The following is a 57,498-nucleotide window of genomic DNA, read 5'->3' as shown; positions in this document are numbered from 1 at the left end:
TAAATGGTCACAGTTGGTCAATGTAAAAAAATCAAATTTTATGCTTTTAGGCTTTTAGACCTCTGTGGAGTTCCTTTAAAATTTTCTTTTGACTGTTAAGTAAAATGAATGATGATATATGTGAAATAACATTCACTGGAATAATGTTTTTGAACTGCCCAGTATGCTTATATTCTATTTATATGTCCAATTCATTACCCAGCACAAAATAAAATATTGAAATGTGTTCCCAGTCATCTGAGAGAAACAATACAGGCAATGGATGACATACCTCCAGATATTTGAATTTACCGATACATTTTGAAATTTCTTTAAGAGTCATTTTTTTCTGTCGCGCTATTTCATTGGTTCATTCAAATATTACTGGAGCACCAATTCCGAACGTGATGTACTTGTTGATGCTTTTAGTACTAGTCCCGTTGGAAATGTATTTATCGGAAATTTCATGGAAATAAGTGTATGACTATAGCTTCACATAATGTGATCAGAAATAGATTATTTAGCAACAGTAGAGAATGGATGTTCAAATTGTGATCTTATATACTGTTGGACTATTCTGGCTATATATTGAGACAAGCTGTAAGTAATTTTTATAACATACACTTTTTTTAAAAATTATATGTTTATATTGGTAACACTTCCATATGCTTCTGAAAAGAAATTTAAATCATAAACTAGTAAATTGTATCTGCTTTCATTTTGATGAAAGCCTTACCTATAGTTGTATTTGCGAGAGCCTTACCTATATTTGTATTTGCTTTCATTTAATGAAAGCCTTACCTATAGTTGTATTTGCTTTAATTTTAATGAAAGCCTTACCTAAAGTTGTATTTGCTGTCATTTTAATGAATAGTTTATATAATGTTTTATTTCATGACAAAAGAATGCTCTTGTTTTGACAACCGTCAATTGTTTATAAAATTCGGTCAGCCTTGATTTCCTATTGATGTCTCCGATACACCGATTGCATTTTAGTTTTTTTTCGCCTTTGCCTATAAACCTTGAAAAGGGAACTTTTATAAAACTTCTAGAAAATTTTAGACATAAGATAAATAAATAACTGAATGATGGTCTCCATTTATTCATGTAAGTAATGGAATAAAAACGCATCAATATTTTCACTCCCAAATTTGTATGGCATCGGAGTCAGTAGCGCTGTGTACGCTATCGATTTATCTGTCCCGTTGCATGTAAATACATAAAATAACAATGAGAACCTCGCTTCAGCTGAAAAAATAACATCCCAGATATCATTGCTGCAATAATATGTTGTTACATTGATCATTATCAATTTCAATACAAATTAGTAATATAGAACACATTTCAAGCTGAAAAATAACCGGGTTGAATCAACTTTGTTTGCCTTTGTTTAAGCTAAAATTGATTATTTTGAACATCGCACAATTAGTCAAAATAACAATCGGCAATTGTTCTTTGTTCCTGATTATAATGGAAAGGCCACCATCAATACTGGTACAATACTACGAATATTTACATTATCGAGTATTTTATTCTATTAGTGTGTTGCTTTTTTAGGAAATACAAATTTAACTGAACAAATGTATTTGTATAAGGTTGCTACGTAGTTAAACTTGCTTTTAAAAACAGTGTCTAAAATCATTTGTACTTATTTTCGTTTCTGAATGGCAACAGTACAATTGCCGGCTTTTTGATACACAAACAAAAAATTATGTACAATAAGTAAAGAAAGTTAATATCATATTTCCTATATAGTTTTTATTTATTCCCTCATTGCCAATAGTGATATGAGTGTATGTTTTGTTCATGTTTTAATAGAAAAGTGCTTGCTAGAAATGTATCAAATATATTTGTGCTGAGACTGAACTTTCTATATGTTGAAAAAATTGTATTGTTTGTGAGACCTCTAGAAGTTTTATTAAACTTTTTAAATCTTTATTTTACCACCGACAGCCTTATGATACATTTTGTAAATGATTTATACAACTTCTGGAATACGACAAGGTGTCATAAGTCGCCATCATTATAATGCTTAATGTCAGAAGCGTAATATTTTATGATATAGTTTATATTGAACTTTACATTATTTGTATGATTACAATATAAATCATTATCTCATGTGGGATTACAACGAATTCACTCAATCTAATGACATTAAAACACATACAGCAAATATAACTATATGTCAACCGTTCAGAAATATTCATGATTTATTCACATGAGTAGGAACTGGGGACGGAAAATTCAAGCTTTTCATTATAAATGCAATTTATTATAAATGAGGTCAGAAATTTACCTTTTTATAATCATAAGTTATTTATATTGATTTCGTGATATTAGGAAAGGCGATCTAAATTCCTTTGTTTGGTTGGTTGTAAGGCGCACCAACACAGTTTCGGTCACATATGACACCAAAAAAAGGAAAGATGATTTGGCTAACGTCAGGTGTTATAAAATTTAAGCAACATCAGAGATCAAAGCCGCCTCAACTGCTAAGAGATGCATAGACTCCAATAATTAGAACCCATTTAGTCGCCCCTTGTTGAACGGTTGCTGTAATACTGATGCCCCAACCAGTGAAGGCAATCCCCGCAAGTTTTGTCTGAATGTTATACTTATATATTACTTGCCAAGTAATAATGGTGACAATTAACAACATAAAAATCATATACAAACGATCATGTTTTAAAATATAAATATTTTCAATTGCCATAAAATTGTTAAAACAAAAGATCATGTGAAATTCGCAAAATGGTTGAAATAACATTTGTACTTTACTGACTTAGCAATGATGTGGACTGGGCGGACAATATACTACGTTTTTATATCGGAATTGACAAAATTTTTGCCATTAAACATCAAACATTTAGTGGTAAAAAGACTTTGAAGTGTACTATTCAATTTTTTAAAGTGTCACATTTCCATTCAAAAACCTTAACACACAGGTTGAATTTAGTGTTTTTACCATTACAAAAAGTCCCATTGAAAAGCTTTGTCAGAAGTACGTCGATATACTTGTATTTTAAAGTAAATAAATACATTGATATTCATCCAATTAGCTCCTGTAAGTATGTCTCCATATTATCTACATTATTAATATAATTATCAATAATGTTTTATTTTATTCTGTCCTTGCTTTCAGTTATATAATCGTTTCTTAACAATACAACTATCTTTGAAAACATCAAATAAGCAATTATATATGTCTGCAAATATATCAGAAATAGAAGTTTTATGAAATCAAAAGATGTAATATCAGTTAATTGAATATATATATGTAACAAAAGTTTTTGTTGTATAGACGATTGTCATAATATTAAAATGGATGTCTTTTTTGCAGTATATTTTGTTAGAAATCCTATGTACGTAAACTATTCTAAAGAAATAATTGCTTCTGTAATTTCCTGTTGATATATTTCAGTTCTCTTCCGTTAATATATAATGCTTATTTGCAAACGTCTTATTGTGACGAAAACAAGTCTAAAATGACCGTGATATTGTATTTTAAAGTATCCCGTAGGTACAAAAGATAAGGGAAACACAAGGTCAATTAGATGTAAAAAGTAGCACATAGTTCTTAAAGAAAAGTTTGCGATGAAGGATTCTACCCATCTGTTCACCAGTCGGTTTATGTTATTTGGTTTTCTATTTTGAATTATTTGTAATGATACCTGCCCGTGCTTTGCTCTTGTGCTCTCGCCTGTCCTGCTTGCTTCCTTGCCAGTTGTCCTGTGTTGCTGGGTTATGTCTTAAGATTCGTTCATTGAATGCCGCCCTTCCTTGGTGATTTTTGGTTTCATAGTTTGAGTTTGCATCAATCCTAACTGCCTTACAATCAGACAGTTGGTACCTGCTGTCATAATTCCTTGCAAAACTTGTGCTAAAGTCTTTGTCACATTTTACAAATATTAATTAGAAGCTTAGGATGTTCCGTTGTTTTACCATAATCAGTGTTAACTCGGCCGTTAACAAATTTGTGGTAAATCGGCCTGATTTACATAATCTTTGCTAAACTTATTCAGTAACTGTCAATTTTCTGAACTTTCTGTTGGTATCATGTAATTCATAACAAAATCTATGAACGGTGATCTTATTTCCCTTCCTCTAGGAGACGGTCCACTGAATTTTCGCCCTATAAATCATATAGTAAATCCATCACATCTAAGACTACATTCCGGACACAGCATTACCGGTACAGGAACTTGATGAACTTAAGAACAATACTATCCAACTAAATTTAACACATAAAGATAAATCGTTAGCCCTATAACTTTTTTCAGCAGCATTAATTTTATTTGTGTAATCACTATAAAATAATTTAAATAACAACTGGTGTGTATTCTTGTGCACAGAACTTCCCGAAACCTTCCACCCAGAAATTCTGCAAAGGTACACAAATACAATGTTTAAACTACTCAGATATGACACATAATCGAACTTACCAGGGATGATTTGAAATGGGTCACTTCAAAATTCAAATGAACTACTTTCTACAATGGATTGGGTCTAATTCCATACCAGGGTGACACCTAAAGTTAACTGGAATGAAATCAGTCCAAATGTTTTAGACAACCAATCCTGTATGACATCTTTGTTCGAGAAGACATACATACATTAACGTTATGTATATTCATCACATGTTGTTTCTCAGTTTGCCCAACATATATTTCAGGATGAACTGTTTATATTTTACAAGAGGTAAACAAAGGGTATCGATTGACACATTGCCGGCTAAATATTTGAGCAATATTAATGATTTTTCTGCCGGACTAAATTACTTTTTTGATTATTTAAACAAATCAACTAGAAAGCTATGTATCTTTTCAATGAAATAATCACTCAAATTGTAACATTTATAATGTATAACTAAAATTAAATTTCTTTTCCTAGAGGCTTCATTTTAAATGCTAGTGAATGTTTGGCAAGACGAAGCCCACATTAATACATCTATTTTGACTCGTATTTTGGAAATGATTTTAATTTATTTCAAAACATCTAGGAAATAATCACAGCATTTGAGAAATAGAAATAATATCATATCTAGGGTTAAATAAGGCTTTTACCTAAAATAAGACTTTCTAAGATCCATTAATGAGATAAACAAAACTATCAATTACATGTGTTTGGGTTGCAAACAATTCTTTAGAAAATTAAACTTTTGAGGATTTTTGTATCGTTAATATATTCAAAAATATCACAATTAACAATATACATGTTAATCATCACAAGATTTCAATTCTATTAATCAACGATTATTATTATCACTTGATCTTTTCTATCTATCAATATATCATTTGTCGTTATTGATGAGTCATCATAATTGCGTTATTGCTAGCAATCATATAGACCATCAAACATTATAAATATCTATACACTTGCAGAAATATCTCCACCATCCATATTGATTCAAATCTATTAGATTGATGTCCATATATATTTTAAACAATATTATACATTACAGTTTCAGGTGGATTCATTTTAGATGTTTAAATTGTTGGTTTCCCACCCATCCCCTTCATTTTTCTTTTGGAAGATTCAAATCCAATTGATGAACACACATTGAACTAATTCAATTTATTCAAAATATTATACTGGGGTTGTTCCTCCGTGGTGTTAAGAAATTGTGAAAGGGAGTGGTCTTTCTTTTATTCTTGAGTGAGAGATAAACTATATGAACTGATTTTTTTTTTCAAAAATGATTTCTGTGGTAATTAAATATGAAAAAATCAGTTTTGCAGAGCATACCACGTGACTGTATATAAGATTGAGGGCATTGAGGGAAAATTCCAATCTGGTCAGACAATAATACTGAGGTTGAAAATCCGTGGTGTCAAGCCATTTTGCATGTTCAGAAAGGGAGAGGTTCTTTGAGAAAATATGTATCAAAAGAATATTTTCATTAAAATCAAGTATGAAACAATAATCTGAGTTATTGACAGATACATTTTTACAGAGGATATCATATAAATATATTTAGGTGTTTTGTTTTTACTTGTTTGTCTAAGAGTATCATTAATTATTATTAATAATTACTATGCAGAGAAGGTTTCAAATGATTTTTGAAAGGAAAACAAATATTGCAATTTCAACATGTAGCTGTTCACGTTAAGAATCACTGGAACATTGTGTGTAAATATGAAATTTCTCATTTATTATTTAATGAAAAGCAGCGAATAGATAAAACAGTACATGGGGGTTGATTGATAATATTTAAATTACAATGAACATATTCCAAGTCTTCGATTGATGTTGTTATTAAATGCTTTTAACTTGTATGTAGACTTTAAATACTCACAGTGTTTCAAATATTGTATATCTGAGTTCACACATTGAAACAATACGTATGACAAGTTAATGATAGAATAATGTGATTCCAATTAGTGATTACCTATAACTCTGCAGGTGTGAAATGTATTGCTCTATAATGCATATTGTTCTACAATGTAGGTACGTCAACATAATAACATCGGTATGGCACAACGGCGATGGGATAATTTCTGAAATATCCTAAATAAACATGGCAAGTCAATCATTTTTATCTGAAATATTGAATTTACTAAATTTGAATTTTTACCAACATGCAAATAAAATACTCATAACATACACGTTTGGAAAGTAGATAAATCTTACCCACTCATATAAAAACGGATTTTCGCTTTATTATCTTTAATAGTAGTCAAAATTAATGGACACTTTGCGCATAATATATTTTAACTCAGTAGGTCAAAGGAGATTTGTAATCTTCCATTCTAATAGGTAGTATCAAAACTGCAGATGTTGATGTGTTGTAAAACGATGTTAAGTATTCACATTCTGTCTGTAAATTAAATTTGAACATGATTGCTAAGGTATTGAAGTGGATTTCATACCTTTTAAGTCTCTTACTTCATAAATGTGCTGCATCCCTGCTGCTTTGCATGAATAAATATATATTTTCTTTGTCATGAAAGTCGTTTTTAATAGTGTTTAGATATAATTCTGTGATTCTGCCTTTTACAAGTATTTAAACAAATAATTTAAAAGAGTTCTGAAAAAATCATGTTCCGGAACTGCTTTTGTGAACTGCTCGTAAAGCGTCACCATTATTATTCTCAATATTTTTTATCAAAAGTACAAATCATTATCCAGCACAAAACATAACCGTAATCCTCAGATACGTTTCTAGTCGTTGCTTTGAATAATATTTATTTGGATTGATTCACTTCATTTCCATCCATAAAGAGTGATATTGAAATATGTTTCTAGTAGTTTGAGATAAACAATATAGGCGATAGATGACATATTTCCAGACATTTGAATTAACCGATATATTTTGAATTTCTGTAAGCGTCATCTGTTTCTGTCGTGCTATTTTATTGGTTATTTCAATTATAACTCAGAAATGACACAGGAGCACCAATTCCGAACGTGGCGTACTTGTTGATGCTTTTAGTACTAGTCCCGTTGGAAATGTATTTATCGGAAATTTCATGGAAATAAGTGTATGACTATAGCTTCGTATAATGCGATCAGAATTAGATTATCTAGCAACAGTAGAGAATGGATGTTAAAATTGTGATCTTGTATACTGTTGGACTATTCTGGCTATATATTCAAACATGCTGTAAGTGACCATTACATTTATTCTTGATTCAAAGTAACAAATCAGATCGTATTTAAATTTTTGACAATTTTGTCATTTATGTCTTTGAAAGTAAGATCGATTTTCAATTAATGCATTTACTACCATTTGATTGGTAGCTATTGATGGTTTATGTTTATTTGAAGTTTTTTTTAAAAATAAATGCTGTGTTTGACAGACAAGTGCCAGTTTGAAAAGAAGCACCTGTGATAGTTTTGCTTTCATAAAATAGAGAGAAATAGAATCCCTAAAGAGAGTCCAAGACGGCAAAATTGAAAATGTTGCAGGCTTGGATTTATTGAGCCTATTCATGGACTGTACTGGAAACTTCAAGCTTTTGTCCACGCCCTCTAGCATCAACTTGAGCTGTATTCAACATTTAAATATGTAATTTTAGAAACATCCGCATATAAAACCTTAGATCGGAACTATTAACTTGTGCATTGTTTTTGCAATATTCTTTTCTTTTGATAATTTTTTTTAACAATTGTATTGTGATGTTTGCAGTGCACGCCCTATACTTCTTTTCTGGTGTTGTATTCGTAGTCATAAGATACGGGATGGTTCAAGTACTCAGCAATATCATAAAGCTCACCGAATAACAAATATTTTATGGCATCGAAGTCAGTGATGTATACGCTATCGATTCAACTATCCCATTGCTTGCATACACATGAAATAGCAATGGAAACCTCGCTCAAGCTGAAATTGAATATTCCACATACCCTTGCTGCAAATAATGAGCTATATTTGATAAATTATGACCAACTGATGATTATCACTTTTAATATGAATTAGTTACACTGCAACAACTGAAAATAATCTGTCACAAAAAAATGTTGATCATGTAGCAAGTGTGAGAGAGAATTCCATTTTTTTTTCATTCATAAGTCATAATGTCAGAACTATTTTTTCATTTTGTTTGACTTTATTCCAGCTGAAATCGATTATTGTACAAAATTACATTCGGAAATTATACTAGGTTTGCTGATAATAAATTTGTTGAAATGAAATGTCACTGTCATGCTGTCATTCCGTAGACTTACAAACCAGTTGGCTCTATTAGGCATCCGGGTCCAATGGAAACATTTCTACTGATACATGATTTATACATCTTCCCAAAAGAACTTGCCATTATAATAGAGTTTTATGTCAAAGTGAAATAGTTAATGATCAGTTTTAATTTGAAAATTGCATAATATGTATAATTACAATATAAATCATTAACTCATGGGATTTTCAACGAATTCACTCAAATTTAATGATTGAACGTATACAACAAATATGTCACCTGTTAAGAAATTTTCATGATTTATTCAGCTGAGTATGATCTGGGGACTAAGAATTCAAGATTTTCACAATAAATGTGATTTATAATGAAAGGGAATTAGAAATATAGATTGTTATCAAGTGAAATACAACCATGGTGGTAGAAAAGGCGATTAAAACTACTTTGTAATGTAATATAGTACAAATAATAATAACATTGTGATATGAAGGTAATGCATTACGAAATGTAAAATTTAAACTTATAATTAAAAAAAAATCAAAGTGACCTAAAACTATAATTATTAAACAAATCCTTTAATTGTATAAAATTACAAAATAGCTGAAATAAATGGTGAAATAATGTGTATTCGAGGGATCATGGACTTTGCATTTAAATGAGAATTAAGAATACACAAAAATAAATAAAGACATTGCAATAAAACTTCAAATGTGTCTTATCTGAAACAAATTAGATATCTGGGTAAATTTTACTTCTTTTAACATATTGATCTTTTTATTGAGGAACTTAATCATAATTAAGTTCCATTACTCGTGTTTTAAGGTTGTCAATTCTTCCTTATATATATATGTCGCCGAACTATCTTCATATCAGTGGTGCTTCATTTCTTCTTGCTGTTCTATTATATAAACAATTTCTTACACTAAAGTCGTCTTTGAATATTAATAAGCCAATCTATGTCTGCAAATATAGCACAAACAGAACTTATATTAAATCAAATGGTGCCATTACAATAACTTGGATATAGATTTCACTACACTTTAGAGACACTTTTTAATGTTATTATAAATGGATGTTCTTTTTGCATTTTATTTGGTTAGGAATCACATGTTTACGATACTATTAAGAATTAAATTGTTATGTAATTTTTTTACAAAGCAAATCGTAGTGAGATCGTGAAAGTAGGTCCACTTATTACATAGCAAGTTAAGGACTGATGTAAGTCAAGGTTAGCAATTTTCGGTCGGACAACAAGCTCAGATTGCATAGCAAGTCCAAGAAGTGCATTTAATCAATTACTGCAGCAAGTTCAGGTTGTGCAGTAACTCAGGTTAGTACAGAAGGCCCATGTTGCGAGGCATGTAAGAAGTGTAACAAGTCCAGGTTGTGTAGCAAGTCCCGATAGTGAAGCCAGGCCAGTACTATAACAAGTTCAGGTAACGCAGTATGTTCATGTAGTGCAGCAAGTCAAGGTTGTGCAACATACCTTAGTAGTCCGTCAAGGCAAATATTGAGTCAAGTCCTCGTACCGCAGAAGGTTCAATGGGCAAAGCAAATCCAGTAACGTAGCAAATCCAAACAGTGCAGCCTTTCCGATCACTGCGCAAGTCCAATAATGTTTTTAATGCTCAATTATATTTTGGGTTTATGTCAACGATCTGTCATTATTAGTGGTAATTAGAAATATGTTTAAAGGTAAAGGGGCACAGCCTTCTTCACAATGTTGATTTGGTTAATGCAAGCTATCTTCCACACTCCCTTTCACCGGCTTGAGTTTCATCTATATTTTCGTTCACATCAGCAGATGTGTTCATACGGCAGTTATGATAGAACCTTCAGTGTGGCTTGTGCCATACAGAAGAAAAACAATTGGTAGACCTGATAAAACAAAACAGGAGTTTGAATAATAAGAGGTTACGAAGCCTGGGCATATTGTTTCATTCTTAAGCTTAGTTACCATTTGTCATTATAAATTTGCAATAGATAGGAAATGCAAAGTACAAACGCATGCCTCCAATATCAGGTTGGCGAGCCTATGTGACTTTAGGACAAAGAACACGGCGCCAGGCAGACATTTCTAAACACATACCCGACTCAACAATACTGAATAGATTTGAAACAAGCCCTCTACAGTAACCAATTTAGTCGCCTGTTTCCGACTTTGTCGGAAGTCTTTCTCATTTCCACAATCTTTGCCCAAATGAGTCAGTAACTGTTTGTTGCCTAAACTATCAGCTACTGTTGTAATACGTCGCAAAAACGTACAAGATGATCTTATAACCTACAATGCTATCTTTATACGACATCAGTAAAACTGATTAGACGCACAATCCCATATAAACCCGTTGTACCATAAGACCATATATACCTCAAGGTCATGTGTATTTTTCTCATGATCTCTGTTAGTTTACCAATATATTTCGGGATAAACTGTTTACATTGTACAAGAGGCAAATAAACGGCGATATCGATTGATCTGTTCTTGTTCTTCCGACTGAATATTTGAGCATAATTGATGATTGTTCTTCGGGAATAAATTACTTTTTCATTTGTTCAATAAATCAACTAACATGCTCCGAACATTTACAATAACGCTATCTAAAATTGTAAAAGTATTTTATAAATTTTAAAAAATTCCTATTTCGTAGAAGCATTATGCTAAATGATAGTATATGATTTGATAAGAAGACACCTGCTTCGTTTAGTTGCTTTGAATTTTTATGGACTTATTTCTATCAAAAAGATTGTAATGGTCGCTATTGCTTATGATACACCGTACCGCATTCAATGATATCTTCAAATCCAACCCTCTGAACTTTTCTTTTGTTACAGTACCTTTCTGTCAGATGTTTTTGGGAACTTCTTTGGAAGCATTACAATACATGTAATAGGCGTATCTTTTCATCTTTTAAAAATATTAAAAATCACTTTAATTTAACCAGGGTTTAAAACAATTTTAAAAGAAAATTTCAGCTCTGTATATGGTTTTTTTCCCAAATTTTCGGAATAATATAACACTAAAGGTAACAGCTTTTGAGGAAGGAAAGTATATATTTCCTAAGATTTATATGATTTTCAGATAAAATTATATTTTACAAGATGTTAATAGGGTGTTTACATACGTGTAACTATCATTTTTAACGAATAGTATGAATATTATACGTGTGTATGTTTGCACAAGCTTTCTTTGTAAAATGTTACACTTGGGCATTTACTCAAGAATATTTCAATAACTCAAAATTACCTTAACAGCTTCATAATTCTTTGTCCTGGTCGTAACAAGGGTCCTTTTTCATTAACCGAGAAATTACGAGCAGGACTTTCATATGATATGACTTATCTTTCAATATTTGTCATGATTCACAATAACCGCATTATTGGTCGCAATCATATAGAATTTAGATAAAAGTCATTTATATCTGTAAACGTTTACAATAGTATCATAATCATTCATCCCATCTACATTGATTCAAATCTTGACATATCGTACGTAAATTGCGAAGGTAATACGACAAAAATCGGTGTATTTCTTAGAACCCTCCCTCCGACTTTTCCATTCTTTTCCTAACAAAAAATCCTATAAATGAATCATCTTTCGCGGATTTTTCAATCTGCTCTGGCTATCATACCATTTAAATGATATTTAAAGATACAACATTTGAATGTCTGTCTTTTATCATAATACCATCAGTTGACATTTCATATTGCGAGTCCTGTTTTGCCTAGATAACAAAAATACAAAAATATAGATGTACATATCGGATATAACTTATTGGTAACCTTCATATACTCATGTATTGATCATATAATCTATTATTCAATATCCGTTCCCCGGCAGAACACTGCGTTAATTAGATTATACTCGTCATGTATGTATGCCTCTTGTTCTATATTTTACCACCTCATGTATATCAATTCATATGAACATGAGTAATATCACTTTTAATATTGCATTTTTTTCAACGTTTATACTTGGAAATTCGCTAGTTTCAAAAGGCTTGGTTTGATGAATAATTAAATTTTTATAAAAGTTGCTGTTCATTGATAATTTTAACAGATTCGTATGGTTTGTACGATGACTGAATTTTGTTTTACAGTTTAAATGGACTGAATAAATAGAATTTCAAAAACTTGATACACTGAGATTCTAAAAGCCTTTGGTTAACTATATTACAAAAAAAACTATGGCTTGTAAATCAGCATATTACTTTTAAAAACGATATTTAATGGCAACCTTATTTTCGAAGGGTTGAAGGAAAATGTTCATGAAACTTTACATTTTAAATACAAAACTCTTTCGAGAGAGAATTTATTTTAACTCTAAAACTTAAAAAAGCATTTTTGCTTTTTTGATACAAAAACGATTTGTCTTAAGTAAACCAGGAAAATTAAAGCTTTAGACAGATTCAACTTGCTCATAGATCTCTATAGTAGCCAATTTGCAATGACAAATCTTCATAAATAATCAAAGCTCCAGCAATTATTGAGCATGTCATCAAGGCAGACATGGCAAAGTAACACCGTCCAAACCAAACAAGAAAATAATCAGAGAAGAAACTGAGAAACAAACTTGTGAAAAATTAATCACAAGACTGATTGTTTCGTTATATGAAATGACAAGAGAAGATAATTGCACGTAATAGATATTAAAAATTCAATTTAACGGCAAGAAATAAATTAAATGTGACTGTCTTCAGCAACTGGTGTATGATTAAGCTGTAAATTTGTTTTTAGTTCTTTTTTGAAAACTACACACTTGTTTACACGATGTTAAGCAATTTTTATTGTAACTACGGAGGACAAACCTTACACGGAATGTTCTTCAGAAAAAAAATTATGTGGGTTTCTGTATGAAGTGAAAAATCCAAATTTTGGGAACTTTTAATTCATGAGTAAAATTTTCCGTTTTTGATGTATTTTTGTTAGATATGAAGTATTTAAAATAATATTGAAATGCTTTTCAAACTTTATATGTTCTCTCTTACTCAGCAGAGTTTGGTGGTTCATGTTATTCCTCCGTGACGTAAAGGTATGATAAAAAAAAGATTGTGCTTCTTCTCCTAACGTTTCACTTAGAGAGACATCGCACCAAAAAGGAATCATTTCAAGATCACAATACCTGTGACAGTCAAATCTAGAACGGATGATTGACAAATACGTTTGAAATTTTTTTTGGTGTTTCTTTCGTTACCTGTTTATGACAAACTGTATGTCCAATAGTCTTGAAAGCAATGAAAGATACAATCAAAGCTATTAATGTTAAATTTGCCTTTTGTTGAAATATATCATGTACTAAACAAACGGTTAAATATCATGTTAGTTTTAAACCTAGTTTTTTTCATATAAACGCAATAAAATCATCCATTGAAGTGTGATTTGATCCGATATCTCCCAATCTGAAGATATAGATAATTTAAAAGCAAGAGTAAATAAATGTCAACCTTTCAGCAAACGGTAATAATTTGTTCACCTGATTATGATATTGGGATCATATAATCAATAAGATGTCACTAGTCATAGGTTTTACGAGATTTTTTCATTTTCAAATGAATTGAAGCAATATATTTGACAATGAATAAAAGTTGTCGTATGTAAGATGAAATCAATTTCATAATCGTATATCATATTCGTATACAGTAAGATAGAAAATGTCAATTCTAGATATTCGTGAAAAGTGTAAGGTGATGACAAACTTTATATCTTAAACAGAAATTAAAGGGTAAATAAAATACACACATTTTGGTGGTGTCTTAATTTTTAGATTACAATGAAACGATTCCAGCTACATATCAGAGCTGATGTCAACAACAGGAAAGGCGAACATTGCAATGATTAAATAACTGATAATATTCCAATCCATGGTACGAAGAGTTAATAAATGAGATTTTGACAAACCTTTGTAATCATTTAAGCACCGGTTTCACCGGTATGCAGGTATTATTATATAATAGTTTCACTGTCTCTTGTGTCATTTCGTAACACTTGAGTTGTCTTTGAAAAATAGATAAGGAGCCTTTTGTCTGTAGCTTGTCTGAAACAGAAATCTTATTATCAACACATAGTCTTAAAGGTGCCTTCTCTACGGTTTGCACGTCAGTAAAAGTGTTGAAATTGTCATGCTAGGTTTTAGAGACATTCATTTTGTATTCTGTTCAACGAAGAAACTTGTGTTTATATGTTTGTCCTTTGTTTATAATTTGTTAGAAATTCCATCCGAACAAATACACTGCCGTCATCTGTAAGATCGTCATTTAAATCAGATATTGTTTTGAATACTGAGTAATTTTGCCTAGGTCACAAATAAAACGGGCGCCGTCCGATTAAACGATTTTTATAAAATCGGCAGATTTTTTCAAAGAAGTCATCTGCCAAGCCAAGGGGAAGGCAAGGAGGTTGGTCGCGTGTTGTTGACAACGAGTCACCAACGGCGGGCCCCGGCCGATGTCCGCCCGGACGCCTTTTTAAAATCGGACGCTGTTTTAGTAGAACAAAAAATCGCCCGATCAAAAATCATGCCCGGTCGCCGCCCGGCGGCCGAGCGAGTGTCCGCCTCGATGATATTTATACTCAGGGGACCCCAAAAAATTATGCGTCCGTTCCGCGCGTTAGCTTTCTTAAGTATTACTTAAAAACTCGAAGGCGCCCGCCCCGACTGAAGCAAAATTTTCAGCTGCTGCCGTCCGATTGTCCCACTGCCGCCGGACGGACCGCCGGCCGATATTGCGATATTTCTTGGGAGAACAGACGACCGCCCGGCGCGGCCATTTCTTTATGTTGTGACCTAGAGCTTCTGAGTGTGCAGTCAATAAGTTTATTGTCATAACACGACACGACACATATTAGTGATCATTTTTACTTAAAATAACCAACAATTAATTGTCTGCATAATGAGCCATCAATCATCCTAAATACGATAAGATCTATTCTATCTTGTGTGCATGTACGAATATCATAGCAGGGCAAATATCCATCATCCAAATCGCAAAAATGTTATGGAAAAGGAACTTTTCATATTTGAGAAAATTGTGTCATGACTAAATGAAGCCCGTGTTTAAAGATTATCATTTGATAAAACACATTTATCTAAAAGGAAGCAATTGAAAACAATAACGCAATGTATTTATATTTCTTCTGAAACTGTGCTTGAATTCTGTTCAATCTAGGACTTAACAATTGTCAAAAATGACAAGTTCAAACGAAAACATGTTTTTTCCTTCTTGTTCACAAAATATAAAAGTTGAAAGACCGATCAACTTATATAATTTATCAATAATCGAAAACGCTTCTGCAGTGAGGTGTCAAGTGCTCAACAATAGCATCAACAGATTATTAAGTTATCACAGACAAACAATGAGAATGTTGCACGTGCTGAAGCCAGTAAACAGAAAAGTCATCACGCAACACTCAAGGTTTTAACAGTTTATTATTAGTCATACGATGTATGTTACATATATGTCACAGGAAAAAGTGGTAACCCTAGCATACTAGGGTAAGAATATTAACGACTTGGCCTTTTGAGGCGGACAAAAGACTGTATTCAGTGAACTTTGCTTTTTATTTCCAGACTCATATTAATACATGTTTTTTCAGTGCACTCATTTTGTCTGTGAATGTTCAACTGTCGCCATTTTACTTGTTTATTTGTACCATTAAGCTATTAGCATTTTTAAAATCTAAACGGTGTCGTCTTTATGATTTGCAATGACGTATTTTTATTAAGTCTGTCGAGGGAAAATATTATGGCAATATTGATTTTAATAAAATGTTTTGAAGACAAATTTGATTATTCAATTTTCTCTCGTAATGTGTCTGAACATTTTTCTGTGAAAGCAAGATAACTTTTAGATATTTTCTCCGCTTTGTTACCTACAGAAAAAAAAACGTTACGTTTAAAGTATTCACAAAGCAGTATTCATACTCTTCCAGGGAAATTAACCGCTTAAATTGAATACACACAAATTTTCTAATAATTGTTTGGTAATTTTAACAATTAAATACATTTGAGTCTTGAGGCTTGAATGTAAATGCTACTTCAGTAACACTACTAAAACTTTCTATTTCAAGCACTAAATATATAGCAAAATATTTAAAACATTTATTTAAGTCAGGACTGCTCCATGAATAGATAAACGCCTATTTCTTTAAAAAAGAAGAAACACACATCGGCCCAGCTTAGAAGTTTTTCCTGTTATGAAACTTATTATTTTTGTTTTACCAATTAATCGTATCTTATATGGAATATTTGAACTTAAAAACCTACATATATATATAGTAGTTCAACACATGATCTCTATCAAATTACCAATATATTTCGGGATAAATTATTTACATTGAACAAGAGGCGTATAAACGATATCGATCCAGCAAGTTCTGAAGGCCACATATTTGAGTTTAATCGATACTATTTTCCGTGACTAATTCACATTTCTGAAGTCACTTTTGGCATTATAAGAAAATTTCTATAGAACGTAAGAAATGGCAAAATTTGAAAATGTTGCAAAAAGTACGGTTTGGGACTACGCCTGTTTCATGAGCGGGGCCAGCTACCGTCCACATTCTCTATGCACCGGGCTTTTAAGCATTATTCAACATTTAAAAAGAAAATGGCAAAATTTTTGAATTTGGAAACATCTGCAGATGTGCTCATCGGATGGTATTATGGAACCTTTAATATGACACATGACAAGCGGCGTATAAAAAGAAAATGCCAGTGGCATGGTCAATGATTTTTCTTGCATACCCATGCTAGAAATTTTACCTGGTAAGGGGGTGACAGACCATCCGCGTGCTAAATGATGACATTCTAAGGATGACTTATTTTTCATACGCTGTTGTAAGAAACGAGTGTAATGACATAAATTTCCATGAAACATTGTTTTATTAAGGTAAAGAATTTAAAATATGATGGAATATGTTAGAATATGCAAGAAAAAATATCTTTGTAAGATTTCGCCCATGGGCGAATTTCCGTCCTTGGGACGGATATACCGATCAGAAACCCGACATATGACAGGTATTATTAATAAGATAAAGATGTACTATTGCATAATTATAGTTTATTTTTAGGAATCTGTCGCACCAACATAACAATATGTACAGTTACACATAGTTAGTTTAAGTAAGTTCAAAGAAATAAGGTAAAATAATTAAATGAATAGCTATTTTATAAAATGACGATTCTGATATAAAAATAGTTTTTCAACTAACAAAAAAAAAAAAAAAAAAAAAAAAAAATTAAAAATAAAAATGTTAAGGATATGATATTTAGGATCGCAACAAGTAATTTTGAATTCAGGATCGCAACAAGTAATTAGGAATTCCAAAATAAAAGAAATAGCTATAGATTATAATTATGAAACTGAAGATCTTGCGTAGGTTTAAGAATACTATATCTGACACTGAACTTTGTTATTACTGATGAGTTAAATGCTTTGTAATGATTACTAGACAAGAAAAGGCAGTATGATTACTGATTATACGTTTTACAACAATAGCTTTCATATTAGTAAGTATTATTTAAGTGTCATTTATAAAAGAAATACCACGAAACAACATGTTTCCATGTAAAACTTTATTGTAGTCAGTAAATAACACTACAATATCTTAAAATAATTGCTCATAAACTTTCATAGTATCAGATGAAAACTATGCATTCGCATTTGATGATTGTAATAAAGTTCATCTTAAGTTTCTAATGGTGATGAAATGCAATTTTATCATTCTATAAAACAAACAGGTTTTGTTTATTTCAAGATTTGTGTTCATATTATAATACAATTTTTTTTACAAAACATACCCTTTGTATGCGTAAATTGCAAGTACATAACGCCATAGTTATTTATTTTAACAATGTTTTTAAACCAGTCAAATTTCCATTGACAACTGGTAAAACTTTGACTCATTTGTCGTATAAATGTATTAATTCATTGACCATATTTCTAAGGTTATTCCAAACATCTATAGCACAGTAAGATGTCATCAGTGTTTACATTGTTTGAAAACAGTTTCAAGGACCTCCAGTTTGACCCGCATGTACACTACCTTTCGATTGCTAGCGATGGTCTCCTTGCGCTGCTATGAAACTATATAATTATATGCGCTATATATAGAAAAGATTCATTTTGTATAGGCCACAGTCCCATCTAAATGAAAAATACAATCATTATTTCTTCTGGTGTTCTGGAGTGAGTCAGCAATTGTTGTTGTTTTATATAATGAACTTGAATACTATTTTATCACATTCACAAACTAGGACAATTTAAGGGAGTGTTCAACTATTTTAACGCATTAACCCATTTATTATAATACTTTTCAAATAGCTTATTGGTGATTTGTTTGATAATATACTAAAAGTCGTATTATTACTTTATTTAAATTGAATTTGATATATCAAAACAACAGCGGTCAGTATGGTTTCTGTTGTGGAATTATATAGAAGTATTGAGCACAAGTGTCTGAAACATACATGTTGCCCAGGTGAAGTCATGTATTGATCATAATATCTATAAGTCAATATCAATAATCCAGTAACACAAGAAGCTTAAATCATTGTATGCCATGTTTGCATCTTGTTTAATATATATGTCTTACAAAAGGAACATGCATTAAAAATACGATCTATAACATAGTTGTGTTTTTGTTTGTTTTGAAACGAAAAAGTTACATTCCTTATCGTTTAAGTCATATTTAGACAGCTTAAATTCTTACCCATGTGGTATTCAAAGTCTTATACAATCAAATTGATATAAAGATAACTTTTTTATTTACCACACTATCACTTTTATAATTTATTGTTACTTGAAGCTACTGCAGTCTTATTAAAAAATGAAATCTATGTAATTATGCTAAAAGGGTTAACAGAACTCTACTGAGTTTTTATAATTTTAGATAAATGCTCAACTTTTTCTAAATTAGAATTTCAGATTTTATTTTTTTAGACCTTTTGACATTACAAGAAATTACAAATTTAACAAGTAAACACACAATTTTTGACTAAAAACTTGAGCAAAACAGATTATCGATTTAAGGCAAACGTAAAAATAGAGCTCTTCAAGGAAATTGGAATGAAAATTTGTCACTTCTCGAGGCGAAGTGAGATGTAGAACTGAGAAAAATTGCTTACAAGACTGATTGTCACGTTATTTGAAATGACAAGTGTTGGTGACGTCATTTAAATTAATTATTACATCAAGTAATTGAATTAAATTGAATTCGTGTGTCATGTAAAATGATACAAAAGAAGATACAATGAAGATTCAATCGTCGAAGCGAGATACAAGAACATATTTACAACATATTGTTTGGTGTTCTCAATTTTTGACATTCCTAGAATATTAACTATATTTCAATTTTAATGCATCAAAACTCATCGGGATATTTGTTGATTGTTTTACGTAAAAAAAGCAAAATTGCTTATTAAATAGATAAGAGTCATTAGAGCATCAGATACAATATTTTGTCAATAAATATTTGCCGTTTCCAGACACATTAAGTATATAATCAGCCTAATCGTAGTTCATTTATTATTCCAAATAAATCTAAATATTGACATGAAAGCTAGACCAATCATCATTTTTACAAAATACCACTATGATATACAGTCCAACCTCGGCAGAGTAACACCGTTTGACAGACAGAGGTTATTGATGTTTCTAACAGGTTTTAGTGTATTACATAGAGTATTACAAAGTCATTGTTTTGGACGAATAGACATTGTTGTTGTAACAAAAAAACCAAACTAAACAACCCCACCCCCTAAAAATACAATTACTAAAAAAAACAAACAAACAATGGACTAGTTGTACCTAGCTTTTTTATGCTTCCTTGTTTTGTCAAAATATACTTCCTTTGTGTAAAAATCCGGAAAAGGGAAAACACCAATATTTTATGAAATTGCAGACTCGGTTTGAGTCTGATCATAAGAGATAACGGAAATGACAACAACCCCCTTTCATCGACTTAAGTCATATTTATTTTGGTCGTATTATGGTGAGAAGACTATTCTGTATTTATACCCTTTTGATATTCCCACGACCTATACATGATGAAGCAAATCTATATGCATATTTTTAGAAGCAAACAGAAATATTCTTTTAAATATTTATAAATCCCTCTGACCTCATATAGAGTTGTTAAGCTTTAAGCTAACAATGGAATTGTAACAGTCTTTCAATAATACCTTACTCTACGTCTTTCTATGTTATCGTGAAAGAGTTGGCTATTCATATAATGGAATGTTCTAGCTAATTTGTGATGTCTAGATCATTAGTTGATTACTTCGGCTGTGGACTTGTCAAAAAAGCAAAAAAGCAATCTGAATATTAAGTTTTTGCAAACATGCAATAATCAAACGTTCCGTATATGTGTTATTGAAATCGGTCAGTCTTTTGTACAATTACAGGAAATAATCCAATTATTTAGTTAAAATTTAAGGAAATATTTAAATTTTATAATTCAAAATTAATATCGATGCCCATTTTTAATCACCCCCTGTGATGCTTTAGATATTGTGTTTCGACAAACGGCATAACATTCGGTAATATTACATTGATTCTTTTATTCTTGGCTTCAGCATTTCCAAAACTAATTGTACAATTCTCACAGACGATTAAATAACACTGGTTTGGCAACATCTTGACTATATGTGGATAAAATGTATTTAAGAATCGTGCTTATCCCAACACAAATATGCATCGGAAGCTCTGGATAATATCTGAAAAATTCGCCGGCAGTTTGAATGGTCGTTTGTTGCAAAATGATCTCAATTGTTGGTTGTAACGTATGAATATTTAGTTAAAAATAGTTTTTTAACTAACACTTCCCATGAGGAAGACAGCTAAAGCATGTAAGTAGATATCACACTAAAAACAAAATCTATATTTTGTTACATTTTAAGTATTTACAGATACTGGTGACAATAACCAATTATTGCAAAGGTATATAATCCTAGTTTGCTTAGAATCAATAAAACACTCAAATCATATTCAATATTTTTTAAAAATATGAATATTTGTTTGTGAAAATATTTGAACTCGGAATCACATTACCCGTCAATATTTGCGAAATTTATTACACCAAAGCTCAGCCTTGATTCTACGAAGCAGATAATTGAATATATTGATTAGATAAACCTCAGCATGCGAATTAATTTGATGAACATTGAACGGAAAGTGGTATCACCGGGAAAAAACTTTGTTTGACTTACGCTTTCACTCCTCTTCTTTTGTTATTACTCAGTCTCTCAGTTAACGAATATTGATCAGTGAATGAATAATTCACAAACGCTTGCCAGTTGTGCTTTCATTTTCTATAACGGCGTTTGTGTCAAACCTGAAGACCAAAATATTCCATAGTTTTTATACTTATACATATTTTAACACTTTTTATGTCTAAGCAAGATATAAAAGTACAGTCTCATGGTACATGAATGGAGCATTGAGACTTAATATAGGAAATTAAAAGAAATACTTGTTTGAACAAAAAAATACAAGTCATTATTGTGTTGCAGATTGAATGCTGCTTAAGTCGATACTAGGGGCATGAACCGACTCAAACAAATCGTGCCTGCAATTGTTACGTTTAGCCTTTTGATATTGCTTTAAAGGGAAACCGTTCCCCATTTTCCAGATTTTTTATAATAAAACATGTCCGTTTCGTATTACGGTTTGAAAATCGAGGAAGTAACCAATGGGTAGAGTAATTCACAACATAGAACAATTGAAAAACAAAAATGCTGTAACCGATAAAAATATGTATAAATAAATAGCAAGACAAATACAGCCAGAACAATAATTTGATTAACACAATTTTATTTGTTATTGTTGATATGATAATTCGTTGTATATTTTTTTCTTTTGTTGGTATATCAGTCTTAGTTTATGTACTCCTTTGACTGCAAGTTACTCTTACTACATAATTGTGAGGTATCAATCAAACTAAATATGGCTATTGTTACAAAGCAATTGAAGCAAACCAATTATTTACCCCTTACAATTGTACGATTTTATCGTTCAAACTAAACATTGTGACTGATATAATTACGATGCTTAATGAACATTTTGTAAAATTACAAAAGAAATATCTCCTTTCCGTTGATATTTCATAGATCAATCACAATATATTTCCTTTTTATCGTATATTTCATTATTGTTTTACTGTTTTACTTGTACAGTTCAACATTGTTTGATTTCTGTAGTGATACTCAAATTGGTTTCCAAAGACATTAATATCGAGTATTTGACTAAAGATAGTTTTATTTGACACTGATCGGTATTCCTGTCTGGCATATGCTCAGTTGATTGAAGTCAAATCATCTTCATGTCAGGGAACGCTTTATTGTCCATCAGATCCCGACTTCAATCCTCTTATTGTTCCTGCTATGCTATTAATGCTATTAAGAAGTCATTTGTGTGAAATATATGTATTGATTGTCTGAAAGGATAATTGGCGTTTTTAGAATTTCGATATTAGAATAAAAAACGCAAATTCCTTAAAAACTCCATCAAGCAACAAAATTATGAAAAAAATGTTCCATGCTTGATTTGATTGAGTCTGTAAAAAGACGGTAGTGTTGATTGCATGCTACCACCAATGCCTTTAGCACCGGCTTAAGCCGAATCCAACATTTAAACATGAAAGTACATTTGTGTGATAACTGATAACAGTTTTATTCATTGTTTGCTTTGTTTAAATATCATGTTTTTTTTAAAAAAGTAAATGTGAGGTAATGGTTCGATATCTTGAAATATTTTTAAATTACACTGCATATGAAGTTGAGTCATATATAATTAGTAAATGTATTACTGTTTTGTCAATATATCAACACAGTTGATCTTATGAATGTGTCATTCCAATTAAACAGCAAATGAATGTCACGTGACTAAGTAATTTGTAATAACATTGATTTGTGCGTTTGTTTCGAGAGACTTTGATCAATTGAAATTGAACGAAACAGATAGCATTGCGAAAGTTAAATTGTGCTGAATGTTTTACCATTCGTTTTTTTTCCTGTATTACCTTATTCGTGTAAAATAAACGTTTTTTATTAATGTTTCTTGTGTGAGTGTTTATGCTTAGTATTTAAATATTTTTTTTAAAGTGAGAGAAATAAAGAAACAATCAAAATTTAAATTGTCGTTAGTTAAAAACTAACTTTGATATAAAACATAAATACACGTACCTTACAATGCATAAAATCTACACTTTTAATTACATCAGTTCTCTGAAATTAAACAAATAGCTTATTAATACCTTGAATAAAGCAGTTTACAAACCATCCTGATGTTTGACCTGTGTTCTCTCCTTTTGATTACTTGTTAAAATACCTTATTCGTGTAAAATAAACGTTTTTTATTAATGTTTCTTGTGTGAGTGTTTATGCTTAGTATTTAAATATTTTAAGTGAGAGAAATAAAGAAACAATCAAATTAAATTGTCGTTACTAAAAACAACTTTGATATAAAACATAAATACATGTACCTTACAATGCATAAAATCTACACTTTTAATTTTGTTACCATTATGTCAATTTTCTAGACCTTTAAAGAAGGACCCTTGCATTGTTTTTATGAATTTTGGTCCAACACTTTTGGATATACGTTGTATTTACACATTATATGTGAAATTGTGCTCTAATATGTCTTGTGCTAATGTACAAATGAATATTCCTTATCCAGAAGTTGTAGCTAAAGAATTCTTTTGAAAGAGACCAAGTGATAAAGGTCCTATTATATCGCATTCATTTGCTTTTTATGTTATTTACCCGCAACAATCAAGAAAACTGAATTAAGTTAAACTTTATTTAAGGCCCATTATTCGCCAAATAATGCTTTTATTTGTATGTCTCAAAAGATTATTAACTTTGGTGTCCTGTTAAATTTTTCAAACAGGTACTCATTGGCCAATTGCATTAACCAACATCAGCTTCTGTTGCTTTTTGTCAATTAGTACAGTGATAATGATTTCGTATTTTGTATGGAAGTCAAAATACTACTTTTTTTAAAATTTGCGAAATTTATGACAAATAATTTCACATTTGGCGCTACCTTCTCTAGGTGAAAATCATCTTACTTGCCCTAGAACCATATTTTGAATTTTGAATGCAATTAAACTGATGAATGCATTTTCTTTGGAAGGGGAAATATTTGTTTCCGAGTCTTAATGTGCCCTTAATTATACAGCTAGTTCATCATATAATAAAAAACTGGCAACATGGATTTTACTTCTCAAATTTCCAACAAAAAATGTGTATAATATTGTTATAATATATGAATGGATAAACACTGGCGTTGTGTATTAATACATTCGTTGGTAGAATGTATAATTCATCTTATTATCGTGTTTATAGCCAGACAGCATCGTTCAATTGCCTTAATAAAACATGTATCTGCTGATGCAGCAACCGGATATCGCCACTTTCCTTAATTTTCACCGGTCACAGCAGACGAAAACAAGCAATAAAATATCAATTATGCATAGGCTTCACTCGTGTTAGTTATAGACATGATACTGAAGCCAGTTTAAACCAGTTATAACCAATAACATTATGTTAATGCAAGTAATAAATGTAAAATAACATTATGTTGATGTAAGTATTAAGGGAGTATTACTTTGGACGTTTACAATCCATATCAGCGGTGTCGTGAACACGCAACAATATTTTATCAAAACCTAATAATTGTATCATGGTTCTTTCCAAAATAGTTTTTTTTTCGATTTAAACGTGTTTTCATCTAGGACATACGTATACATGTACCATGTTATTGTGATTTTTTGCCCACTTTATATAGAATATCACAATTGTGTGACATTGGCGGTAATTGATTTTTGAACGCATCTAGGAACATTTCTAAGACAATTTGGAAAAATAAATCCCTGTGGAGCAGTGAAAACAAATAGCTGACAATTGCAGACTTCCTTTCATTATCTGTTCAGAGAGACACTGTTATGTGAAACATCTCTAACGCTCCCCTAGCACCAAATTTGGCATTTATAAATTGTACCCAATTGTAAAATGTCAATTATTGTGTAGACCAAGCTTTATACTCTTTTTAAGAGGAACATTATTTTTCTTATACGTTTATTTAATTCATTCACAAATCCTATGTTATTTACTGGATTAAGAGGATTACGTTATACTGGCACTTTAAGAAGAACGTTTAATCTTTCCATTATAAAGAGAGAGTTAAAGCAATACTCTTTATTACAATTAAAGCTTTAACTGCATTAGCAAAGTGGTTAACATGATGTTCTGAGCGCTTTACAAACATAAGTGTTAAGCTTACATTAACTCGAATATTCATTTTCGGAACTCCACACTACTTCGTAATAGTTGTTTTAGGCTAAGTATATTACATTACGTTTTAAGTGGACACAGAGCATAAAACATGCCAAAATATATGAAAGAATTGTACTTACCATGTCATATTTTATCTGTTCTTCAATCAAATGTTGACTTCAATGTCTTAGACGACTGTTAATAATAACGTCTGACTGAGTCTATATACTTTTTGTTCACTTTTTTCACTATTTCAATATCAGTGTTTGAAATGAAACCGTTTGATCATAACAATTGTACATGAAAATGCAAATGAATTTATTCTATGAGAGTTTAATACTTTTGTATGGGAAAGAAAGTATCATTTTAATACAAGTTTTCCTCAACATCAAGGATTGTGTACATTGTTTAATTACGAGCTTTATTTCACCCCAGTTTTAAAGCGTTAACAGTACCATGATAACCAGTATTTAGCAAGAACACGTGTATGCATAATGACTGAAAGGTACGAAGAATAAATAAAACCTGAAAAGTCAGTCGATAACGTTTAGCATTTAAATTTTATTGCAATGCACATGTGTTGGTTTGGTGAGATACATAAACATATGGATTTGGAGAACAAATTAAATACTTACCACCATGTTTTATCATTGAGCTTCATTCGTTATTTGCAACTTTGCTTATATGTGACAAGTATTCTGATATAATAATGAGTCTATTTACCTTCGGATTGGCACCGAGGATTCAAAATCAATGGGGATGAATCATTTGAATGAATGATCTTTTTCGTGACAATAATAAATTTTACCCATATCTTCAAACTACATTGCACAAATCCTGATTAAATTGATAAGATTATTCCACTTTTTCATGGTCTTGAAATCTTTAGAGATATCGTTTCATCTCATGAGATAACGTTTGTATCGTGACCATAGCATATTTATACTATCACGTGATATCCTCGAATTTCCTTGCATATGAATGGCTATAATACGCAATGTTAAACCAATTGCATCTACCCTTTGCGACGATAACTTCTTGTTTTTTTCATGCAACAGTCCATTTGACGGTTGGAGAATGCTTTATCGTAAATATATAAAATACAAGGCATTTTTTAACAACAAAGGAAGAAAATATTCAAAAATGTCATGTCAATGCGTGTGTCAGTCAAATTTGAACTGAACGACAACGTTTTTATATATAAATGAAAATACTGCATGGTGGATTAATTTGCTTTTCTGTTGACTGAATGTTTCGTGCTACTACATGCTATTTTATACATGTATATGTTCACACAGAAAAATATTAATATCAATATACGTATACTCGTATTTGTTTTGATTGTTTTTGTTATAACGTTAATGTATATACGCTTCAGAGAGAAAGTCGACAAGACTTAATAATTTCAATAAGTTATTCCAATTGTGTGTTTGGTATCGCACAGATTGAAATAGGTACATAATTATATCTTCGAAACCAATGAAACCAAATACATTACAATCTCAAACACTATGAAAACAAATAGCATAATGCGCATACAGTCAACTATCGTTATCTCGACATCGCTTTTCTCGATATTTCGTTATCTCGATGAAAATTTGAAAGTCCCGATTTTCTTCCTTCTTTATCTATATTGGAAATATTTGTTTATCTCGATATTTCTATTTCGATATTTTCAGTATCTCGATGTAAAATTTCAGCCCCAACAGTTATTTTCACACTATTATCCTTTGTTTATCTCGACTAATAGTTTTCGTTCATCAGTTCTCTTCAGACGTGTGAAAAACACAAACTAGACGATAATTGTCTCAATAGCGCGTGTCATAATGATGATTATGTTTGTAACAAGTTTAGCTGTTTTTAAAAAAGTTAATCTATTTAGCGTGTTGATTGACTTATTTCCAAAATTAGTGCATTTTGCGTTCCTTATAAATATTCGAACACTGCATCAATTCGTTATGACTTTAAATGTAAATGAAACAGTGAAAGTATAGAAACGCTATCGTTGCAATATTGTTTCACAACATCACCACCAAATCAATAAGCGGTCGAAAAATCTCGGGAAATACCCGATAAATAACCCGGGAGCATATCCGGATCAACCACCCTGAAAACAATGTTTTCACTATATTGGTGTATAACTGAGTAAACCTCACTATGTGTTTTTATCACAGACACCCATATTTCCGCTGGTTCTTTGTTCAATATTGACTAGGCGTATGAAAACAAGACATGGGGATATCATAGTTTATTTGACATAAGGTATGCACATGTCTTTTGTAAAAATCAGTTTCTGCCTTAATCAAACCCTAATATGTTTATCTCGACATTTCGTTATCTCGATATTTTTTTGACGGTCCCGATGACTTCGAAATAACGAGAGTCGACTGTATATGTACATGATAATTGGTAAATAAAGGCAACATGAGTCACAACGTCTTCAAATTTATTGTAAATAATGACGTATCACTATTATACAATTTTCTCTTTAGCAAAATCATGTGCACGTATAGTGTATCAAATATACAATCAATAAAATATGAACATGACAAAATTTTATCTATAATAATGTTGATATCGAATTTTAGATGATTCACAATGAAAGTAGCAATTGTTTGTACTTCTTGATGGACATAGTATCCGTCATGAACGAATATGTTCTTCTTACCAAAAAGTTGCTCTTTTGGCTGACGCGTAGTCCTTATGTCTCAGTATTGGTTGTTGTTGTTATTGTTAGCGCAGCCCTCATGGTTCTGTTTTTGCCTCAGATATTTATAATTATGTTGTTATTTGAAGGAACATTAAAACCAAGCATGTCACAGGGCTGTGTAAATTGTAAAATGATCTATTGAGCACGTTAATCAAATTACAAATGAATGAAATGGCGCAAATATGATTTTGTTTTGTTTTCGAGGACATGGAAATCTATACTTGAAGTTTTATCTAATTACGCAACATTGTAAAATAGTTTGTATTGATGTGTGTAAATCTATATCTATAATTGTAAAATCTACATTCAATGCTCCATGTTTTATTGTATAGAAGCAATTTTCTGTAGATGTTTCTAAATTATTTTTCCTCATTTTATGTTAAACGTTGAATTCTGCTAAACGGTGCTAGGGAGCGTGCATGGAAGCTTGCATTTTTCTAGTTCCGTTTAAAAACAAATTCACTGAAACAGTGCCTGCAACATTTTTAATGTTACCGTTTTTGGGCGTTCTCTAGAGATTCCATTTTTCTCTATCTGCGTTATACAGATAAGCACTATGGATATTTTCATAATGGTATATGTTTTTCACACGCAAAATAAATATATGAAATATGGATAAACAATATTTTTGAGATATAGCATCGATTTCTTGAGACTAGATATTTTTTCGTTTTAAAGGCATCTTTAGTTGATGATAATGAAATAGAAAAATGAAAGCATAAAAATAACACGTGGGTTTGTGGATAACAGTAAAAATATCATCCCGAGGAAAATACTGTTACCCGGACTTTAGCCGATGGTAACAGTATTTTACGAGAGATGATATTTTTACTGTAACTCAATAAACCCATGTGTTATTTATTTTACTACCCCGAACAATACTGTGATGATCTGAAATTTTCAACTAAATCTAACTGTAACAAAAATAAACCAAGGGTAACAATAACTAAACTGTCCTTATTTTGCAAGTTGTAAGTGTACTGAAGGCCTACTTGAGAATTTATTTTTCTTTTATTCTTTAAGCAAATGATGATATCTACCAGACATTAACATACAATAAGCTGTGTTTTATTTAGAAAATAAATTTGTTAAATAATCCTTTGTTGCATGTTTTCATCATTTGCATGTTCCAGTTTGACACATACATGTAATTATTCACTTTGCAATTACTTCCGATGAAAACGGATGTTTACTTTTTGACTATTCAACAAAAAGATATTGTATACAACTAAATTTTATGGGTGTCATAGTTACTTTGGTAATGCCCTATCGTAGTGAACTTCGAAAATAAGAATGAATCGGAAAAAAAATGGCGGCCATTTTATTTTATTTTATTTAGAAAATACGCCACGTGACCGGATTTTAAAAAGTACAGTAACAGTACAAATTTCTAAATCACGTTTTACACTTGCATTAAAAGCAATTTTACTTACTGTGAATGTATCTCTGCTAAGAACATTTGCATAATTATTCCCGTTTTTCTATGTTGATTTTGTTGAACTTTCCAGCACTGATAAAAGTGAAGTGCGCTGTCCACGGACAGGTCTTGTTGATTATTGTTATCATATCTTGATATTATTTTGCGCATTTTGGCAATGCAATATTTTTACTTGACAGTACTGATTTCTTTAAAAAATATTTTCTAATTTTTCGGTGTTTTGCTATTATTTTCGAAACTGTAGAGTATTGGCCGTATAACTGAACCTGTGTTTGTTGTTTCTTGTTCTAGGGTTTCAATATTTTAAACCACATTGTTTATGTATTGCCACTTTAATGACAAATAACATGCCTGCTATATTAATGATTTAATGATATAACATACTGTTACCATTAATAAATGGTCTTAAAACACTGGTTTGTACGGTGGCTGATTTGTTCCATGTCGTATTTTCGCTCTGTGCGGTGACGACTTTGTCGTATTATCGTGTTTTCGCCTTGTGCTCCGTGGAGCGAAAGTACTACAAAATGTGAACTTTGCTGTATTTTCGTGTTCTCGCCCGGGGTCGCGTAACGAAGATACGCCATGGCATAAATCAAACACCATAGGCTTTCCTTTTTCTTAGACAAACAATCGTAATCAGTTTTGAGGCTTCATGTTGTCATTATGTAAAAAATAAATGAGTATAGAGGATATATGTGGCGACGACAAAGTTTTTGCGCTACCTTGAAGTCTGAAGTCTGTCATATTGCCTTGCTCGCAATCTTTATTTTTTGTTATAATGATGATATATCTTTTTTGAAAAATTGTATAATATGATAGCCCAGATGTTTCTCATAACAATAACCGTTTTTTAAATCTTATTTATCTCATATTTAAGAAGGCTCAGCTGGCACTGTTAAGGCTTCTAATGAATGGTTTCTTACCGCAATGAGGGATTGCTATCTCAGAAAAGTTCAATACTAAGAAAAGAAAAAAGGTTGCAGTCTCGAAGAAACACAGAAATAAATCCTTATATAACAAAATTAATATGCATATTTTTATTAATCGAATGAAACTAAATTAGGCACAGCAATCATATATAAGACTGTGGTAACCTTGAGGTTTATTACCTTGGAAATAGTGTTAATAAGTTTTTGCGTTTTATTGATTTTTCAAGATAATGTTTTTTTTCCGGCTGACAAATGACACATGACAATGCATGTTAACTTTCTTTGGATCACACTTCAACTTTGTATCAAACTGTAGTGGACAGATAACAGTACCGCGTAGATTATCAACATGGTAACATATACATGTAAACTAGAACATTATACATGTATATTAACCTACTTAAGGCAAAATTATAAATAAATAATGACTTTAACGAGATTTGATGAAAGAGACTCATATGAATTATTAAATATCACGGTTGATAACCCGGCTGAAACTTGAAATCGTGAATTCGTTAATGCTGTATGTTTAAAACGAGAATTCATCAGTTAGAATTGTGAAATCGGAAATTCATGAAATTGAAATGTCCCAACGGTCTTTCGTACACGGTTGATAACTCTGCTGAAAATTCGACATTTATCTCTTGATTTCAATTGTCAGTTGACTTATTCACGATATCAGATCGATTAATCAGTTAATCATTTATAAATGCAATATAAATGTTGAATTAATTTAAAACGTTTGATCGTGTCATTATCAACTTCATCATTCTAATTTGTTATAGCACGTAATAATATATTATTCATGTCATATCATATGAAACTCGTATTTGTTCATCAAGCAACGATCTTCCTTTCCGTACCATAACATATCATACTGTTAAATGCATTATATTTTGCAAAGTATATGTTACTCCTGCGTATCGTTTGATACATTATTGTATCAAATCGCTTCATCTGAATACTGATTAAACCGTAGTAATATTCAGTGATTATTGTGACTTTGGTGCATTAAGACTTTTATTAAACAAAAAAAGAAGAAGATAAAATTGGCGTAACAACAACAACAACAACAACAACAACAACAACAAAACACGAACAACATTACTTTAACGTATCTGTTAATTGTGCAACTGTATGGTGCTTAAACATTCCCTAAACCAGTGATAATGCATACTACAATGTTTAACGCTTCAATCCTCATTTTTTGTACATTAATAGAGAAAGTTATAAAAAGTTATGTACGAATTCTGTAACCTCATTAACTAACTTATAACAAGAGAGCAACATTCCATAGCATTGAGAAAAACATTTCCCCAATGGAATAAGCAATAAATACCAAATATTGTCACTACCTATAATTTTACCCAGTAACGCCAGACATGGCAAACAGTAAAGTATCAATTATGCATGGGGTTTTCCCTGTGTATGTTGTAATAATGAGAACGAAGCTGAGCTCCACTAGTTACAATCAATATTTTGCTAGTCATGAGGGAGTATGGCCTATTCATATTATTAGAACATTAACATTCCTTTCGTATGAAGATATCTAGACAAAACAAATTGTTCAGCCAGTCTTGTTGTTGCTCATAAATCTCTTTACCATTTGAAATTAGTACAACTGAGTAATAATAAAATATGCGGACATTTCAAAGCATTTACAACAGCCAGGAACATTTAATCTATCTATTTAACAAGTCTCATCCGAAAAAGGTATTAGTTACTTTATTGGAAGTAGTGAGAAATCGAACTCGCCGTTCCTGAATGAGCAAGTCTTCTATTAGACCCCTGGACACACTCTAGTTTAAACTCAGGAAAACTATTAAACAAGTTACATAACAATGACCTGTTTTGTATTTTACAGGTGCAAGTTCGCTAAATGTTAACAGATTGAGACGGTTTTCGGACAACGATCAGAGAACTCGAAACAAACGTAATGCAACACTATCGTATACCGAAGGTACAACAGCGGATGCAGGCGGTGGGGTAGAGGAGCCAGCATGGACGAAATATTACGGGTTCGACTCCTACAAGCAACGAAAACCCTATCAAGAAAATCCGAACAAAAGTAAGTGTTTTGTTAGCTCCATTTGGGCGTCATGTGAGCGACGTCATGTTAGCTTTCAAAAAAATTGAACCCAATTATTATAAAGAAAAGTTAGTTATTTATTTCTGGGAATTTGTGATATTATTTTTCCTACACCTGAACTCATATAAAGCCTATATTAGAAACAATGCTGTTTTTCTGTCACTAGTATATCATGTAAAATAAAGCGATGCGATATTATGCCAAAGCCTCATAATTTATGAGGTAATAATGGCGTTAATATCCTAATGAAGTATTAATTATGATTGCACATTCATTATCTATCTTGTCGGAAACTATTGTTCTGTTTTACCTCAGCTACTGTTATCAGTTACTGTAAGATATAGGAGTCATGTAATGGTTGTTTTGTTTATTTGTTTGATTGCATTGTATGTCACATAATCATTGTAACGGCCTTATGGTTACTTCCCAGCTTTACCGATGAAAGGTCTCACTATATGTATATGTCTTCTTGACGTTGATATATGTACTTTACAACACTTCTTTTCATAAAGTTTTTAGTATATGTGTTACATTAGCCAAACCGTATTATATCATGCTATAAAACATAAATAGTACCTCAGACAAAGAAAGCTCGATGGCGTGCTAGCAAATGCTCCCTCCTGTCTGACACTCATTAGATTATAATAGAAAATATCGATGTGTTGAGACATTTTGGAAGTAATATGGAAATAATTGGCTAAATAGCCTTTGTTTTTTTTGTTCATGAAGATATGGGGTTACAGCATGCGACCCGTAATGTACATGATATTAATGTGTCGCCCATATTCAAGCTAAGATACCATAGATGAAAAGGTGACAGCTGTTTGCATTTCAAGGGACCGGACAAGTTAACGGTTGGCAACAAACAAATATCCATACCATGACAAAAACAATTATAACATTATAGTAACCGACAACAACTGAAAATTACGGTGGCACAAAGGTGACATGTGTGTGATTTTATTTATCTCGTGGCCACGAGATACTATGTCGTGGCCACGAGTTACTTAGTCGTTGCCACGAGTTACTACGTCGTAACTACGAGTTACTAAGAAACCGGCCCTTTTCTTTGTACTTAAAAACCAGTAACTTTTTGTTCAATAAACGTCTAAATATTCCATATCTTTGATTTATCGATATAATTAATAATAATCACAAATAGCAAACACCTGACGCTCAGGAAATAGGACGGAGAAATTACAGAAAATTGTGACTTCCCAATTCTATCGGGTCCTATCAATACACTGTACACGCTTCAATCTAAATCATTTGAACGACACTGGCCAGTAATTGCATCCTGCATCACTGGCAGTTAGGCGTCTTTTATCTTTTGTTGTCATTAGAAACAGTTTAGTATCTTAATTAATGAAGAACTAACTACCACAAGTGAATTAATATTATACAAACACCACTATGCATTGTGAGAAATGTGGTTATGTTTACTGTTGTTGCTAATAATAATAATAATTACCTACGTATGTTGGAATAAGCTATGTGTATAGTCCTGTCATAACGATTTGTATCGGAAAGATGTAATATAGTTATTATAAGAATACAATGATCTGGGTCATGCATTAAAATTCTAGCGGATCTTTCCAGACAGAATAACATAAAGTTAATTGTGATACTTTCTAGTAGAACTTTGCAAGTCATAGATCAAAGGGACACTCCGGTTAGGTTCGTTTTACCTGCCGGGCTGTCAACATGTTTTAGAGACTACTACAATTTGATGAAGGTCTAGTCCAATCACTTGTGTGCCATATTTAAGATGCATTGTTTCCTTTGTTTCTTTTATAATAGTTATTTATATAGTTTAAAATGTCCTACAATGACTTTTAACAATTGCGCTTAATATCGATTTCAAATTTATCTACGAGTATATTTTTGTAATATTCTTTACACATTTTGTTCATTTAAACTATTAGTGCCCCACTTGGTCTATTTAAGATTTTCATTTTTTTTATCGATTCGTATACATAGTTCGGGTTCGTTTTTGTACATTGTATACACGCAATGCGTATTTTGTACACTGCATATTTAATTATTGTCTTTATAACTGTAAAATGCTTTTTTGATACCGAGAATTTTTTAACGTCAATATGAATGCTTATCGGTCCAATATAAAAACGTTTGCAATACATGTATACATCTTGGTATACCATATTACCTTAACTTTTATATGATCGATCTGTAACAGACTTTCTAACATCAAAGAATTGTCTAAAATATATAAAACATGACTGTATTATATATCAAGGGAATTCGTAACAAACGAGATACAGGATCGCTCCAATATATATCGTCTGCTACTTCAAACAACAAGATAACCAACATGTTGTCTAAAGTAACATGCCATCACTAAATAGTTAAATGTCATCGTGGCAATAATATACAATAGTTCCAGAATATACGTTTATCTTTCATCGTTCATTTTGAAGTAATGCTAAAAAATGGAACATTAATGACGTTTGAAAAAAAGCATTTTTTTAAATGTCTGCCATATATGATATGAGTCATGACATTATAATATATTTGCACAAAGGTTTGGTTTTATTCTAACCTCATTTATCAGTCTATAAGGTTATCTGAATTATAAATTTATAATAAAGCACAGTTTATTGCTAGACTACAGTTCAATATTGTATTGAGACATTTATAAACAGCCCACACATTCCATCTGCGCATGCGTGATATTGCTTTGACACGGCATGGTCATATTTACAGATAATTTATACCATTATATACCGTTGTTTTCAAAATTCAAACCGGTATCCCCCTTCAGCAACAACACACCTTCGAGCGATTTCATATAGGAAAATAAAATTCAGAAATTGAAACAAAAATTAAAAGGATAAAAATTGTAACAGGACATAATTTCTAAGAAGCAAATGCCTGTTTCAGTATAGAGATATTTAGCAATACATCTGTAAATTATTACTGTTGTCTTATTAACACGGTGATTAACCGTCATACAGGAAGCAAACAATGGTTATATTAACACTTTACACTTATGATGATTATCAAGAACATGTGCCAGTAACAACAAGATATTACCAGACTTTGTGATTACTTACGTCAGCATGACACAATACATTGTCCAATGTTAATAAAAGCCATAGTGTACACATTGTAATATATAATATGTATATAATGTACAATATATATACAGCACAACCTCTGTAGAGCAATACCTTTGGTAGTCCAAAATGTTTGTAACCACTGAAAGATGTTGCTTTAAAGGGGTTCAATTTATAATGAAGTCTTATTTTTGGGAAAGACATTGTACTGTTGAAGTAAACAGGTGGTTGTTCTACGAAGGAACGTACTGCAAAAGATGCACTGTATTGACAATATATTCAAATATATTATTGAATTTACAAAAAGAAATCATTCCGCAATTAAAGAACTTCTTACTAAACAAGTATTTTGTAAAAAAAAATCATGAAGTTGATAAATATACAATAGTCTTACTCTATTTATTCAACATTGGTAGTACAAACAAAACGAACATGCTTATTTGATTATTGTAAACGGTAATATATCATCAGTGATGTTGAGGTCCTTGGTAAACATAATCTTGACTTCTCTCTGTCCTTATGAATCCAAAATAACAAACAATATTGCTCAGAGAAAGATAGTTATTTTTTACATATGTCGTGGCATTTGTTAATGAACATTAATTGCGTGGTTACTAATGTAACTAATGTAATCATAACATACAATACTTGCATAAAAACTGCACACCCGAGTGTAGAAGACGTGCATTAACGTATATAATCACGCGAACATACGCCATTGTTACATGTTTTCTTTTATAAGCATGATTCAGAGAGCAATGTAAATTATTAAAACGTAATTGTCAAATGACATCTCACTCTCACGTAAAAACCGCTTTCTTTTATACGAAACACATACATGTATAATGTAATGGAAAAGTATCGAATCAGACGTATACTTTTATACAAGAATATAACTAATGCACATTGTTTAATACTCGTACATGAACCTCGCACTGTTCGCTCGGGCTTTAATTGCATGGTTGTGCTTCTTAACACGTTCAAGCAAGAAAACAAAAAGATGCATTTACACTCTATTCAAATTTATAAAGCACACATAAAAAATACATTCGTTAAAGCTTTGATACATGCGATGATTCAAAATGTTGCTCTGATGTCGAAAATGTATTTTGGAAACGGCAAAAGTATCTAGGATTCACGACGATTAAAACATAGGCATAAGATGTTACAAAATATAATTTTTGCTATTCAGAAATAGTGCAGCATGTGTGACATAATGTGCATATTCTGCAGTTAAAAAAAAACAAAGAAAATATATCGACTTGACATGTGAAATAAAGTAATCACATCTTTTCAAAGCGTATGATATATATAATGTTACACTGTATACATACATATATGTCAATCGGCACAAAAAGAGTCTGTTTATTAAAAGCCTTCTGAAATTGAGAAAGGGAATACTGTTGTATTTAAATGGCTAGGGAATTTACAATTGACTACATATAGGATCGGTGAATCAAAGCATCCTTTATATCAGACAAAGTTATGTAACAAACACGATGTCTAAAGTAAATAGAAACTCCCTAAAGGTAAATGTCATTGTTCGATACACTGATTAACATAATTATACCAAATCACCAAGCCCTTTACTTGATAGAGAGGAAGATAATATTTCTTAGTTAAAAACAAGACTTACAAAGACACGAAATGATATAAAAGAAAATGAAAAAATGGCCGCAAGAAATCATTAGTGTTATTTTTTCCATGTAAGAAAATATAGTAATATGATATATAAATGACACTTTATCCTATTTAATTAATCTAATAAAGTTTGATAAGTAGCGAATAGGTCGTTCAACCAAATCAACCAAAAAAGTGTTTCGTCAAAGAGAAACAAGTAATATTTTTGTAACATGAGCTAAACATAATTATCTTTATTACATTTTTATATATAATTAATGTCATTTTCTGAATAAGAATCTTGTTTATTATACCTATACGTAGAAACATCGAGAACGTTAAGAAAATCTAAAATAGCAAAACAGCAGCACGTGGAAGAAAAAATACAACAGTATAACATCAAATGATGAAGAAAATTTCCAACTCAAAGTTGCTAATCTTTATCTTGTCATACTATATGATATATAAAAGAAAACTAACTATGACATGATACAATACACTTGTAATACACAAGTATGTAAATATGATATGACGCGTTTGATGTTTTAATGCATTTGTTTTACAAGTAGGTCTAATCTGGGAGGACGGCTTTTCCGTCTTTTAATATCTAATTTAAATAAAACGAAAACAATAATATTTTGTCCAAATGCTGATTTGTATTGTGTAAAATGTTCGTTTCTTAAATTTATTACATGTTTATTATAAATTATCGCATCTTCCTGAGCTTATGATAAGTTTTAACAAATTTTTGTCAACAATTGCTACATGGTTTTCATCAGTTAAGGATACTTTAATGAATAAAATAATAAAGTCAATTGCAATTAGGAGTTTAAAGATTTTCATGTAATCTTGTTGTAATCTTGCAACCGAAGGATTACATTTAAAAACAAAATCTATACTTCGCAACAAGTGTCATGTAGTAGCCGTAAAAATTTCCATTTACTTCACTTCAGTGTTGTTATATTTTTTCTGGTCCTTCGGAATCATTAATTTCAGCATTTTTAAGTGTTGAAATTGAGTACCGCTCAAGTTGGTGCTAGGGACGTTGGGGATGTTGCTATTTTGCATCACCCCCCATGTACAGACTTAATCAATCCAACTCTGCAATGTTCATGTAATTTAGTTGTGATTTAATGCTACAGAGGCATCACATTTTTTCCAGATTTTTATACAAGTCAGGTCCTTAAGTCAGTATTTATTTGTTTTTAAGATAGATAAGTGAGTGTAATGATACTGTATCAAAAGCTTTTTATCTATCCAGTCTGAAATGTCAATGCTTTTATCAACCATTATCCAAAGGTATAATTTTCAATCATTTGATCTCAATTTAGACAATTTTCTAGCAATACATTCTTATACTTTGTTCCATTGAAACGAATTGTCGAGAAAGCATATAGTTGTGGTTTGTTATATATATGGTATCATAAAATAGAAATTGATATTGAGATGTGGATTTCAATGCTTCGTGAACTTTTATGAAACATTATTCTAGGGTAATGGTTAAATATTTCAGGAAAATTAATTTTAACATTTAAACTGATTTTACACACCGCATTATTTTTTATTTTCTATTTATTGTTCTTTATGTTCTTTCCATGGTTGTCAAGGGATGTTCCCTTCCCAAGTTTTTATATGCACAATTAAATAAAATGTATAATAATCCTTTAAATTATTTATCTATGAAATAAATACGGGATACCTATTGATTATTTCAGCCTCAGTTAATTTTATAAATTCCACAGAGTATTCAATTAATTAGATACAAGTATGTAGAAATTTTACATTCATTTGGTTTGTATAATAAATGAACAAAACAATTGAGTTGAAAACAATACTTTATATATACTTTAAACAATTTGTGGTCATATATAAGATTGTTAAATACATTGCGACCCTGACAGTTTATCTTAATATACAATTTTTAGACTACATTACAGAATTTGCGCTTCTTGACAATTATAATGATTCCCATATTACCATTTCTGACAATGAACAACTATATTTTCCATTTATATTTCTTACAGAGAATAGTTTTATGTCAACTATGTAATATATGTGTCATTGAAAATGAATTCCATTTCTACCCGTCTGTCAAAAATGCCATTATCTTCGTGAACAATTGTTGCCTACCCTTAGGACAATGTTGTCATAAAAGTGAAGATAATAACACCTAATGATATGTCGAAACAGCTATAGATCTCCTTGAAAAAAATCTGATTGAATCTAAATGGTTACATGAAATATATTGTTCACCGCAGTTCTGACAGTTTTGGGTATAGTAACTGTTTTAAAATCAACAATGATTTGGGAAAAAGATATGATTACATATATGTAGTTGAGGTCGAAATAAAATATTTTGCCTTTTCTGTTCACTCTAAATTCATTTATTTCGTTTAATGGTTTACCAGTAATAAAGGTTTCTTACAAGCATATGTCACTACGTTTAAGTGAAATAGATATATGTTTCTCTTAGTTATGGAATTGTTTCTTCCAAACCAAGATTGCATTCAATATTTACTTATGTTGTTCTTAAGCCTTCTTTTATTCTGGTAGTGAAAGATTGTAAGGGCAATATTTATCAGTTCCTTGTGTCGGCTTACCATGTCCCTGGTGGTTGAAATATATGTAGATACACCATGGAACAATTGATGCCAAAGAAAATCTATGTGATGGCTGAAATATTGTATTTGTCTTTGGTCTAGCATATAACATATAACATCAATGTGTCTATTCATTTCAAAGGTTCATTTAGGGCCACAGAGTCAGTATCATAAGTAAGTAAACGATTATGTATAAAGATGTCTACCTTAAGTTTGCTTGCTAGTGTCATGCGCTGCTACTATCATGTGCTCTTTATAAAAAAAATTCTTCGAACATAACAAAATGTATTATTTTTTTCTTGTGTATTTATTGTCAGAACCGACAATCTGCTTCAATAACAAAACAAAAGACAGCAATGGAGACCGCCTGCCACAATTCATCTGTCCAATGGATGACAGCCAATCTGAAGATTTGACATATTGCTGCGGACAAAAGACTGCTCAAGTTTGTTGCAACAGAACCAAATATAATGAAGAAAAAAGAAAAGAGAAACAGAAGTATAATAATGATGCAGACATAGATTTAGTGTAGGTATTTAAACACGAAATCCATATCTTAAGTAGAACTTATGCTAGACCACAATGGCTTTAATAACCAGTCATTGAGACGGTCAATGTATAACTAAAGACAATAGATTCAAAGAACAAACGGTTTTATCTAGTCGAAACGTAAGCTTTCTAAACAGATACGACGTTGTTTAATAGATAATAATATTTTTTGTTTTTGCGATGTATACTTATAGTTGTCAGTTTGTTAAAATTGCACACAAAAGATCTTTTTTGAAATTTACTTTTTGTGTTAACTGGTTAGTTTTTTCTTTGAAAAAATGGTTATGTTTTTAATTTGCATAAGGTGGTATTTCATTTCGCTTGTATGATAGGTGGCTGGAATTTTTTTATCTTTTGTCGTCAGTCAAAAACTTTGCAAGACATTAGTCAATGGTACATTAAACACTTACATGAATCTCTTTCAGATATTAGCTTCCATAATCTAGTTTTACTGTCCAATAGATAAACATATTCAACAACCCGAACTGTAGCATTACTTCTGTAGATAAACATATCATTCCTCAATATTCCAACTGTTGTTGCACTATAAGAGCTTCATTCCACTTACAGATAACAATAAGTTAAGCTCGATCAATACAAGTTAATGTTAAACCTCTTTCTCTTAAGACCATTTGCTGTTTTTATTGGAACATTTACGAGATTCTCCTCTAGGTCTATATAAGCGTCAATCAATTAACAATTAGTCGAGGTGTCCTTGAAGGCGTTTATGCAAAAACTGTATATATTAGAAAACATGATCGAATGGTTTCTTTTTATTAATTCCGGCTAGTACTTTTAAATATTCAGCTGAAAAGACATTTGTATATTCTATATTGAAAACTAGAAATGTAATTATTTCTACACTTTTCTAGCTTGATTCATATTTCTTATTAAGGTACTAGTACTAGGGAAAAACATCCTTTTTGTATGAACAGTTCATTTGTGCTCGGATAAACAAAGTAAAAAATGCACATATTGATCTCTCATTGTATTTAATTATTCGTTGACCACACTAAAAAGATATAGTAATAGCAATTTCTATATTTCACATTTATTATAAATTGATATTTTGATAATTGGTAACCAAACTTTGTTATTACAAAGTATCCAAATTCATATCAAAAAGGGGTACGCAAATTGATAAAACTGTTCGGTAATTTTGCAAAAAACGATTGTTGCAAATTTTCAATTTTTATTCTAGCTTTCATTTCTTGATTTCGTTTTCTTTTTCTGGTATAATATAACATATGTGTACTAACATTTCATACGTAGATTGTAAAATGAGTTTAAAAGGTAAAATGATTTTTCAGTTGAAATGTAAATGATAGCATTAAATGTATATTCGTGTTTGTTTATTTAGTTATCTTTGATTCGTCTAACAGGACAGCTATTGGTATATCGGCTGGATGTGTTGTCTCAATAACTTTCTGTATGTTCCTGTATTGCTGTTGTTGCCAGAGGAGACACGAGATACACGATGGGGTCAAACTGATGTGGGTTAGAAGATCGTTTGGCAAGGAGTGTAAGAAATATCTATATTTTGTAAATATATGCAGTTAGTTAAAGTAATTTAAAATGTGATAATTTTTTTGTTTGTGTGTGTGTTTATTTGTTTGTTTGTTTGTTTGTTTTCAAATATTGGGAATGTTAAAAGTAATATAACATATTTAACTATGGTCCTGTTGAAACGTTCTCTCGGCAGTTATTCCTAGTGGGGCCATTTTAACAAACAGTGTAAAATCATTGTCATTCTGGGATGGTTAACTGACAAAGCATTTTAGTTGAACATTGACTTTAACCCTGTATTTTTATGCTTACTTCTTAAGTCACATTTTACTGCTTTTTCTCACATAGTACATATTTTCAAGTATTTTTTCACTTTCCATGTACGATTTCAGGTCCACAAAAAATCAAAGGTTTAAAACATTTGAAATGAAATTGTAAAGGCACAATGTGTTCAGCAGCCAAATATTGTTTACATTACTTAGATAAGCTCCAATGTAACAAACACAGACGCTTGCACAATCACTTTTATCTTTAATTATTAAGAACTAACAAGACTTACATGTAAAACTGCTTGCCAATATTTTAACAACTGCCAACATTAGTTAAAGAAATGTTCAGTATCAAGTTCCTACTTTCCAAGAATCGCATGCTACGAGAACAGCTCGTCTTAAATCCAGCAATTCGTCCATACATGTCAGTATCTATTAGCTGATTAGCTGATGTTCTGACAGGTTTATCGTTAGTTTGGTGTGATGCTCGTACGCCTTGCTAGATTTTTATTGATGGGTTATCCAATTACAGGCGTTGCCATTCTTTATGTCATATGATAACAAGTGGCACACAATACGTTTGTTCCTAAAATATCTTAATGAAGGAATCTTACTTGCAATTTGTGTCACTAAAAGAAGCTTGCTGTGAACTGGACTCATTTTTATTTGTTTGTTTATTTGCAGTGAAAAACAGAAATGGTAATGAAAAGTTTTTTAATCTCTGGTGACCACACTGATCTGTCTTTAACTTTGTTTTCGATATACATGTAAAATCCACTTTGCATGACATTTAAACGTAAAGACAAAATGTTCAGCAGCTTGTTATTGCAGCTGAAAAGAGCCTGTTTGTCTATTTTTTCCGTTTATTTTGTTTTGTGACCATTTAGAAATTGAAAACAAATACCCGTCCACTTAAATTGATTGTATCGAGGTATTCCTGGAATAAATATAAGTTCTAGTAAATATGGCAAATATTTCAGAACGTAGTACATTCAAACTATTAAATTAACGGTGTCTTTGCCGATGATATAGTTGATCTTTCATGTTTATTTCTTAACTTAACATGTGATAAGTGCTGAGTACTTTTCGATTGATAAACATTTGAGAATTGATAGATTTAATGATTTAAAGAACTAAATTTATTTAAAAAAATAACTCAGTAAATGTTGAATTTTGCTTCAGCCGGTGCAAGCGGTCGTGTGCGGTAGCTTACTTACATTTACTATTACTATAAATAAACTCAATCAAACCGGTACTGCAATTTTTGTCGTACAAGTAACTTATAAACATGTTTGAGGCCAAAGCATGGAACCATCGAAATAAAATGTAATATCTAATATACACATGCACGGTTTGATATATTGTCAAAAACATTCAGAACCTTCCTCAATTGTCATATCAAATCCGACCAGCACGTCTCACTTATCTAACCACTGAGATAAAACTTTAAATCAGCTGATTTTTATTACTGCATGTTTAATGATAAAGAATTTCAAAACGATACTTTTTTGTGTTGATTGAACATCTAATTTGATTACTTTCATACTTATCATTACCATGTATCATAACGTGCATGTAATCTTTAAATATATTACCCGGGAATGTAATAATAAACAAACAAAGATCCTATATTTTCCATAATTTGCAATATGTAATCGTATATATATTGTCATTTCATCATATAGTATGCGTACAAAACACACAATAATATCAATATATTAAATATAAATCCAATGCTTATTATGTTTAACATATGAATGAAGTTTGTTTGATTGATTGGGTTTTACGTCACGCCGACACAGTATTGGTCATATGGCGACGTTCCAAGGAAGACCTCAGGCACGAACGGGCACCTGAGTAGAACCTCCGACGTTCCGTATTAAGCTAGCTGGATTTCTTCCTCACATGAAAGAATATAAAGTCCCTACCGGGATTTGAACCCATAACGGTGAGGGGCAAGTGGTTTGAAGTCATTGACCTAAAACACTTGGCAACGGACGCCCCTATTAATGAACTCGTTGGATAAATATATTCTTACAATGTATTTGCCTTTATCAACATTTCTCTGCATAACACAGCGAAATATTCATTTTACTTTAGTGAACAGATTAGAGCAACCGGCGTACCAAGATCACATGACTGTGGTTAACAGCATTACAGGCCTGAGGGAAACAAGCCGACAGGGAAGTAGACAAGGCAGTAGACATGGCAGTCGACAAGCTAGTCGACAGGGGAGCATCAGAAGTAATAGAAGTAGACAGGGGAGTTTTAAAGGTACGTTCTAGTGTCAGGCTTGTCAATACGTATTAGAGTAGTTATTAATGTGGTAGATTGACTAACAATTGAACTATTCCAAAAATTATTTACAACAGCAGGTGTTAAATGCAAAATAACTGATATACACCATATTCCGTTGGCCTCAACTTGGCCATATTCCGTTTCTGCATTGTTTTTGTTTTTTTCGGGATTATTGATTCCAAACTTATTACTGGTGGAAATTGGAATTGGCAATCTGCTTGCAACTATTACAGTTTAACATTGTTTAAATTCGCTCAAGGGACCTTTCCTTTTCAGACTTTGTAGAATACTATTAGGATTTCTGCTTTCTATTGTTGGCTGCGTTAAGGCATTACACAAATATAAATATTGATAAAAGTTGCCTTTCTTTTGAAAAAAAATATAAAAACGTGCAAAAAGTAAAATCGAAATAGAAACTAAGAGCCGTAATTGTTATTCGCACAATTATTTATATATTTATTTCAAATCAGATTAAGATTCACGGTCTGTTTGGGATATATCAAATCAGACAATTATGTTGTGATTGTTTATCATATATATACATTGCTGACACACATAATAAACTTCCTTCCTTCATGTTAATGTGTATAAAACATAATCATATTTGTATCCCGCTTTAATTATTAGCAAAATGTATTTATTTCAAATAGAACTATAATTTACTTTTTTCAAATAGAACTATTACTTTTTGAACTTGTTTATGATGTCAACATGCTTTTCTTAGGCGGAAGTAGAAATCCCAGTGCTGCTCCGACACCATCCATTAGCCGCCGAGCATCAAACGATCATCACGATCGAACACCACTAAAACATCAGAAAGGTTGTTTATATATAATTTTGCTATATATATATATCACCACAAAGCTCGTGTAAATCATTCTTATTTTGTCACTTTCGTCTTGCAGTGAGAACTTTTGCCTCTAGAGAACGGTCAAAAGAAATTGATTAATTGGTCGTTTTTTTTGCTTTATAATTTACTTTTACGTATATATCAAGTAAAGTGACAAAGTAATCAGATTTCACACGAAGTTAAAAACACAAAAGCTTTTATGTTGCATATGTTTTTTAGGTTTGTGTGTTTTATACAAAATGTAAATCAAGAACTGCTACATTGTATATATATTTATGATTGCTAAGTTATGTATACAATACGTTTGCTAAGTTGCTTCAATTTGAGTTCTCATTTTCGAATGACAAGTATTTGGGCGTTCATTTGAATATCACAGAGAAAATGTTTAGCAATTATATTTTTCATTTTTAGTTATTAAGTTATGATGTTTCTTTTGCTTGTCTGATATCATAGTATTATTATCCTGATTTTAATTAATGCATGCGTCTAAGAATTATTGTAAAAAATGCATTACTTTCACAATCCAATGTACTCCTGTTTGCAAATGTATTGCAACGTATGCTTTTGTCAACTTCTAGTAATTGCTTTATTGGAAGTACCGTCTTAAGCGGCGGCGCACATTCCTTATTTTTGAAATGGTATAACTTACATTAAAGGTACTGGTGACAGAAATCATTTAGGTTTAGATGTACCTAGCAACGTAGTAATAACCGTCACGACGCCGTCGGATGAACATGGACCAACCGCGCCTTTGCTCAAAACTGCTCATCATGAGAGTATGTATATTGTTTTATCCAAGTTTTGATTTATACACATGTCTTTATAACACTGTTAGCAACGCTCGTTTATCTAGAACTTCTGTGCATAATGCAAAACCTTGTCAATGAATTCTCTTTTATTTGACCTTTTTATGCACATACATTTTGTAGGGTCATACATTGTTGCTATGTGTCGATGGAAACGAAGGTTGATGCGAGAAATAGAATAGATGTTTCAGTCATGCTTCAAATAGAGAAGTGAATGAGTTTGTTGCATTTTCAAGAACATAGAAACAGTTTTGACAAAAAATATAAAAATAATGTTAATAACATTCTTTTTAAACGTTTATAAGACAATGTAGGTATTGTAATGACAAAATTTAAGACAAACCAACTACCTTCCTTCTTTTCCGTGATGCCATCATTATTCTTTGATATTTAAGGATGCAACCCAGTACATGTACATTTTGACGACGTCATCATGACGTCATCGCCTTCCTAGCCTGACCAATAATATGTATAGGTGAGAGCTCGTAGGCTTCCTGGATTTTTTAGTTTGTGTGATTCACGTGCATTGCTTGTCAATTTCTTAGTTTTGAGTTAGAATTAGATATGCTATTTCACAGATTTGTAATTTGTGATTTATTGCCAACATGAACATAATATTTACCGTTTCCACAATAATACATGGACGCTTTGTGTATTTGTTTTTACTTTTATCCATTTATTTTCGAAAATATGATAAAAATGTAAGATATACATTACATCATAGTCCCAGCATGCTACAAGCTAATATTTTGTTTGCATTTTTACACTAGATTCGTTTTTTTCAAAACAGGTTTAGTTTATATTAAAATGTAGCACCTGTTTTCATTTCATTCCTAGAATAGACGTCCTTTCGATTTCACTGCTAGGCAATTGGTACAATAAAAATCACATTTTAATAAATTCTTATTATCATTTATTTAAATCCATCAAATTACCACAAATTTGAATATCAATTTAAATGCATTCAGTAATATTACAAATCATGAAAACGTTAAAGATTCTTCATGTATTTATAATATTGCTTTGTGATGAATATGTTCTAAATAAATTCACTATTTTCATTACTGTAACACGTAAGTCATTACTGTTAAACGTTAGCCATTTTTGTTACACGTTTAACCCTAACTAAGCTTTGGAACAAATCAATGAGTGTGAAGGTTTTCAATATTAATATACTTACAGCATAGAGCCTGATCTGGCTGCACGGAGGTACAATCTGACCTTGCTTTGATGTCGCAAGCACTTTTAGCTCCAGTAAATTAAGGATTAACTTTTGTATGTGTTTGTACACGATACAGTAATGACTTACAGTAATGGCTCACATGTTACAGAAATGGCTCAAATGTTACATTTTTAGATCACATATTACTGTATTGGCTCACGTGTTACAGTATTGGCTCATATATTACAGTATTGGCTCACATATTACAGTGTTGGCTCACATATTACAGTATTGGTTCACATATTACAGTATTTGCTCACATATTACAGTATTGGCTCACATATTACAGTATTGGCTCACATATTACAGTATTGGCTCACATATTACAGTATTGGCTCACATATTACAGTATTGCCTCACATATTACAGTATTGGCTCACATATTACAGTATTGCCTCACATATTACAGTATTGGCTCACATATTACAGTATTGGCTCACATATTACAGTACTGGCTCTTCTATTACACTATTGGCTCACATTTTACAGTATTGGCTCACATATTACAGTAAAGACTCGCATATTACAGTTATGGCTCACGTGTTTACATTGATTGCTCACATATTACAGTAATGGCTTACGTGTTACAGTAATGGCTTGTATCTTACAAACGAGGCTCACATGTTACAGTTATTGCTCACATGTTACTGTAATGGCTCACATGTTTACATGAATGGCTCATATGTTACAGTTGTGGTTCACATGTTACAGTAATGGCTATCGCATTACAGTTATGGCTATCGTGTTACAGTTATGGCTCTCATATTTCAGTATTAGTTCACATGCTACATTAATGACTCAAATGTTACAGTTATGGCTCACATGTTACAGTTATGGTACACATGTTACAGTTATTGCTCACATGTTACAATAATGACTCACATGTTACAGAAATGGCTCACATGTTGCTGTAATGGCTTACATGTTACAGTAATGGCTTACATGTTATAATAATGGCTCACATGTTACTGTAATGGCTCACATGTTACAGTAATGGCTCACATGTTACAATAATGGCTCACACGATACAGTAATGGCTCACATGTTACAGTAATGGCTCATATGTTACAGTATTGGCAGTATTGGCTCACATGTTACAGTAATGGCTCACATGTTACAATAATGTCTCACACGTAACAGTAATGGCTCACATGTTGTAGTAATGGCTCACATGTTACAGTAATTGCTCACATGTTACAATAATGGCTCACATGTTACAGTAATTACTCACATGTTACAATAATGGCTTACCTTTTACAGTAATGGCTCACAGTTTACAATAATGGCCCACATGTTACAGTAATGAAACATAACATTGTAAATTAATATAATAATAACGTACTAATACCGCAAATTCGTACAACTGTAGTAGTATACGTCACTTCTCTTAACAATGATAAAATCACATTTTTATCTTTGATAGGTGTCAAATATGGTGGCGCTGATTTATTACAATTATGAGCGTTAAATTGTCGCTAACGACAACACGATAAAGCGCCAAACGGCGCGTAAGCGCCTTGTCATCTTGCCCTGTCGCAAGCGAAACATGCCAAACTTGATGTCGCTTGACTCAAATGGAAGAATTGGTTTATTGGCGCTTTGATGCTTGCAACAACGAACCATGTAACAGCACGACAAGAAGCCAACCCTTCTATAACCCAAGCGACAGGGCGACATGACAACGCGCCGCTGTTAGGCGCGTTTCGGAGCGACAAGAAGAAAAGGCGATACGATATTTGTTCAGTTGTCGCTAGCGACAACGCAACTCGCGAAAATGTAACAAGTCAGCCACCATATTCAAACTAATTTTCAAACTTTCTAACGAGTAAATGCTTCATCAGTGGAAATAAAAGAAAGAATTATTTTGTCTAGAGAAAGGGAAATTTATTTACCGATTATTTACCGACTTGGCATGTCGTGTTCTTGTTTGTTTTGAATTTCGTTAACAATGATACTGTCTAAATTAGAATTGATTGCATTAACACTTTATCATCATTTTATAACTTGGATTTTTATTTTCCTAATGCAATTACAACATTCATTAAATTTTACCATTGATGGAAGATAATATAATAAATATTGAATTACTCTGTAATTACTTTACTGACAATTAACACACTGTTTGTTTTGTTTATTTCAGATCCAGAAACATAACTTTTTTCCATGCAATAAGCAGTTGTCATTGTTTTCAATGTTCTTTATGAACCAGTATTGTAAATACGGATGTGGACAATCTTCTTTACATGTTTAGCTTCAGTGTTAACAATTCACCATAGATCGATTTCTTCAACGTTTCATTTGAATAGTGCAAGTTTTTCGTACGTTTGTAAAGTGCACGACAAACACCATTTGCGGACATTTTAACCATTTGTATGTTTGGAAAATTGGAGAACTGTCGTCTGCTTAAACTGTCGTCTGCTTGATTTTAAATTTTGTTCAATTTTATTGAAATTGGAAACAAAATAAGAAAAGGAGGACTGTCAAATAAAGTACCCGACATGACACTTGTTTTATGGCCTGGTATCATGCTCTTTGCAAAGGCTGTTGTGATCGGTTTTAGTGGTGTAAGGGTTCATGTGCTTTTACCTTTTTATCATTGATGATTTTATTCAAAATAAATAAAAAAATAGCCACGAAGAATAGATGTATTCATTAGGTAAGAAATGACCATGTAATTATATCAACTCATAGTGTCTGATCATTTAAAAAATCAAATTTGTCTTTTAGCTTACATGAATAGTAAAATGCTCACTTTTTGTCAATTTGTGTATTTCCCGTTTTAAAATTTAAAACATTACTGATTAGATTATGGCAAGCATTAAAATGTCACATCATCAATAAAAACATAACATGTTTATACATTTATAATTATACACAATTTATCGTTATTTGTTCAAATGTATATATTATTTTTTCATTTCTTTAGGTTTCTGGTCATTCATATTTTTTATGATTTGAAGAACGAATTATTAAAAAATCTATAAGAATGTGAAAAATGCAACCATTTTTAGCGCAATTCTGGCAAAGTTGATCTAATTGCAGATTTTATTTCCAGACAAAGATATTTAGTTTCATTGATTTAGAAATATCTCTTCGTTACCATAGTAATCTTATAGAACATACATAACTTACAATGGTTGTAATTAACATTTTTAAATAAATTTTGCATGTATAACGTTACCTATTTCTGGCGTTATGTAATTATCATATATACAAATGAGCTTGATTTTTCATTTTTAATAAAAGTGAACATGTGCATGTAAAACAATGGACTAAACAGATACTCTGTAGGGAAACTATTAGAGAATAACATTTATATTATTATACTACGCACACAATTACTAGGGAGGGCACAAAAACATGTTGAAATAATTGTCCTCTGGGTGTAATGGAAGTCCCTGTAAATTAAATATGTACAATGTAAGTAATTAAATTAACTGGAAATAAGATAGAGTCAAGTATCTGCACAGCAATATATCCTGCAAATTATATAAATTGAAGTAAAACAGAGAAAATGCTGTTGATTTATCATGAATATAAAATATAAGAAATATTAGTAAGGGAAATCAATAATGAGCAATATATTATTCTAATTTCAGACATATAGGATTTAGTCTTAAAAACGGATGCTTGTGTATATAAGAAATATTTTGCTTTGGTCGGAAAGTCATTCAACGGGCACATATATATGTATATGTAAACACCTACCCCTATTTTCCCCTTTCTTTGACAACGCTATGATACATTCAAAATTCAGGCAATTTTAAATATTTTACGAAAAATCTGCTTAACTTTAATAAGACAATGTAGATATTGTATCATCTAATTGGAGATAAGTTTGCATTATATCTTATTTCGATATTGATAGAAAGTAAAAATGTTACTGACGTTGTTATGCACAAAATGTATTTCCTGTATTTATATTAAAGTGATTTTGATACAGATGCACCGGTTATTTGCAACACCGACCTCCTTTATAAGTGACCGGGAAATACATTTACGTACTCGTTCTTCTTGTGCTGATCGGTACAGTTGACAAAAATACGGTTGATTACAAGAGCCGAATGATCACCGTATTTTGGACGGGTGATAACCGTAACTTACTGGCATCTGTACGGATATTTAGTAATGATTTTCTTGGGTCAGCATGATAACATTTCTCAAAAAAGACATAAGAAGAAGAGGCGAGTTTTCGGAATTTAAATTTTTTTAGGAATATTATACGGGATTCAATGGTCTCAAAGGCAAATTTTTCGCTGTTCTTCGAATGTTTTTGGGGGGTGGGGGAGGGGAAGGGGCTTGTAGGGAATGTTAAGCTGGGGTCATTGTTGCAAATGTCTGCTGCATAACATGTGTAAAATGTTTCATTAGTTTCAATAGTTTCATTATACATGAATGCATGCATGTTTTAACGTAGACAAAGTTTTAAAATGTATGTTTGTTCCGACGAAATTGTACAATATTGTACATGTATGCTTCACTGTAATTGCCTTTTCCTGAAGTTAGTGATGTCATGTAACATATATTGAGTATTCATTATACTTGTTTTTTGATCCATTCATAACGTTTGTAAATATTTAAACATCTAACACAAATTATGGTCATAGCATTTGACAACAAAAAAGTAAAAGAACGCGGTCCATTTGATCTTATAAGTGTTTATTAAAATTTAAAACAACAACTGCATTTAAAACTACATGTATTGAAAGACACGGAAGTTTCATTTATATCGCATATCCTTCTGACAATATCATAGCATTAGCTTTAAGATAATTTGTGACTTTCTACACACCATACAATAAAGATTAAATTCAGTTAACCAAATAAATGAATTACTATTGATTTTTGCATTAAATATATATGCCGTCATTACCAACGATATTCTTGTTTTAACATTTTGGCATTTTAGCTGAATATACCAAGGTCTTCCTTAAAATATTAAATAACAGGGTTTTACATCGTCTAGATGATCTAGTTCAGAAATAAGTTGTATAGTATAAATACCTCAATTAATTTTTCAATTAAAATTAAATTCAAATGAGAAAGCAATTTGGTGTTGATTGAAATAGGACGTAATCGTGTAATGTTAGTGCAGATAAAATGCATTCATTTGAAGCTGAACAAAATAATATAAACATTAATTGTACTAAGACTTGATTTGAAAAGAAAACGACCTTACTGAATGCAGTTTAATTAATTTCAAGTTATTGTTTGTTTTGCTTCTTTTTTAGTACATCCAGTATCGCATTTAGTATTCAGTGTTCAAAGGTTTTTGCTCAAATTCACTACATGTTGTTAACCCTAAAGAAAATAACATTTATTTACAAAGACGGGTTAAGTTGATATAAAGAAAATACAGGTATGTTTTGTAAGTCTGACATATGACCAAAATTGGCTACACCTTAAAATGTCTTATCATTGTTGTAATTTATATGTGGTTGTCTGCCTCGACATTTTTGACTATGTGTCTTACCTCATTAACAGAAGCAAAAACTTCAGTTCGAGATACTGAAAAAAAATCCAGATAAGAAAATTGAGATAAATAAATATATTCTATATAGATAAAGAAAGAATGTAATACGGACTTTCACAATTGGATCGAGATAACGAAAATTGAGAAAAGCGATATCGAGATAACGATACCTGACTGTATTTATATTAAGGTAGCATAATTACCCATGTAATCCGATAAAATCAGATGATTTTAAATTAATTTTGATTAAAAAATAATGAGGTAGATTGAAAACATCATTACCATGCTTTTTTATATATTATCCTAACTTTATAACTTTGTTTAAGAGCGAATTTGTATACATTTAGCAATGTAAATTTATCAAATTTTATTCTATGCATGGGCCGTTAAAGTGCTTCAATAGTATCGAGAGATAACGTATGTTAGCGCAATTTATAACTGTTTTTTTCACATTTTCATCATCTCAAGGTTGAAAGTGTTTTTTACAATATTTTTTCCCAATTTTGTTAAATTATTGAATAGAAGATATAAATAAATACAAAGCACCAATGTAACTATAATTAAAGGCACATTAAGCCGTAGAAATAAAATACATGTTATTTGTTGCTTTTTTCTGTAGACAGAGCATACTGTTAACTTTAATAATTACCAAATTGCAAATGAAGCAATTTGTGGCTTAGGTTTTTGGCCATTAAGAAACATTTTGGAAACTTTTACAGGATATCAAAATATAAGTGTTAAAAATAAAAATATTTTCATTTTTTTTAAAGGCTTAATGTGTTTTTAAAACAGAAAAATAGAAGAATGATTACAGTAACATTTGATAACAACTGATTTTGGTTGAATGTTCGGGTAAACTGATTTTAATTTTATTATCCACATTACTATGATTATTGATAAAACATATTACGTAATTACATGTATACAGAAATTTTAGCAATATTCAGATTTACATTATTACAATCATGGTCGAAAAGCATGCATTTTTGTAAAGAAAATGAGAGAAGATGAAGATATTTTCTGTTTTTAAATTGATATGTTTTAACAATTGTCACATATATGCGTCACAAAATGTTATTGTGTATATTATAATGATGATTTTTACCATAATTATTATGAACGTTGTATTGTTTCTTGATATTTTACAATTTACGATTTTCAATTTTATGCACTTTTTCTAATAAAGTTTTCAGAAGTAGCACTTGTTAATCTTTTTTATTTTTCATTTGATATTAAGTCGCTGTATATTAGTTGCCTTTATCTAAAGCTTGTTGTAAATAAACAAACTTGGTGTTTGTGTCATACATCACGTAACGTCTTGCTGTTGAAGACCATCTGTGCTTCATGTTTGACCTAAATGGCAACCCAAATACAAAACACCAACCGTTCGTTCTCAAACTAAATAAGTTTCTCACTCTAAAGTTTCAAGGTCCCTTAATAACGCAACGGTGAGAGGCAAGTAACTATGACCACGACATTTTCCATTGGATGTTGATGTAAAACTCTATCATTTAAACAAATAATGTCAAACACCCATGCATTTATTTCAGATTTTTTTTTCGTAAGTGTTCTGTTGTTAAGCAAACATCATATAATACTACAACATAAATTTGTTAAAAACAACATTTTGATATTATCTATATGGTATGTGGGTAGCACCGCCTCACACACGCCTACACAACATATTATTGAAAACTCCTATACTGAATTGACAATTTCGTTAGTCATTCTCGGTTTATAACATATTTTATGTATATTACATACACCCCTACTAAACAGTGGCTCTTTCACATTTTAGTGATCTGTTTAAAAGAGAGACCTCGACACTTCCGTTGTAAAGCCCGTTACCAAACAAAGTTAAAATCTTAAATAAATATCCGTTTTTTTTTAAAATCTGCTTGTTTTTTTTTGTAATCGGCAAATGCTTTGCCACGTTGAATCATTATTTTAGTACGAAATATCCCAAAATGACATTGTAAGACACTTTTACCTGATATTCCACCGAGGGCTCTAGAACGAAAGTGTCGAGGGCCCTTTTTTAAAAAGATCACCAAGATGTGAAAGAGCCACTGTTTAGATGTAGGGGTGTATATACATGCAAAATATTTTAATCAGTAATGCAGGAAAGTGAATAGATCGAGAGCTGGAAAAGTTCATAATTTCTCTAAAATCCATTTTGTCAGCGTCGTCATATCCGCACTCCTACATCTTGGTTTGCTCTCAGGTTTTTTATTCAAGTAATTTCTATTTTATATTTCTAATTCTTTTCCTAACAGATGTGTCTAACAAATGTGGTACAAATGATTTTATATTAATGTCATCATGTTGATATATCATCATTCGAATAAACAGTTTGTATAGTGTAATGTCTGTTTTCTTCTTTTTGCTTCCTATAAAAATACTGCATCAACCTACGCTAAGTAAATCTTGATATCATATATTTGAAATGTCAAAGGCGTTCCTGATTGTATTTAAATCTATATTGAAATGTCAATGTCTCATTTGGGAATATGAAAAAGGTTTACATACCCACAATTAAGGAGGACCATTAATTTCTGGAAAAGTAAAAACACAAATATGATCAAAGCGAAAGGCTTTAAAGCAGGCGTAATAACTTTTTCTATTATAATCATAATTATTAATGTATTGCGACTTTACCGCTTTTATTGGTAGGAGGTAGACCTCAGATGATGTCCCTTTGTGCATTATTGGAGGCAATAATGGTCACCTGAGTAGAACCACTGTCCTGTAAAAGCTTGCTGGTAAGCTTCACTACAAGATAAATCAAAGCCCTTGTCGGGATTCGAACCTACAGCGATGAGGGGCAAGTGGTCCAAAGTGACCTTAACAAACTCGCCTACTCAGGCGGAGGGAATATAACAAGAACATATTTCAATGAGTCATGTCTATTCGTGATAACTGTTACGGAAAATACTCGTGATTACTGTTACGTACAAAACTAGTGATAACTGTTACGGAGATTGAAGAACTCCATGTTTCATGTTAGAGACGCTACCCTGAATAAAGGTCACATAGCCCGGCAAAAATAAAGGATTGCTTGATTCAATGAAACTCGTCATACTCTGCTAGCACTGAAATGTGCAGAAGATGTACATTGATTTAATAATTATTGTTGTTTGACGTTATAACAATAACTGCGTGTTTACGATAAAGACAGACATTTTGGAGTTACTCACCCTGTCATGACCAGCAGAACACCGGATGAAAAAGAAAATGTTAGAATAAAAGGCTAAGCGTAAGTTTTTTTTATCATATAAATAATGCAAAATGCATTGGTATTGTCATATACTCTGGATACTTATGTTTAAGTTACGGAACATACAATCGCAACTTTTCGGCCTTTTTCCGTTAATCTTTGAAAACGGACCTCGGACACAATAGTAACTGATTTACGCTATGAAATATGGAAACAAATGCTTGAAGTTGTTGACTAAGTTCATTCAAATATATCGTGTAAAAGTCTACCTAAATTCAGTCAAATTTTAGATATAAAATTAACAGTACATTATACACTTACTTATCATTATGGCAATGAAAACCGATAGCTCAAAGTATATACATGCTGACATTAAATCGATTAAATTGGTTAAAATGTGCGTTTTTAATAGGTTTTGACTGTCAAACATATTTTTAAATCATAATTTTAAAGATTTTTTTTTTTTGATTCAATAACCTATTTTGTTTTATTTATCCATTCTATAGAATAATAAAGCAATTGCAATAAAAGTCCAGACAAACTGCATTCACTTATTTAAATGAAAAAACTATCATTTTGTTAGCAAATTTATGTAATTGTAGGTGCCACCTACGTATATAGAGTTGTTAAAACAGATGACAGCGATATTTTTTGTTGTCGTAAAAGTTTTTTAGTAAAAGAGCATGGGTCTTGTTTTTTGAAGAAAAATTTCGTTGTTTCTAGCCATTTACATGTACTGAATTCCCTGGGACAATCTTAATTTGGTAAATATAGTTGTTTTCTATTTTTTGCATTGTTCACTACATGTATTTAGGCTAATTATTGCCTTTGCGGGGATTTCTATTACCCCACCCATTGCGTTTTGCATTACGAAAAATGTTAAGCATCTCAAAAGGTTTCTGGTCTTTATTAAATATCAGTTCAACCACCTAGACCATCTTACCACCCTTATTTAACA

General features: G+C 31.3%; 1 protein-coding gene across 5 annotated transcripts; it reads left to right on the top strand.

The window, feature by feature from the left end:
* The first annotated feature begins 371 nt into the window (after positions 1 to 371).
* On the top strand, positions 372 to 54,521 carry LOC132723425 (uncharacterized). 5 transcript variants are annotated; one of them, XM_060708145.1, is made up of 9 exons: positions 372 to 579; positions 32,829 to 33,032; positions 40,668 to 40,878; positions 42,282 to 42,421; positions 44,775 to 44,948; positions 45,697 to 45,792; positions 46,479 to 46,598; positions 47,024 to 47,103; positions 49,991 to 54,521. In XM_060708145.1, exons 1-8 carry the CDS (start codon positions 516 to 518, stop codon positions 47,080 to 47,082), a joined length of 1,068 nt encoding a protein of 355 aa, XP_060564128.1. In that variant the 5' UTR covers positions 372 to 515; the 3' UTR covers positions 47,083 to 47,103; positions 49,991 to 54,521. The 5 variants fall into 5 exon arrangements, with proteins under 5 accessions (XP_060564128.1, XP_060564130.1, XP_060564127.1 ...); XM_060708144.1 differs by lacking the exon at positions 372 to 579 and adding an exon at positions 7,362 to 7,582; XM_060708147.1 differs by lacking the exons at positions 372 to 579; positions 45,697 to 45,792 and adding an exon at positions 7,358 to 7,582.
* The last annotated feature ends 2,977 nt before the right edge of the window (positions 54,522 to 57,498 follow it).

Source organism: Ruditapes philippinarum, unplaced genomic scaffold (genome assembly GCF_026571515.1).
Source record: "Ruditapes philippinarum isolate M1 unplaced genomic scaffold, ASM2657151v2 ctg4476_1_1_1_1, whole genome shotgun sequence".
NCBI lineage: Eukaryota > Metazoa > Mollusca > Bivalvia > Venerida > Veneridae > Ruditapes > Ruditapes philippinarum.
The sequence above is the reverse complement of the archived record's forward strand: the minus strand, read 5'-3'. Positions and strand labels throughout refer to the sequence as shown.

What these genes read in the sequence shown, in the direction of transcription:
- LOC132723425 (XM_060708145.1), top strand. Translation starts at nt 516, where the DNA reads ATGGATGTTCAAATTGTGATCTTATATACTGTTGGACTATTCTGGCTA. An exon ending in GATGCAGACATAGATTTAGT is followed by an intron (nt 40,879 to 42,281) that starts GTAGGTATTTAA and finishes TTCGTCTAACAG; the next exon opens with GACAGCTATTGGTATATCGG. An exon ending in TAGACAGGGGAGTTTTAAAG is followed by an intron (nt 44,949 to 45,696) that starts GTACGTTCTAGT and finishes TGCTTTTCTTAG; the next exon opens with GCGGAAGTAGAAATCCCAGT.